General features: G+C 46.2%; 1 pseudogene; it reads left to right on the top strand.

The window, feature by feature from the left end:
- Positions 1-27,581: 27,581 nt before the first annotated feature.
- LOC127328966 (cytochrome P450 81Q32-like) lies at positions 27,582-28,995 on the top strand (annotated as a pseudogene).
- Positions 28,996-72,089: the final 43,094 nt, after the last annotated feature.

Below are 72,089 nucleotides of genomic sequence, written 5' to 3'. Positions count from 1 at the left end.
TTCCCTGAGAAAACTCTGGGATTCGTCAATCGTGGTCTTGAACGACTCCATGGACAGCGCCAACTTCCGCCTCGCCGCCACGAGTTCCTCCATGACTGCACCTTCACCATCGATTGTCTTCCCCCACGCACACACAACCGCAGTGACGCGAGGCCGGCCGGCAGGCCCGATGCTAGGGGTTCCTGCAAGAGCAGTAGGTGGGGGAAGATGATGGCATGCCTTGAAGATCTCGGTAGCCGTCCTTTGCCGCTTAGAAGGCTTGCCGTCGGTAGCCGTCCTTTGCCGCTTGTAAGGCTTGCCGTCGGCCGGCCGCCCTTTGCGAGGTAAGAGCTTGGATTGGGGAAAAAGGGGATTGGGGTGGGTGCCGCTGGATCTTCGGGAGCCATGGCCGAAGTCGAGGAGGTTCGCGTGATTCTATTTTTTACGCGATTAATTGGCTGGAGATAGGAGAGTCGTCTGATCCTCTCCTCAGATCGAAATTACTCCTCGACTCCTCGGTTTGATCAATATGGTAGCTAGTACCAATACGACGCCATTAATATGACTCGATCAAGGCAAGGCAAGCTTGCACATACTAGTATACACGTGAAGGAGCTGCTAGCTTGTTGAATCTATGCATGTACGGAGTACTTACGTAAAAAGTTCCATCTACTCTCTCTCTCAGAAAAAGAAAAGTCAATCTGCCATGATTATATGCATGTGCGTTTTTTTTTGTATGCATATATTTTGGCTTTTCAACAACATATCAAAACAACTGGGCACAAATCTAAAAACCAATCTTCAATTCTACAAAATGATATATACTCGATCATTACCCTCCACCCCGCGTACCGCCGGGATGGTCGCGGACGTGAGGCTCGGCCGCAGAAATGCGGCCAGTACTCCATTACAAAGGATGAAAATTCACCATAATTAATAGTTGTTCAACACTAACTTTACCTGCCTCGCCCGCAAAAATAAAGTTTCCCTGCCTGTGTTATCATCGCAATTTTTATAAAACGTAGCAACCATTTTAATCAAATATTACAAATACAAAATAGGTAACAAGGAGTCATCATATACACCTATTAATATATCTTAGATTATCTAGGTATTAATTTGAGTACGAGTTAATTAATTGATTGTTAGAAATTGATAACTTAGTGAGATCAGTCATGGTTATCACCGGGCCCGGTGAAGGAGTATAGGAATGACCGACTCCGACACCTAAGGTTGTTGTGGTCGCCGATGTGAAGAATATCCAAGCCTAGTCGAAGACGTCGTCAATACCATCATTTCCTTTGCCGGAGGCATCGACATGGTCATGTCCACCAACGCCTTCATCTCGGTGAACCTCCATCGCCGCCAATGTTGTTGTGCGCTATCATCGCGGAGTCTACGTTCAAAATAGTGTAGCTCCCCTCCACCTTGCGTACCAAGAGTATTGCGACCGGACGGATCTCGATCGGCGTTTCCCAATATGCCACATCCATGCATCTTTCTCGACACGATGATTATATAGCTCTTTGGCCATATAATGTTGGTGGTAAATAGTAAATAGCATGCATTAGAGTTGTATACTACCCGTTTACCGATGAGAGAACCAAGATTATCAAAAGGAATGTGACATACAGTAATATATATGCCACATTTCTTGCTTATCGATTAAAGCCTCTCTCCCTACCATCTAATAATATAGCTAGCTTAGAAACCTCCTACCCAAAATCAGTTGACCGTCAACATCCAAACATACGTACCCTCCTTCAGAGAGTCGTTAGTGCTTCGCTCCACCATTGGCAAGACCCACCTAATCTTTAGCCTAACCACCTCCTTCTTTTACACATGAAGTAAAAGGTATTATTTCTCAAAAAAAAAAGAAGTAAAAGGTATTATCCATCTCAGAGTCGTGCGCTCACCTGAACTATAGGCATACCCATCTGAGATGATGCACATGTAATGACAGGAACTAAGCATTTAATAGCAGGAAATAGCGACCTCAAATCAATTGGCAAAAATACACATGCACGGACAGACTCTCGTACAACGCCTTCTATATGATATGTTAACGTGTACCACCACCTGGGGTCTGATTAGGTGATATACATGTAAAACGAGTTGCATAAATTTTAGATCGACGAGTTTTGGTTTTATATATGCACAATACCAATATATATTGATCATGTTATTTCCAGTGTGAGCTGGATGGGAAAAGCTGATGCCAACTTGTGTAGCTAACTAAATTAATCTCTAAATGGATGAATGATCTAGCTTTGGTAAAGAAGATTCACTTTTGTAAAACCTAACCCTAGAATAGGAAAGGTTGGAGAGAATCAGCACAACGTACGTGGCTGGTGTTGTATATTTATAGATTGAAGAGATTACATCAGATTACAATACAGGGACATATATGTAAATACACTGTCTAACACCCTCCCTCAATCTTAGCCGTATCAAGAAGGCTGAGATTGCGCCGGCAGGCCGAGAACTGTGGCAAAGGCAACGGCTTGGTGAAGATGTCCGCAAGTTGATCTTTAGATGAGATGAACTTGATATGTAGAAGCTTCTGTGCAACTCTCTCTCGTACAAAATGATGATCAACCTCAATATGCTTAGTCCGAGCATGAAACACAGGGTTAGATGATAAGTACGTAGCTCCAATACTGTCACACCATAGAATCGGTGGACGAGCCTGTGGTACTCCTAGCTCCTGAAGCAACGACTGTACCCAAATCAACTCAGCAGTGGCATTAGCAAGAGCCTTGTACTCAGACTCCGTACTAGAACGCGACACTGTAGCTTGTTTCCGTGCACTCCAGGCGATCAAGTTAGGCCCATAGAAGATGGCATGTCCCCCCGTGGATCGCCTGTCATCGTAGTCCCCAGCCCAGTCTGCATCGGAGAATGCTGACAAAAGACTATAAGATGAGCGCCGAAGATGAATCCCATGTGAGATGGTAGAGCTGATGTAGCGAAGAATACGCTTCACAGCAGACCGGTGAGGTTGACGAGGAGTCTGCATATACCGACACACTTTATTAACTGCAAACGAGATATCAGGCCGTTTGACTAGTAAATACAGCAAAACACCAACAATGCTGCGATAGGTAGTAGCCTCATCAGATGTCAAGAGATCCCCATCAGCAGTAGACAAACAGTCAGTCACAGTCATAGGAGTAGAGGCTGACTTGCACTCAAGCATACCAGCACGGCGAAGAATATCAAGAGCATACTTCTTCTGAGTAAGAGCGAGACCCTGAGAGACATCAGAAACCTCTATCCCCGAGAAAAAGCGAAGAGAGCCCAAATCCTTCACCGCAAACGCAGACTGTAAACCATGAACAAGACGACCAACCGCAGAAGGCGAAGAGCTCACCACAATGATGTCGTCGACATAGACCAAGAGATACATGGTGATATCCGGACGACGAAGCATAAAGAGGGAGGTGTCGGCACTGGAAGGAACAAAGCCATGATCCCGAAGAACACTCCCAAGGCGAGCATGCCAGGCACGGGGCGCCTGTTTAAGCCCATAGAGAGCTTTGACCAAACGACAGAGATGCTGAGGATGAGCTGAATCAACAAACCCAGGCGGCTGATGCATGTAGACCTCCTCCTCAAGAACACCATGGAGGAATGCATTCTGAACATCAAGTTGCCGAAGATGCCAACTACGCGAGACTGCAAGAGAGAGCAGAAGGCGAATAGTGGTGGGCTTAATGACAGGGCTGAAAGTATCTTCATAGTCCAGTCCATACCGCTGTTTGAATCCCTTGGCAACCAGGCGCGCTTTGTAGCGCTCAATGGACCCGTCGGAGTGACGCTTGATCTTGAAGACCCACTTAGAGTCAATGACATTGATACCTGGACGAGGAGGAACCAGCCGCCGGGTCTCATTGCGAAGAAGGGCCTGATATTCAGTCTCCATCGCCTCACGCCAGTGCGGTATACGCATAGCATCGTGATGAGAAGTCGGCTCAGAAGATGGATCGGAGATACCATGAGCAGAACACGCCGTCAGCCAGGCAACGGACCCATCTGTCCAGACCTTGGGCCGAGAGTGGCCGGTGCGGCTGCGAGTGACTGGCCGCGGTGGTACGCGACGGCTGCTGAGACGGCAGCGAACGCCCGCTTGTCGTCGCGTCGGCGTCGGGGAGGTGCAGCAGAGACACCTGGGCCGGCCCGGGCGAGGATGGGCCAGCCGAGAGTGGCGACGCAGGGCATCTGCCGCCGGGGCGGCAGACGGACCCGGAGACGAGGCGCGGGCCGAAGTGGCGGGGCTGCCACCAGGCAGATCGGGCGGGGAAGAGCCAGCCCGTGCATGGAGCTGCATGGGGCTGGGGTCCGCACTGTCAACATGATCGACGTGATCATCAGGGGGCGTGGACGGCTGATCCAGAAGCTCCAGCCGAGCTCCTCGAGCGGTTCCTGCACCATGGTTAGGAAGCAAGGAAGGAGAATACGCAATATCTGCAAATTGGTCAATGGAAACTGGTGTAGAAGTGGGGTCAACAGATGTATTGGTAGAAGGCATATGTGCAAAGGGGAAAACATTCTCATCGAATATGACATCGCGAGAAATATAGACTCTATTGGACGGGACATGCAAACATTTGTAGCCTTTATGTAAGGAGCTATAACCAAGAAAGACACACTTCTTAGAACGAAATTCAAGTTTGCGGCTGTTGTAAGGTCTGAGATGGGGCCAACATGCACAACCAAAAACCTTGAAAAATGTGTAGTCTGGGGTTTCATGCAAGAGTACTTCCAATGGAGTTTTCATGTCAAGAACACGAGTAGGAAGTCGATTGATAAGAAAACATGCCGTATGAAACGCGTCACTCCAGAAGTGAAACGGCAAGGAGGCATGTGCAAGTAGAGTAAGTCTAGTTTCTACAATGTGGCGGTGTTTGCGCTCAGCAGCCCCATTTTGTTGATGAGTATGGGGACACGCAACACGATGATCAATGCCAAGATTATTAAAGAAAGTATTGAGATTACGATATTCGCCTCCCCAATCCGATTGAACATGAATGATTTTGTGGCTAAGTAGACGCTCAACATGTGTTTGAAATTGCAAGAAGACATTAAAAACATCAGACTTGCGCTTAAGCAAATAAAGCCATGTGAATTTACTAAAAGCATCAATAAAGCTCACATAATAAGAATGACCACTAATGGAAGTTTGGGCAGGGCCCCAGACATCTGTGAAGATAAGCTCTAAAGGAGCTTTTATTACACGAGTGGAGGATGAAAAAGGTAATCGATGACTTTTGCCTTGCTGACAGGCATCACACACTAAGGAGTTTTTATTACTAGACTCAATAGGTAGGGCGTGGCGACGAAGAACATGCTCAACCACTGGAGACGCTGGATGTCCTAGACGACAGTGCCAGTTGGACGAAGACACTCGGATGCTGGTGAAAGCTTGCCTGACCGGGGGCCCTCGGCCACCAACTGGATAGAGGGCACCATGACTCCGACCACTAAGAATGATTTCCCTCGTATCTCGGTCCTTCACAAAAAGATCAAACAGATGAATTTCAACAAAGACGTTATTGTCAAGAGCAAGTTTATGAGCAGATAAAAGGTTCTTAGTGACTTGAGGACAGACTAGAATATCTTTGAGACAAAGCGGGGTGGCAGTGTTGGTGGAAAGAGTAGATTGACCAATATGAGATATGCGCATACCTTGACCATTTGCGGTGTGCACATGGTCCTTCCCGTGATACGGTTCCTTGACGCCAAGCTTGTCCAGCTCGCCAGTAAGATGATCAGTGGCGCCAGTATCCATGTACCAAACTGGATCAACAGGATAGGATGGAGTGTATGCAGCCTGGTGGTGATTGCCATGCGTTACCATCGATACTTGGCGCTCCAGATTGGCGCCATCATTGCCTACACCGAGGAAGTCCTTGTCAAAGCGCTTCCAGCAACGCGCCGCGATGTGACCAAGCGTGTTGCAAAGCTGGCACAGTGGACGATTCCCATCGGATGTATTCCAGCGGCGCCCGCCTCCACCCCCGCCCCCTCCGTTGTTGGAACCGGAGGAGTTGTTGGAGTAGGGCAGATTAGAGGGCGACGGCGCACCACGGCCACCACCGAAACCAGAGGGCGGCGGCGTCCCACGGCCACCACCAAAGTTGCCAGCGGGAGGGTAGTTGGGCTTGGAGTAGCCCCCCCCCCCCCGCTGCCACCCGTCTGTGGGCGAGGCGTACCACGGCCACCGCCACGGTACGCGGCATTCGCCGAGGCGCCACTTTGGAGAGCGGCTGCACGGTGGCTCTCGACACGCTGCTCGGTGGACAGCAGGCGAGCGTGGAGTTCACGTGTGGAGATCGGTGTCTCGCGGCCATTGATGTTCTCGGCCAGATTGTCGTAATCCTCGTCAAGCCCATTGAGAACATAGGCGACGAAGTCCTCCTGAGCTAGAGGCTGGCCCATTGCAGTGAGAGAGTCCGACAGGGCCTTGATCTTGTTGAAGTACGTCGTGATCGACGAGGTTTGCTTCTCCATCTTCTGCAGTTGCCCACGGATATGCACGGATTGCGCACTGAAGTGGGTATCGAAGGAGTCACGGAGAGTCACCCAGGCCTCCTGCGCCGTGGCGGCAAACATCACCAGGCCACCAACGGCAGGAGTCAGGGAGGAGTTGATCCCTGACAGAAGCGCCTGGTCTTGCATCACCCAGGCCCGGTGCTCGGGATTGGGGATCGCTGCGGGGCGCCCCTCGAACTGTACAAGGACACGCTCCGGCGGGCACGGGTACGTCCCATCTACGTACCCCATCAAGAAGTGAGATCGCAGCAGCGGGAGGATGGCAGAACGCCACAGCAGGTAGTTGTCGCTGCCGAGCTTGACCGTCAGGAGGTTGCCGAAGTGGAACGGCGCCGCGACGGCGGTAGTTGACGACGAAGCACCCCCGAAGCCTGCCGAGGAGAACATGCTCCCGGCGGGAAGGGTACCCATGGAGGACAGCGTAGATGCGCTGATAGTCGAGGCAGAGAGAGCCCCAAGGCTAGACGGCGCGGAGATCGCGCCAGTAGTCGACGAGGAGAGAGCGCCGATGGTGGACGGCGGAGACAGAGTCCCGTCGGTGGCCATGGTGAGCGCCCCAACGGTGCTTTGTTGGAGAACACCGGTGGTGGCGTCAGTGGAGCTAGCGGAAGACATGAACGCGGCGGCGGCGGCTACCAGATTGGATCGGCGGCGGCGCACGCGTGCTCTGATACCATGTAAAACCTAACCCTAGAATAGGAAAGGTTGGAGAGAATCAGCACAACGTACGTGGCTGGTGTTGTATATTTATAGATTGAAGAGATTACATCAGATTACAATACAGGGACATATATGTAAATACACTGTCTAACAACTTTTGAGCTAGATGAAGTGATGGGAAAGAAGGTGATGCGTTCTAGGGTTCCTGGTCTTTCGTTAGAGTGGACAACTAAGATTTTTGGAGGACTCCACCCTCACGATCCGTTGGCTGGTATGCACATCAATCGCCGAACCAACTCCACGATGTATGTTATCGACGAAGCCAACGGGCACGATCAACCTATCAAAAAAAAACTTTTCCTACATGCAAGTGAAGAACAAGCAAGAAAGTAATATAGCGTAAGCAATCTTAAATTGCGGATATATGTGATAGATTGATAATAATCTCAAATATATACAAAGTTTGAAGTCCTTATAGTATGTCTTGAGGGCCAGACTAGACGCTAGATGGCAGAGTTTTCAAAAGAAAACTAGAAAATGAAAGAAAAATTCATCTGGCTGGGTAATTGTACGTGCTTAGATGGTTTTCATGATCACGGCAAGGATGGTGGAGTATATATATACGCATGGTATTCGCGGCGAGAGAACGCATGGTGCAGCTGATGGATAGGCGAACGAACCGCGCGCGTTTTTGGTTGTTTGCTCTAATCGATCATCAATTATTATTACTGCGTAGTAGATGTCTTGATTATTTCTTTAAAAAATCAGATTTATTATTAGGTCCAAGTCTGGTTTCAAAAAACGAATGAAAAACGAAAGAGTACTACTAATTTGTCCTAGTGCACGCGCACTTGAAATAAATTAATTACGAGTTATACATTGCCAAAAAGAAGTACTAGCTATGGATGGATAGACCGATCCATTTAATCTCCAAGAAAAGATAGTAGATCCATTTAATTCATGTACGAGGTTACTGAAAGCATGCATGCATACGTGCGCCCACCCTAGTGAGCGAAAACAGAGGAAATTAGAAATGATGCGATCGATGGAGTCAAGTTGGACATGTCAGTACATGTTATCCTATAACCCTCTCCCGTGAAAGAAAAGAGAGGCGGCAGGTAGGGTGTAAACCCTAGCAGCCGTCGCCACCCATTTGCCTCGTTCTCGCCGTCTACGTCCGAGAATCGATGGGTCCCTGCCTCCTCTGCTAGCCGCTCCAACGGTGGCAGAGGGTGGGGATCTCGGAGTTTTCGCTCAGCGCTACGGAAGGTCCGTAAAGTTAGAGTTTGGTCAATCGGCGGTCACCTTTTGATATGTGCTATGACTAAATTCTCCGACGGCATTTCTCCGTTGCTCAAAGAACCAATCATACTTGGTCACCTTCGTTGTGATATGCTTGAACAAGTTGATGCTCATCGGAAAATAGATTTCGGAAAATATCGGATTCTCATTGAAATACGACTGCATCAACTTCTGTCTACCGAACACCGAACCACCTATTTTTGGCTTCTTGACGACGCGGTATGCTAGTAGTATGGATATGTTCTCTTCTTCCTCTATGTCGTACTCGTCGTTTGATGAATCGTATGATGAACTCTACAAATATACATATGAAATGACTTCACAACAACTAGCTAGTAGCAAAAAAATCTATAAAATGATGGCGGCCGGTGGAGGCGCATACGTTGCGAGCATCTTGGCTGCGCCATATGTTGAAAGTAGGCTCGACGACGACGACATGGACGCCGCTCGAGCGCGCCGGTACGAAGAGGAGGAGGCGCGGGGGGGGGGGGGGGGGGCGAAGTGCCGTCGGAAGCGCCGATCTTGTGCCCGTCGGTGGCGGCGCCGCCTCGGTACAGCGCGGCGGAGCGGCCGAAATTGCCGGGAGGAGGCGCGGACGAGGCGGATCTACGACGCGGTGCCGAGCTAGAGTGGGGCCGGCGGAGGAATCGACCGGCGCCGGTGGAATCATGCGACGGCTGCGTGGGTGGGGAAATGGAGGGTGCGGGGTGAAATTTCCAGCTGTTGTATATTCGCGTGCGTCCGAACAGATGTCGCGCGTTGCAGCCGACGCGTCACATATGGCGCCCCGGATAGTGCAAGCCGCCGCGCGCACAAAAAAATTTGCAACGCCGCCGCGGATAGCGCACCTGCTGGAGGACCGATTTCATCTCCACGCACTGCATACTGGTGGTTTTTATAGCGCGGGCGCGGGACAGCGCGCTCTTATATATGTGAGATAGTCGTGCGGGAGAGAAGAAAATTAGAAAGGACTATGGCGACTTGCTCTTTTCCTTGTTTTTTGGGCGGCCGCAACTGGTTTGGGTGACTCACGGAGAAATCGTCGAGTCAAAAAAAAAAAAAAAAGTGAACCATCAAATCTAATCGCAAAAAATAGAGAACCATCTTGGTGTACTACGTGGTTTGATGATTATTACTGTACTTGCAACGAACGAAGTGGTTTTCTTTTGGTTCGTTGCTGTAATTAATCGATCGATCATCAACTATGAGTAGATGCGGTCTTGATTCTTAATATATAAAAAAAAAATCCGATTTGTTGTTGTTGTTGATGGAGCATACACATGGACATGGCAAGTTGAGAGGTAGTAGGAGAGAAAAAAAAAGAAGCGCGCGGGGAATGTAGCGATCGACGGATTTATTTGACGCACGATTCAGAAGAGGTTCGGTTCAAGTATTGAATTTAATGGAAGGAAAAAAGGAGGTGGTGGAGAGTGGAGACAGCTGGCAGACGTAAAATCCTGCGCGCGGGAGAAGAAAATTAAAAGGAGAAGCGATGTCAGTTGTGCTTTGCACTGCATCGCCACGGCCCACGGGCGCGGGAGGTGGTCCACCGATGTGGCAAAGCACGTGTAGTTTACTAGTATAAAATCATGTAGGAGAAACACCTTCAAGAAATATCCCTCGGATGAATAAATTTTATTTACTCACCATGAAAGTATTGAAGTGACCAAAAAGTTAGATATACCCCCACCCTCCCTCCTTCTCCTCGCCACCTCCTGCGACTGTTGTCAGCGAAGTCTGACATAGCCAGTGATGGGGGCGACGGGGACCCCTGGTGCGGCGGGCAAGCCTCCGCACGAGGTGGGGTGGGGTGCCCCCTACATCTGGTAGCTCGACGACGTGGCCCTCCTCCCTCTCACCCTCCGCTCGGCCTCGCCCGGTGCTTCGATGGCCGAAGGCGAGGTGCTGCTTGTTGCGCCCGGGTCGGGGACCATGGACGCTAGGGCGGCGCACTAGATGGCGAGACCCGGCGGCGGGTGGCGGAGCATTGGGTGCTGCTGACCGTGGCCCTCGGTCGTGTGGGCGGTGGGCGGGGCGCGATGCGGAGGCCACCTGTTGGGACTCGGCATTTGTTGAAGATGGTTGATCCTCCTCGCTTTGCTCGCCTCACCTCCCCGGCCACGGATCTTGTTCTTGTGGTTGGTGGGTGCGGCCGTAAGAGGGGCTCTCGGCGGACGGAACTCTTAGCCGACGGTGGCGGTCACTACGTCGACGATGTTGTCGGCGTTGTTCTCCTTCTTGAAGGCGACAAAGAGGTCTATTCCCTTCATCCATGACCTACCTATCTCGGATGAAAACTCAAATCTTCGGTTTGGGCGGCGGCACTCCTTGTTGGAGGCGTCGCCTTGAGATAGCGGGGTTGCTGGTCGAGCTCGGCGGTGGTTGCTAGGTAGCTGGTAGCGGTTTCACCGCATCTTCTATGTGTTCTCCCGGCAGCTTGGTCCTATGTGTTGTAGTTGTTGATGCAGATGTAGGTGAAGTCTGTGGATGGCAGTGTGGCGAGGCGAGTGCTTGTATCCTTCTTCTCTGGCAGCAAGCTTACAATGCTCATTGTCGACGGGGCTCCTCTGCAATGCCCACCATGAGGGGCTTAGGATTGACGGAATCCTACATGTTAGCACGAGACATCGGATACCAAACGAACAGAAGGCGAGATTTACCCAGGTTCGGTGCCCTCAATGAGCTAAAACCCTTACTCCTGCTTGGCTGATCTTGATTTATCGATGAAAAAGGGTTACAATGGGGCAGCCGATAGACTTCGTTGTGGTGAACTCGCCGGAGGGCAAGGTTTCTAGGGTTTGGTGTATGCGTTGTGGTGAACCCCACGAGTACATGATGCCACACACGAAAGGAGCAGCGTCCGAACCAAGCTCGTGCCTCGGTGTCGCAATCGAGGCGATAGTACGGCGTCATATCTGATGACTCAGAGTCATCATACCTGATGGACATGGTGGACATAGTGCGGCGTGATGATGATGATGATGATGATGATGGCGATGCCGAAGCCGACGTAATCGATGTCGATGATGCAGTGGATGTTGAAGTAGCGGCCGATAAATCAGCCACGGTTGGTGACGAAGTGGTGGACGTGACAGTCGATGAAGTCGTTAATGCAGCTGGGCCCGAAGTGAACGGGTCCCGTAGCCGCAAGACGCCACCCGTGTTGGTGTGGAGGTGGACGCTTTCGATCGTCATGTCCATCCCGCTGTGCAGGCTTGAGAAGACCGAACGCGGCGCGAAGGCGTGAGGGGTGAACTCGAAGGACCCGAAATGGATCGAGCCCTCCAAGATCAACGACGATGGAGCCGATGGTGGTGACGATGCCGACGAAGATGTAGCCGACACAACCGATGACGTGCCTTGAATAAACAAGTTCCCCAGACGGCGCCAATTGATGAGGGGGCTCCTCGGCAATGCCCACCATGAACGACGCGCCGCTCGACTAATAGATTGAGATGAATCGACCAGCCTCGCCCTCACGCCCAAGTTGACCGGCATAGTGCTCCATCTCCTCTTCTCTCCTTGACAAAGTCAAAGTCTAAGTCATAGTCACACGCGAAATCCGCACGCGGTGTGTGCTTAGTAACGTGTATATATAGAGCTAATGGAGGTTGAAACAGAGTGCGAGGTACTAGCCGGAGGCGATGCATATGATGGATCGGTTCAGATGAAGTGTCCCACGGGTCGCTGAATTGGGTGTGGATCTTGTTAATCAAAACAATGCCCCGTGGTGAATGATGCATACGAGCCCTTTAATTTCTCCATCGAAAATCAGTCCAATTGATTCCACTATTGTGGGGCTGGCTGGTGGTAGCACGGGGAACTGGAAAGGTAATCTTAATTACAAAGCATGCACACAGACTAATGTATCTCTTTTTCCTAAGAGACAACTCAATGCAAGTAGCCATTGGATCCCTCATTACTCCGGCCAGCGAAAGTGCCAATGAGTTGCGGACACAGGCGTCATCGTCAACGTTTGCATAGGTCTTGCTTGCAGCATTGTGTCACTCACTGAAGTCGCCTCAGGCCGATAATAATCTCCACATAGATTGGTTGATCATTTTCGTAGAAACCTGGTTACGTGGTAGACATCCACTGTCAACATGAAAACCAACCTTATTTTTGAAAGATTTTAGACGCTTTATTCTAGAACTTCATTTGAGTATTTACCTTGAAAAATATTGAAAATGGACCTTTTCAACTTATTTTCGGATGGAACAAAGAAAATGCGGAAGATTCAAGTTAAGTTAACGAGAACAATGCTTATAGCCAGGCCACTAGACCACCTAATGTAAGGAATTTTTGACAGGAAATTTGATGTTTCTCTCAGGATTATAAATAATAATCTGCAGAAAAATCTCAACTTTTGTGCTATTTTAAATTTAGAATTCAACCACAGTTTAGCTCATGCCATTCAACACCGTGAAACACAAAATGTGACCATGTGGTTTGTCCTATGGAGACAAACACAATCCGCAAAACAATTAGCATAATCTAACTGGCAACGTAAGATAGATGCTTCAGGCCAATTGATCTAGCACTGATAACCTAAGATGAAATGATCCAGGCCACGCATCGAGGACCCACAGTATTAGTCCACCTAAAGCTCACTAGTACCTAACCGGCCAAAGGGATCCAGCAGCCATGGCTCCCTCCATCCTAGCCACCTCCGATCCACTTCTCCCTTCACGACGGGGCACCATGAAAGAGTTGCTGCCCAGTGTACCCCTCCAGTGTCACCCTCGACTAGCATTGGTTGGTTGAACAAGGCTCAGCGGCTCGTCCGTCCATCACCTGCATGACAACAGACAAGAAAAATACCTCATATACGTGAGAAGCAAGACAAAGTCCACAAATAGCGAAATTAGAAAACATATGGTAAAAACTATAGTAGTCTATACCTCCTTGACGATTAGGACATGGCATCCAATTTTGGAACAAGCATCAGGCAAAATCACAGAACATGCAAGATGTATACTTTTATGCTACTAACAGGAAAACATGTATGCATGGCTAGTCAAAACTTACATTATCCTACTATCATTAATATTTCATCAAACTAACAGGAAAACATGTATTTATGGCTTATTATCAAACTGTAGTTTACCATCATTAGATAGGACCATACATAAAAAATACAATGATGATGAAATTCTAATATTATAATCAACAAGGATAAAAATTCTTGCATAGGAGATGTTGGAGTATTACTAGCAAAAAACCAGTTTGAAATCTATGGACAAGATAGAGCATAACCGCTTGGATCATTCAAATTCACTCCAACAAGTGCAACCACTGACAAGATAGCAAATACCAAAATCAGCTATTGAATAACAACTCAAACTTAGGTCAAGCCCAAGTTAAATCAAAATCTGGGTTGAGCTGAAATTAATTCACTCAACTGTTAGTAGTATCTAAGTAAATGAACAAGTGACAACAACTAGTGTCAACAATAATATTCTCTCTGCGTAGAATATTAGTTTCTAAATCAAACACAACAATCAAGATACCCCTATATATTCTTCTATTTATCAATCAAAAGAACGCAATGTTTATACTACATGAAAACAACTTCATTGAAATATTCCAGACTTACTTAACTAGCTACCATACTGGAGGGAACCTCCAAGACCATCATGCAAAGATAGGTGCCACTTAGCAGACATTTCTCAGGAGTTACAACCTGTTGCATCATAACCATAGTTTGGCATAATATATATAGATAAAACAAGATATAGCAACTCACACAATTATACACTAGCACTACTAGACGCAAATCCAGGAATCACAACGAGATAATAAATGAAACGCAGCCATCAGCCACACCCAAGAGCATATGTTTCAATTTTCAAATAAAATCATCATTTAGTTGCAAACTGTTGATTATACTCTTCAAACATTAGTCATGCTAAGCTCTCCTAAAACTACAACGTTGTGCTGGTAACAATGAAACTATCCACGAAACTATGAGGCTGGAATCTATGTTGCTAAACAAAAAATCAGGAATGGAAGTTTTGGTTGTGAAAAAAAGAACTCCGTCGAAACTATGGATACTAGTACAGATAAACCTTGCTTGTAAACGACTAACGGACAAGTGATAGACAAAGTTCAAAACTTAAAATGCATATAGGTAATACTACAGGTAATAAGCCTGGTGCACAAGTTCATCATATGGACCATATAAAATTCATTCTCACTCCACTCTACTACTGGTCCATGCATCGTTTAGAGAACATTCTAAAAGAAGAAAGGGGCAGAGAATCTATCAATCCATCACAAAACAATCAATCAATAGTCAACTCTTCATTCAACATACAACAAATGAAAGAATTATATATCATTGCCGCACCCAACTACAAATTAACATCTAATTTATTAGCCACCTACAATGCACTGTGTTTAATAAGCTGCCACTATAGATATTGGTCGCAAGCGCACCAAGTTGAAAGCACTTCCAGCTAGTCAGAAAACAGCAACAACTTCTGTATTTTACCACAGCCAATAGCTAAAATAATTTTAGCCTTCTAGACCAAACATGATCCTTGCGACAAAAGGAGCAACGGAAAATGCATGGCAAGAAACTGCAAGTACCTGCATGCTAAATTCAAAGGGATACATTTTGCTCTCATTTGTTAGCATATCATGACTAACTATGAGTATTGTTGATGCTGTGTAAGTAGTGTATAGTATCACTGACAAATAAAACACTAATAATTTCAAGCAGTGAAGGCCATCATGGTCTCTTAATTTGGCAAATAAAAAAGAGAAATTATGCTAATAACCAGCAACTGCAGATCACAAACCTAATATTATAGACTCAATCATAGCAAGCCAATAGTTAACAGATACTAGCCATTATATCCATAACCAAGAGAGCCTGTAGCTACCATAATAAGCCTAAATGATGTTATCGACCACAACAATCAATACTAGGCATGCCAGCCTAAGCGTACCGTTTAATCAACATTTCCTAAGCCAGTATAAGTATGCACTATCATAGAGCATGTAGAGGAGACAAGGGGAGAAGTAGATACTCACCTAAACCATGGAGTCGAAGAAGAGGCGAGCTACAACACCACTTCTTCTGTGTTGCTGCTGCTGCATCAGTATCAGCTACAACTCCCCCCTTCCCTAATGCCAAAACACCCAACTGCCGCTCCATGTACTCCAAATGACTACCACAGGTTGAAGAAGCTCAGCTCGTCCATAACGACAACAAACAAAAACAGATTAACCTCCGAAATATCACAAGTACAAGTGAGTATGAAATTCCCATTAAGACAAGAAATTGATATTACTAGAAACGATTTCCAAGGCAACAGTTAGGCAACAGTTTTAGGGCAGCAACAAAGGCATCAATTATGCAGATCGAATTCATCTTATGCAGCATTGTGTTGAAGCACAAAAAGGCAACCCAACTTTGACAATTGGATCTAGTACAGATCAGCTTCACACTATAGCAATGCCCAATTTGTCAGTTAATATTTGAGAATCAAGAAACTTACGGAACAGACTACATAGAAACTGAATAAAAGGCTAACAGCTGATTTCCATTACATATAGGTAGAGAACTTAAAAAGCTCCTTATAGGTAAAAAGTCTATTCCTAATCTCAAATCAAAATTGCCACAAACATGAGGTGCGTCAGATGAATAACAACATGCATTTTGACACCAATAGTACCAGAAACAGATGGCCTGCTCGGGCACAACTGGGCTCGCGACGTTCACGACGTCCTTTGCCTGCGCGAGATTGGACAGTACCTGATGCCCTGTCACAAAATCGAGGGTGCACAGCCAACCAGCGCCTCGCACACAAGCTAATCGGGAAATGGACATCTAATGGCAGCTACTCCGCTCGCTCCGCCCACCTCGCCACATTCCAAGGCTCAATGACTTGCCTGGCTTGGGAACACATCTCGAAAGACACAGGCGCCCCCACGCATCAAATTCCTCTACTGGCTTGCCTTCCAAGACCACCGTTAAACAACCTACAGGCTTGCTAGAAGAGGCATGCAAAACCATCCTCGATGCCTACTATGTGACCAAGCGCCTAAAACCATGCGCCACTTGCTCATCAAATGCCCATTCACCAAGAAAATCTGGTATGATGCTTTGGCCTGGCTGCACCTATCTTGCCGCACGCCGCAGGGCACCGACGAATCCATCTTCACCTGGCTATCGAGTGCAAATCTTGCAACGCCCAAACACCTCTGCAAGGGTCTCGGGTCGATGGCACTGCTAATGCCTTGGATGCTCTAGAAACACCAAAATGAGTGTGTGTTTGAGGGCACTCCCCCCTTTGTCAATAACCTGATGATCAAGATCAAGGAAGAAGCATCCCTTTGGGCTAAAGCCGGTGCCTTAGGCCTTCGATATGCCCTGCTGACGACATGGGACGTCCATTAGAACTCTCTTAGACTCCTTGTAACCTCCTAGGAGGCTTGTAAAAACCCTATCTTTTCAATGAAATAAGACGCAAAGGTCCTTTGTGTCTTCTCGAAAAAGTACCACAAACAGAGCAAGTCCCATTGACAGGGTTACTCATCACTTTCAAAAGAATTCCATGCACACAAGGTCAGATCACTTTGTAAACAAAGTATATATGTTGTCAAGTGGAACAATGTAGACTACAATAGCAAGCTCTATACATACACAACTCTATAGCGGTAACTACATACTGATAGGTATTTTATAAAGTAATACATTCACTTCTAGGCACGATACTTCCATGTAAGTAGTAGTAGACACGGGAAATATACAAACAATGCAGCACTAGGATAGAAATTACACTGGCATGCTTCAATCAAATAACAGGACCACACAATACCAACCAGTCATATTTAAAACAACATAACAACAAGTTTAGGCTTACCGGTACTAAATACTACCACCAGGACCACTAATAGCCTAGACTACCTGTCAAATTCTTAGTAACTATCTCATCACCATGGTTTAAATAGGGGCCATTAGTTCATTGGTTCAAAGAGACTACCGCAGGGGTATAATTGCAGCACAGGAAAGAACCAATGAGCACATGAACAGAACAAAACTTGAATCTATGAAGCTGCTAATTTAGCAGAAAGACAATTTCCGAGAAGTAGAAAGAGACTACCCCTATGGTAACATGACAAAATAAATCGAATAACAAGCTGCTCTAAACGTCAACCAAAAAAATAATCAACAAGAAGCACAATAAACAACTGGATGATAATGTGCACACATATTCTGCAACGCAAAGCTCTATTCTCATGACAAAGTGTATGTTACATTGTTCTAAACCAATCCCACACAATTAAAGGAAATAATATTTCAATCTATACTTTCCTAGATAGCACAGTAGATATATTCTTGTGCATCAAAAGATTTTGTGACAATACCATACCACATACCTCATGAGAAATTTAAGCACAAGACACGGAGAACAAGAAAACATTGATTAATTTATTGAGAAAGGTCGCAATTGAATATGATAGATGCTCATCAAGGAGTAGCAAAGTGAAGATATATTTACCGAACAACACAACAACTCGTATTCTCTAGACAGATTTGAGATTATACGACTAAAAATTGGTTGCTCCCTCGACATCAATAACATTCATGTAATCCAATGGCCAACAACTAAAAAAGTATCTATTGGTGAAGAAAATCCTCTACGCTATGACAAAGCTCTACCAAAACAAAAAACAGAGGATTGATTATAATGTCAAATAAGAAAAGATCAAGGAATTACACTAAGGAAAACATTTCTAGAAGCATGTAATAGATCTGATTACCGTGTGTTTGAGTGATCTGGTTACTTGTTTAAGCGAGTAAAGTGTACAACAAGGAGAGAGCTAAAATGAACCAAGCTAGGTATAGACATGATCATTTGATAGATAAATTGATCAACTTTAGTATCACCTATTCATGTTTCATGAAAATAACTACAAGCAAGAGAATATGTGTCACCTAGCTTTAGTACAATCCTAAGCATCACAGGTGGAGATGATCAGCCTCTTCTGGTTCCGTAAGTTCCAGGTGCAGGTACGGATCACCATCATTCAGAAACAACATGTCACCCTGTTCACATTCCATGCACCATGTAAGATAAGTGCATCTAGCTGTGAACACATCTACCACACATTGAGAATACAAGCTCACACAGCTTTTAATCAAGTACATCTCAGAAATACCATTGAAACTATCGGCAAGCTAAGACAATAAAGAAATTGTTATGTTACAAATCAAACTAGTTATTAAGTTTTTTATTTATCAGGGGTTAAGCCAAAGTTTGAAATGAAGCATGCTAAGACAGTAGGTACAAAGGTTCCAGCTACTACCAGAGTCCAACACGTAGCAGCTCTAAATTCCAACTGGAGCATTTGTGTTTCATTTAGCAATTGTTGGTCCAACAAACTCCAGGATGCTCTATTACATGACAAGTATACGATGAACATGAACTGAAGACACAGAAGATGGATGGGGGAAATACAAATCACATGCCAAATAGCATGCCCATTAAATGAAAGAAGCCAAGCTTCCTTCTTTCTGAATTAAACTCTCGTACACATCTAAAAGAATAGTGGACCATGGAATTTAAGATAGATAGCTTAAGTCAACTTGGCTTAAGCGTGTAGCTTTCAATACATTCTGTAAGCATAACCAAAAAACCATCACATGATTAGCGAGATGAATTTTACAAACCCTCAAAATCAAACTAGAAAACACAAATTGCTATGGATTACCAACTAATTTATTTTTTTACATACATTAAGAAATTCGGGACTTTATGGGGAAATGGAATAGTAGTGTTTGTATGCTCTCCCAAGTCCTAGATTGCACAGATCCTAACCATGGTACATTGTGTCATTACAAAATACAATTTCTACTTTATAAATATTACTAGATTCTGTGAAAAAGCATTATATCATCTAGCAAAGGAAGTTAACAATAATGATAGCATATCGGGATGATGATAGAACCATGCCAGTAATGCCATCATGTTATAGGGACTCGCTAAATCATGAAGGTGGAAGCATAGGTGGCTGATACAAATATAACCCCAAGCATTTTCGTGAGTAGATGCGCTCTTGCACTTAATGACTACTCAATAATGCAGTATATTTGTAGTGACTACAACGACATCCGTTCAACTATCACTTCACGTAAAAAAAAAACATCTTATTTTTTAATATCTGAGTTCCAATGACACAAAATTTATATTCTATCGCATAATGCTTAATTGCTAGCTTTATGTGGATCATATTCCTTTTCATGACATATTAGCAAGTTACAACTGGGAATGGTCGTATAGCAGCCATAAATAAGGCGTACTGTACCACTCACGGATAAAGGGGTAAAATGGGCACTAGATCAGCATTACGCAAACCTGCCTTTCATGTTGATACGTTTGATCCTCTTTGTCGCAGAAGGGGGTCAATCATTAGCAGCCAGTCCCTGGCATCGTAGTTTCTCGCAGATGAGAGGAGCAGCAGATCCTTCTATTGCTCCAGGTTGATGTCGGAAGTAGCAATAGCCCAAGGAGGCCAGCGCTGCCAGAACGAGGTATACATGGTGGAGCTGCCAAGCTCCGTTTAGATCTTCTTTGACTTCCTTCACCAGAAGCACCCTATTGGTCAACTTGGTTCCTTAATTTATTAACACTCATGTGTGTGACTATATTATCTAAGCCAACAGGGACAGAATAGTTATACACCGGTGCTAGGAACAAATATATTTGTTTGTCAAGTGTTTGTTTACTGGCATACAATACCGTGTTAGCTACATGTACACGCCCACACTCTTGCAATAAACATAATCCTGACTATTTAGATCCATATTTCATGAAATGTGTCATCTGTAATGAACTGTGACTCATATATTAACATAAATACTTATATGAAAGCATCAACAAGGTAGAAACAGTTTGGAAGCTTAAAATAAACTCGGCGACATTGGAAATAATGACAGTACATGGAGCAAAGAAACTTGTTTATGAAAAAATATGACTACATCATTGACTGGAGGCATTCACCCTCACAGAGGATGGCATTTTGGCATGGGCATTCCTCATAACACGCCTACATCTAGCTATCCATCACAAGAAGAATATTCGCCCTCTTGATGCCATATTTACACGCAAAAAAGAAATGGTAATCAAATACATGAAGTTCATATTTGGAAGAGCAAAGTGCTTTGTGACATATTCCTTCGTTACATGAACAACAAACCTTTCAGATTTATTCTAGATAAAATCCCCTTATAAAGCATGACACTTACTCACCTTTAGTATCCCTGCTACCATTCACAGGTCTACAAAATATAGCGCCACCTTATATTTACCCTTCTTGATAGATACTGGATTGCTCCTGAGTTTACACTCAGCAGGCCCAGTTTTATGATCTCACCAAGCTAGAATGGATGACGCCGTGGTTCCATCGCCCGCTGAAGTCATTTCTCTGGGACAACATTATTTTTTTTTTTCGAACACATGCCAAGCATGCGTCATAATATATTAGAAGAAGCCGTCGAGAAGACGGGAGCATACAAGAGTAGCAAAGCTACCAAAAACGAAAAGAAGAGAAAGCAAAAAATGAAAAAGGAAAAGAGAAAAAAAAACTGTACAGGGCTAACTTAGTTAGACCTAGAGTTCCCTCATGAATTAGAACATCTCCCATGGGATCCGCGAACTCGACAACCTGGGCATTAGTATCTCACAAGACAACGTTCCTTCCTGCAAAATCAAGAAATGAGAAAGAGAGGTTAGGAGAAGAACCTGCCTTTATACATGACATCCCCTGAGAATAAATTGGTAGAGACATTCATATCAAAATAAAGTGTTCAGGTTTATGTTATTTCAGAGAGCCAAGCTATGCCAAGAAGATTACAGTAGAACACAAATACTTACAGAAAACACAAACAAGTAATGCTAGTTTCAGATAACTTGCCAGTACTATTACTCAAGGCAAAAAATCATTGTTGCATGCAGTACATCTGAAAACATAACAAACTAAATCATACACTTGATAAATTGGTACATCAAAAACACAAGAGTGGGGAGCAGGAGACAAGTACCACATGGTGCAGCTGCAGTTATGATCACAACACCGTCATCAAGCAGAAGGCGGGGAAGGAGCAGACACACCCTCCATTTTCTCCAGCTATGATGCTGAACACATATTTAACAATTGGCCACTTTTCATGTACAAGCATGGTTCTGAAAGTGAAAATGTTTCAAATATTTAGCAATTCATAACTTAACGTTCTCAAATTTTCACATACAAGAATAAATGTCTTAACATGAATGATCACTTAGCTCATCGAACAAGTAATAACAAGTTTTTTCACTAGTAATTTTAAAGGGTTTCAAAATGTGCAATTACAAGTTTACAAGTTTCCATGCATCGTGTAGTACATGGACAAGGTCATCCATGGAGGCCATGGTGGCGGGCGGTCCAGCAGTAGTCCGGGCTTATCCAGAGGGTACGGTGACACACCAACAGTCAAGGAATACCATGCACACAATGATGTAGACGAGGTTGTGCTCACCCATAGTCACGGACAGTCACGAACATGGTTGTAGTTGATGCCTTTGTGCAGCTGGACCTGGACTGGTTCACGTCTGGTTCGTGTTGCTGAGTCGCCAATGCTTCTAGCAACAATAACAGCAGTGCCGGTCTGCACGAAGATTTCCCCGAGCACCTCATGTGCAAGAATGAGTGATGCCTTATCTTGCACCCATGGGTTCACAACCTCTTGTATGCCACTTGACGTGAGTGCAGGAACTGTACAGTGGTTCAGCTTGGCACTCATGGCATTGACGATGCTGGCCAGGACCTGTGTCGAACAGGTGGTGGGCGTCAACGCTTCCGGCTTGAGGGCGGTGATCAAGACCCCAGCAAGAACCAGGATGGTCGTGGATGTGAGGCTCGGCGGCAGAGATGCGGCCACAACCTCAACGTCGCCAATGTCGAGGCCAAAGCCAAACAACATCAACTTGGCGGGCGTCGCCCCTCGTATGCCTTTGGTGTAGCTGTTGACGAGTTCCCCGAGAAAACTCTGGGATTCGTCAATCGTGGTCTTGAACGACTCCATGGACAGCGCCAACTTCCGCCTCGCCGCCACGAGTTCCTCCATGACTGCACCTTCACCATCGATTGTCTTCCCCCACGCACACACAACCGCAGTGACGCGAGGCCGGCCGGCAGGCCCGATGCTAGGGGTTCCTGCAAGAGCAGTAGGTGGGGGAAGATGATGGCATGCCTTGAAGATCTCGGTAGTCGTCCTTTGCCGCTTGGAAGGCTTGCCGTCGGCCGCCCTTTGCTGGTCAGGGCCGCAGCGAGGTAAGAGCTTGGATTGGGGAGAGGAGGGGGTCGCGCGAGGAAGGGGATTGGGGTGGGTGGCACACGGAATGGGAATGTGATGAGGCTAAGCCTCAGGCCGCTGGATCTTCGGGAGCCATGGCCGAAGTCGAGGAGGTTCGCGTGATCTCAGTGGCAGGAGACGGAGCGCTCGCCGCTCGGGGTGGGCTGAATTCAACACGATTCTATTTTTCTCAAATTTCAACGCGATTAATTGGCTGGAGATTGGAGAGTCATCTGTTCGAAATTACTCCTCGACTCCTCGGTTTGATCAATGTGGTAGCTACACCATTAAGATGACTCGATCAAGCAAGGCATGTGAAGGAGCTGCTAGCTTGTTGAATCTACGTAAATTACATCTACTCTCTCACACAGAAAAATAACTAGTCCATCTGCCATGACTATATGCGGAATATTTGCACATTTGCCACACTTTACATTTTTTATTGCATATTTGCCCTATGACCACCACATGTCAGTGACACATGGTGTGGCAAATATGCAAAGTGCGAAAAAAAGTGTGGCAAATGTGCAAATCCCCCGACTATATGCATGTGTGTTTTTTTTGTATGCATATATTTTGGCTTTTCAACAACATATCAAAACAACCAGGCACAGATCTAAAAACCAATCTTCAATTCTACAAAATGATATATACTCCATTACAAACGATGAAAATTCACCATAATTAATAGTTGTTCAACACTAAGTTTCCCTGCCTGACCCGCAAAAAAAAAAAGTTTCCCTGCCTGTGACCTGGTTATCATTGCAATTTTTTTAAAACGTAGCAACCATTTTAATCAAATGTTACAAATATACAATTGGTAACAAGGAGTCATCATCTACACATATTAATATATATTAGATTATCTAGGTATTAATTTGAGTACGAGTTAATTAACTAATTGTTAGAAATTGATAACTTAGTGAGACGGTCATGGTTATCACCGGGCCCGGTGAAGGAGTATAGGAATGACCGACTCCGACACCTAAGGTTGATGGTTTTCATGGTATTCGCGGCGAGAGAACGCATGGTGCAGCTGATGGATAGGCGAACGAACCGCGCGCGTTTTTGGTTGTTTGCTCTAATCGATCATCAATTATTATTACTGCGTAGTAGATGTCTTGATTATTTATTAAAAAAATCAGATTTATTATTAGGTCCAAGTCTGGTTTCAAAAAACGAATGAAAAACGAAAGAGTACTACTAATTTGTTCTAGTGCACGCCCACTTGAAATAAATTAATTACCTGCAAGTGGAGTTATACATTGCCAAAAAGAAACTAGTAGCTATGGATGGATAGACCGATCCATTTAATCTCCAAGAAAAGATAGTAGATCCATTTAATTCATGTACGAGGTTACTGAAAGCATGCATGCATACGTGCGCCCGCCCTAGTGAGCGAAAACAGAGGAAATTAGAAATGATGCGATCGATGGAGTCAAGTTGGACATGTCAGTACATGTTATCATGTAACCCTCTCCCGTAAAAGAAAAGAGAGGCGGCAGGTACGGTGTAAACCCTAGCAGCCGTCGCCACCCATTTGCCTCGTTCTGGCCGTCTACGTCAGAGAATCGATGGGTCCCTGCCTTCTCTGCTAGCCGCTCCAACGGTGGCAAAGGGTGGGGACCTCGGACTTGCGCTCAGCGCTACGGAAGGTCCGTAAAGGTAGAGTTTGGTCAATCGGCGGTCACCTTCTGATATGTGCTATGACCAATTTCTCTGACGGCATTTCTCCGTTGCTCAAAGAATCAATCATACTTGGTCACCTCCGTTGTGATATGCTTGAACAAGTTGATGCTCATCCGAAAACGCTACCGAAAATAGCTTTCGGGAAAATCGGATTCTCGTTGAAATACGACCGCATCAACTTTTGTCTACCGAACATCGATCCACCTGTTTTTTGCTTCTTGACGGCGCGGTATGCTAGTAGTATGGATATGTTCTCTTCTTCCTCTATGTCGTACTCGTGGGTGGGGAAATGGAGGGTGCGGGGTGAAATTTCCAGCTGTTGTATATTCACGTGCGTCCGAACAGATGTCGCGCGTTGCAGCCGACGTGTCACATATGGCGCCCCGGATAGTGCAAGCCGTCGTGCGGACAAAAAAATTTGCAACGCCGCCGCGGATAGCGCACCTGCTGGAGGACCGATTTCATCTCCACGCACTGCATACTGGTGGTTTTTATAGCGCGGGCGCGGGACAGCGCGCTCTTATATATGTGAGCTAGTCGTGCGGGAGAGAAGAAAATTAGAAAAGGACTATGGCGAATTGCTCTTTTCCTTGTATTTTGGGCGGCCGCAACTGGTTTGGGTGACTCACGGAGAAATCGTCGAGTCAAAAAAAAAAAAAAAGAACCATCAAATCTAATCGCAAAAAATAGAGAACCATCTTGGTGTACTACGTGGTTTGATGATTATTACTGTACTTGCAAGGAACGAAGTGGTTTTCTTTTGGTTCGTTGCTGTAATTAATCGATCGATCATCAACTATGAGTAGACGCGGTCTTGATTCTTAATAAAAAAATCCGATTTTTTGTTGTTGTTGATGGAGCATACACATGGACATGGCAAGTTGAGAGGTAGTCTATACCTAATAATAAAGGAGCTAAGGTTTCTGCCAAAAAGTTTCGTCAACGCTTTTTCTAGGACCGTTTTGCCCTCCCACCAAATGTCATATAACGCACCCGTGCCATCAAAACGGTTCATTTATTTTCTACGGCTGATTCGTTCTCGAGATCCTTTCCACACGGCGTGGCAGCCGCGTCGTATCGGTGAATTGGCTCATGGGCCTAGATGGCTCGCACGCCGACCAGTACCATAAAGAAATCGAGATGATGCGTTGATGTTTTAGTCCCACCTCGCTCGCTAATACCAACTTTTGCCGATTTATATGCTCACAATTTTCCTAGATTATCAGCGAGCTGTCCCAAAATATCAACCTGCAGTACTGTTGTCCGAAATTGAGGAATTGCAGTCAAGACATGATCTTGGATCAGATGAATTTGAGGAATGGTGATAGAGAGAGGCAGAGCGGCGGAAGGTCAACAAGAAAGGCGAGGGGAGAAAACGCGGCTGTTGGGCAAGAAAACGTGCCTGGTAGGCGCCAGGTGATTGCACTAGAGCTCGATCCGACCAGGCCCCGGGAGGGTGCACCTGACGGCGGGAGGAAGAGACGGACGATGAGAATTGCGGCCGCCGGCCTCGCTCTCGCCGTCTCGCGTCCTAAAAGTGGGGTGGGGATCGGAAGTAGCAAGCCAAAAGACGCACGGACTCGAGGACGGTGGAGCAGATGACTCGCCCCGGGACCCGGCCGCCCGGCGCTGTTAGAAATTCAAAGGAGGCAGACGGGGGGAGTTTCAGAGAAAAGGGAAAATTTGCTCGGAATCGGGGCGGCCAAGAGATTTCCGTTCTACTGCTTGGGCTGCTGCCGAGTCAACGAGAATGATGGAGACGGGGGAGGAAGAAATCGGGGGCACATCCTTCGCTTTGCAAAAGAAAGCTTATCCTTTCCTCTATACCACACAGGCGGCTTGTACGTTGCAGTACCAACACGGGAAGAGTCTCTTTTTCATTTTCCCTAGCACGGTGTCATTCAGACCTTCTTCTTGTGCTTACACGTGCCATAATACTTAGACAAATCCCAAGAATCATGTATGTATTTTTTTCTTCATCATTGTGCACCAACCATTTTTAAACAGAATATTATTTTGAATAAACAGAAAACATTATATGACATGTGGGGCATGCTTCTTTTGTTTTATACGTTGTACCACACTAGAGATTTCCCAAAAAAGGGTGTACACATTTGTTCTCCTCTTTTTTCCATCAACTATTTTCAAACAGAAAATAATTTTCAATATGCAAAAATATAAAATTGGAAATTATTTTTAACTTTCAAAGAAAAGTCCAACAGAGACATCATGATGGAGAGGGCACGTGTGACTTTCTTATGATGGATAGGGGTTCGATCAACAACTGTGCACATGTGACACAGGCCCTGCCACGAATGATGCTTCCGTTGCACCGGGACTATCTTGGTTATGCAGAAACCGGATGTAACGCTTAAACACTTATTGAGTAATAAAACGTTTTATATCAAAAAAGCCTACTTAGATTTGTAAAAATTGTCCCAATACACGGGTATGTTTTCCTATCAGGATAATGTACAAGGGGAGAGGTGATGTCCGTGAAAAGGGGCTCAATACAAAGATATGTTAAATATAGATGTAACGATACATATAATTTTGATATTATGATAATATTATTGAAAATCCGCCGCAACGCGTGGGCACTGTCCTAGTAGGAGAAAAAAAGAAGCGCGCGGGGTAGCGATCGACGGATGTATTTGACGTATACGATTCAGAAGAGGTTCGGTTCAAGTATTGAATTGAATGGAAGGAAAAAAGGAGGCGGTGGAGACAGCTGGCAGACGTACCGAACCGACATTCCTTAAAATCCTGCGCGGGAGAAGAAAATTGAAAGGAGAAGCGATGTCAGTTGTGCTTTGCATTGCATCGCCACGGGAGGTGGTCCACCGATGTGGCTTGACGATCTGGTCCCGAGAGAAGAAGGATCCGTCGCGTCTCGCGTGAGTCGGTCCGCTCCTGCATATGCACGCACGCGCGCTAGCTACCCCTTTCTGCTTTTCGTCGCCAGCTGGCGGACGCGGTCAGCCGGAGGAACGCCACATCGACGCAGAACGGCGGAAGCTGCAGCTGGAAGATGCCGCTGAGGCATTCGGCGTCATGCTCACGCTGCACAAGTCAGAGCCGGAGATGTACACGGACACTTTCATCGCCGCCCTCGTCGCCGTGAGTCTCGCACGCACAAGGCACAACCCATGCTTCCATTCTCAAGCTCTACCACCGCTCATCCGGTACTAATTTAATCTTGTTAATTTGGATCGCAGAATCTTCTGGGCGTCGGGACAGAGACGACGTCCACCACGACCGAATGGGCCATGGCGCTCCTGCTCAACCACCCGGCGGTGCTCAACAAGGCGCAGGCCGAGATCGACGCGCGCCTCGGCGCCGACCCCGGCCGCCTCCTCGACAAGACCGACCTGCCCCACCTCCCCTACCTCCACTGCGTCATCACCGAGACGCTCCGCCTGCGCCCCGCCGCGCCGTTGCTGCTGCCGCACGAGGCCGCCGCCGACTGCAAGCTCCACGGCTACGACGTCGCCGCGGGCACCATCGTGCTCGTCAACGCACACGTCATCAACCGCGACCCGGCCACGTGGGGCCCGGCGCCGAACGAGTTCGAAGCCGAGAGAGGTTCGAGCACGGCGCCGCGGACGGGAAGCTCATGATATCCTTCGGGATGGGCCGCCGCAAGTGCCCCGGGGAGAGCCTCGCCATGAGGACCATGGGCCTGGTTCTTGGCACGCTCATCCAGTGCTTCTACTGGAAAAGGGTTGGGGATGAAGACGTCGACATGGCCGCCAGCTCTGGCACCGTCATGCTCAAGACTCACCCTCTCGAAGCCCTATGCACACCGCGACCAGGCTTGCATGCCCTCCTTCACCATATCTGAACAAGCTAGAAATGCTACTGTAAAAGGAATTATAAAAATAATGGAAAATTTGCTACATGACACCGGTTATTTTCTGGTATTTGCTGAAACACACCGCACGATTATGTATTTGCCAGGTACCATTACAATTTTGTGACACATTTACCAGGACACACCACCAGCCTAAGACGGAAAGTTTTGCACTTTTGCCTGTGGACTGGTTTTGAAGACAAAGTAGAAAGCTTTCCCTTTTTAGCCAGGTGGTGTGTTCTGACAAATGTGCCATAGAATTATAATAATATCTGGCAAAGACACAATCGAGCGGTGTGTTTCAGCAAACATAAAAAAATAACGGTGTCATGTGGCAAATTTTTCCATATTTTATTGGTCAAATGGTAAAACTTAAATTTGGTAATAGATGTGTGTTGTGTAAATATGGATGTATGGAGTACATATAAACGTGGAATGGAAGAACACATCATTGTTCATGGATAGTTATAGTAGTACGAGAAATGTGAAAATACAAAAATAGAATTGCAAAGGTCGACAGTCAAGCTGAAACTAAAGATACATAGTTAGAGGAGAGTGGACGCGTGTAAGTACAAAAGTATTTTCTATAATTAACGTTGTTAATATTTCTAAACACCAGAGATATTTATTTCTAAGTCTGCCAAATGTTGTACCCAACTTCTGAAACCATAAGTATTTTTGTTTTCATGGCTTAATAAGGTAAGATGGTATCTTGCGCATAATAAAACAAGTATATACGTGCAAAACACGTGTAGTTTACTAGTATAAAATCATGTAGGAGAAACACCTTCAAGAAATATCCCTCGGATGAATAAATTTTATTTACTCGCCATGAAAGTATTGAAGTGACCAAAAAGTTAGATATACCCCCACCCTCCCTCCTTCTCCTCGCCACCTCCTGTGACTGTTGTCGGCGAAGTCTGACATAGCAAGTGATGGGGGCGACGGGGACCCCTGGTGCGGCGGGCAAGCCTCCGCACGAGGTGGGGTGGGGGTGCCCCCTACATCTGGTAGCTCGACGACGTGGCCCTCCTCCCTCTCACCCTCCGCTCGGCCTCGCCGGTGCTTCGATGGCCGAAGGCGAGGTGCTGCTTGTTGCGCCCAGGTCGGGGACCATGGAAGCTAGGGCGGCATCACTAGATGGCGGAGACCTGGCGGCGGGTGGCGGAGCATTGGGTGCTGTTGACCGTGGCCCTCGGTCGTGTGGGCGGTGGGCGGGGGCGCGATGCGGAGGCCACCCTGTTGGGCCTCTGGCATTTGTTGAAGATGGTTGATCCTCCCCGCTTTGCTCGCCTCACCTCCCTGGCCACGGATCTTGTTCTTGTGGTTGGTGGGTGCGGCCGGAAGAGGGGCTCTCGACTGGAGGGAACTCTTAGCCAACGGTGGCGGTCACTACGTCGACGATGTTGTCGGCGTTGTTCTCCTTCTTGAAATTCAATCAAACCCAATCATCAGTTTTCATTAAAATTCACCAAGTCAACCATGTCACCTTCACCTTCACATCTTTCAAAGTCATTTCACTTCATACGTTCCCATCTAGAGTAGTCATTTCACTTCAACCTTCGCCATGAACATTAAGAATAAAGCTAAGAACATATGTGTTCATATGCAACAGCGGAGCGTGTCTCTCTCTCACACAATGAATGCTAGGATCCAATTTTATTCAAACAAAACGAAAATGAAAACATAAAGATGCTTCAAGTAAAGCACATAAGATGTGACGGAATAAAAATATAGTTTCACTAGAGGTGACCTGATAAGTTGTCGATGAAGAAGGGGATGCCTTGGGCATCCCCAAGCTTAGACGCTTGAGTCTTCTTGAAATATGCAGGGATGAACCACGGGGGCATCCCCAAGCTTAGAGTTTTCACTCTCCTTGATCATATTGTATCATCCTCCTCTCTTGATCCTTGAAAACTTCCTCCACACCAAACTCAAAACAAACTCATTAGTGGGTTAGTGCATAATCAAAAATTCACATATTCAGAGGTGACATAATTATTCTTAACACTTCTGGACATTGCATAAAGCTACTGAAAGTTAATGGAACAAAGAAATCCATCAAACATAGCAAAACAGGCAATGCGAAATAAAAGGCAGAATCTGTCAAAACAAAACAGTCTGTAAATACATGTTATAGATGTTTATCTCACTGGTTCTCGTTCTAGTACTGGGTATTTGATACTGGTTCGGTTGCTCATATTTGTAACTCGAAACAGGAACTAAAGAATAAACGAAGACTACTGAAAGATGAAGTGACGATACGTGTTGGAAATGGATCCAAGGTCAATGTGATCGCTGTCGGAACACTTCCTCTACATCTACCTTCGGGATTAGTTTTAAGCCTAAATAATTGTTATTTTGTACCCGCGTTGAGCATGAACATTATATCTGGATCTTGTTTAATGCAAGACGGTTATTCATTCAAGTATGAGAATAATGGTTGTTGGGCCTCTGGCATTTGTTGAAGATGGTTGATCCTCCCCGCTTTGCTCGCCTCACCTCCCTGGCCACGGATCTTGTTCTTGTGGTTGGTGGGTGCGGCCGGAAGAGGGGCTCTCGACTGGAGGGAACTCTTAGCCGACGGTGGCGATCACTACGTCGACGATGTTGTCGGCGTTGTTCTCCTTCTTGAAGGCGACAAAGAGGTCTATTCCCTTCATCCATGACCTACCTATCTCGGATGAAAACTCAAATCTTCGGTTTGGGCGGCGGCACTCCCTTGTTGGAGGCGTCGCCTTGAGATAGCGGGGTTGCTGGTCGAGCTCGGCGGTGGATGGTAGGTAGCTGGTAGCGGTTTCACCGCATCTTCTATGTGTTCTCCCAGCAGCTAGGTCCTATGTGTTGTACTTGTTGATGCAGATGTAGGTGAAGTTTGTGGATGGCAGCGTGGCGAGGCGAGTGCTTGTATCCTTCTTCTCTGGCAGCAAGCTTACAATGCTCATTGTCGACGGGGCTCCTCTGCAATGCCCACCATGAGGGGCTTAGGAATGACTCACTCCTTCATGTTAGCACAAGACATCGGATACCAAACGAACATAAGGCGAGATTTACCTGTGTTCGGTGCCCTCAATGAGGTAAAACCCTTACTCCCGCTTGGCTGATCTTGGGCCTGGTTCTTGGCACGCTCATCCAGCGCTTCGATCGGAAAAGGGTTGGGGATGAAGACGTCGACATGGCCGCCAGCTACGGCACCGTCATGCTCCGCACTCACCCTCTCGAAGCCCTATGCACACCGCGACCAGGCTTGCATGCGCTCCTTCACCACATCTGAACAAGCTAGAAATGCTACTGTAAAAGGAATTATAAAAATAAGGGAAAATTTGCTACATGATACCGTTATTTTCTGGTATTTGCTGAAATACACTGCACGATTATGTATTTGCCAGGTACCATTACAATTTTAGACACATTTGCCAGGACACACCATCAGCCTAAGACGGAAAGTTTTACACTTTTGCCCTGTGGACTAGTTTTGAAGACAAAGTAGAAAGTTTTCCCTTTTTAGCCAGGTGGTGTGTTCTGACAAATGTGCCATAGAATTATTCCCACACATCACTGTGTGGCGGTCGGTGCCATTGAAGCATGAAACAGGGTAGGGAGATGGGAGCTCGACAACTCCCGCGTCGTCTCCTGCTGCTAGCAATGCGTGGATGGATGGATTAGAAAGCAAAACCAATCGAGTTCCAAGGGGTGCACACAGAAGGAACCAAGCCTATGCATGCTACCAGAAGAGATCCGCAAGGGGCCAAACCAAGCCAAAGAACATACATACATACCTCATGGTCTCATGGTCTCCGGCCGGCGGCCGCTGACGAACGACGCGCCGCTCGACTAATAGATTGAGATGAATGGACCAAGCCTCGCCCTCACGCCCAAGTTGACCGGCATAGTGCTCCATCTCCTCTTCTCTCCTCGACAAAGTCAAAGTCTAAGTCATAGTCACACGCGAAATCCGCACGCGGTGTGTGCTTAGTAACGTGTATATATAGAGCTAATGGAGGTTGAAACAGAGAGTGGGAGGTACTAGCCGGAGGCGATGCATATGATGGATCGGTTCAGATGAAGTGTCCCACGGGTCGCTGAATTGGGTGTGGATCTTGTTAATCAATACAATGCCCCGTGGTGAATGATGCATTTTTTCGATAAAAAAAATTTGTGGGGCCCTTTAATTGCTCCATCGAAAATCAGTCCAATTGATTCCACTGATTGTGGAGCTGGCTGGTGGTAGCACGGGGAACTGGAAAGGTAATCTTAACTACAGAACATGCAAACAGACTATTGTATCTCTTTTTCCTAAGAGACAACTCAATGCAAGTATCCATTGGATCCCTCATTAATCTGGCCAGCGGAAGTGCCAATGAGTTGCGGACACAGGCGTCATCGTCAACGTTTGCGTAGGTCTTGCTTGCAGCATCGTGTCACCCACTGAAGTTGCCTCAGGCCGATAATAATCTCCATACAGATTGGTTGATCATTTTCGTAGAAACCTGGTTACGTGGTAAACATCAACTGTCAACATGAAAACCAACCTTATTTTTGAAAGATTTTAGACGCTTTATTCTAGAACTTCATTTGAGTATTTACCTTGAAAAATATTGAAAAATGGACCTTTTCAATTTATTTTCGGATGGAACAAAGAAAATGCGGAAGATTCAAGTTAACTTGCTGCGAACCATGCTTGTAGCCAGGCCACTAGACCACCTAATGTAAGGAATTTTTGACAGGAAATTTGATGTTTCTCTCAGAATTATAAATAATAATCTGCAGAAGAATCTCAACTTTTGTGCTATTTTAAATTTAGAATTCAACCACAGTTTAGCTCATGCCATTCAACACCGTGTAACACAAAATGTGACCATGTGGTTTGTCTTATGGAGACAAACACAAACCGCAAAACAATTAGCAAAATATAACTGGCAACATAAGATAGATGCTCTAGGACAATTGATCTAGCACTGATAACCTAAGATGAAATGATCCAGGCCACGCATCGAGGACCCACAGTATTTTTTTTTTTATGCAAGACCCAGATCTATTAAGAAAATACACCGGTACAGACACCCCCAACAAACAAGAAAAATACAAGAAAAACTAGGGGAAAGACAGCCGCCGCTGCCAACACCGCGCACTGGAGACACGCCGCCGCCATCATCGCTCCGGGGAGCTTTGCAAAGGCCAGCAGCCGGAAGTCCTCCAAGAAAGGGGCCACGAAGGCCCTACGCGCTGAAGTAGAAGCCACCATCTTCTTTGATGTCATCGCCGGCGAGCTTCCGCAAGACCTAAGCCCGCTCCTGTACAGCTCCCGAACTCGGAGCCAACCTCACCAGCTTCACGGAGACGAGGGAGCGGACATCGCCGTGGCAGGGATGAAGCCGGAGGACAAAAGTCCATACCGTGGTCACCGCCGCCGCCTCACCGACCACAGCTAGACACGAAAAGCCCGTCGATTCCTCGCCGCCCTCCCAAGGAAGAGCAACGAGAAGAGGAGAATCGAGGCCACCTTATTCGCCGACGCGCCACCATCGTCCCCATCCGAGCCGCGGCGCCCGACACACTCCTACTATCTACACGCCGAGACCGAAGCACCAGGGTTCCCCCACCCTCCCGCCGCCGAAGTGGCCGGCGGAGGGCGAGGGAACCGCCAGACTTGGCCGCGGCGGAGCGAGGAACGAGAACCTTCCCGGCCGCCCGCCTTATCGCCCGGAGCAAAGAGATAAGGAGGACCCACAGATTAGTCCACCTAAAGCTCACCGGTACCTAACCGGCCAAAGGGAGCCAGCGGCCATGGCCCACTCCATCCTAGCCACCTCCGATCCACTTCTCCCTTCACGGCGGTCGCCATGAAAGAGTTGATGCCCAGCAGTACCCCTCCAAAGGTCACCTCGACTAGCATTGGTTGGTTGAACAAGGCTCGGCGGCTCGTACGTCACCTGCATGACAACAGACAAGAAAAATACGTCATATACGTGAGAAGAGAGACAAAGTCCACAAATACGAAATTAGAAAACATATGGTAAAAACTATAGTAGTCTATACCTCCTTTTTTTTGAAACGGAGGCAAAAGCTTTGCCTCAACCATTAATTAAGGAGAAAGTGCACCGTTTTTAGGAGAAAACCGGGCGAAAACCATACAACAAGACACCACGGGACTAAGCCCACTCAAACCCACCACTGATACAAGCAGACGACGCACTCACCAAGACCAGCTTGCCTTCAAATCAAGCCGATACAAGACACGTGTCTATACCTCCTTGTCCTTGACGATTAGGACATGGCATCCAATTTTGGAACAAGCATCAGGCAAAATCACAGAACATGCAAGATGTGTACTTTTATGCTACTAACAGGAAAACATGTATGCATGGCTAGTCAAAACTTACATTATCCTACTATCACTAATACTTCATCAAACTAACAGGAAAACATGTATTTATGGCTTATTATCAAACTGTAGTTTACCATCATTAGAAGGGACCATACATAAAAAATACAATGATGGTGAAATTCTAATATTGTAATCAACAAGGATAAAAATTCTTGCATAGGAGATGTTGGAGTATTACTAGCAAAAAAACAGTTTGAAATCTATGGACAAGATAGAGCATAACCGCTTGGATCATTCAAGTCCAGTTTAGCTCCAACAAGTGCAACCACTGACAAGATAGCAAATACCAAAATCAGCTATTGAATAACAACTCAAACTTAGGTCAAGCCCAAGTTAAATCAAAATCTGGGTTGAGCTGAAACTAATTCACTCAATTGTTAGTAGCATCTAAGTAAATGAACAAGTGACAACAACTAGTGTCAACAATAATATTCTCTCTGCGTAGAATATTAGTTTCTAAATCAAACACAACAATCAAGATACCCTTATATATTCTTCTATTTATCAATCAAAAGAAGGCAACGTTTATACTACAGGAAAACAACTTCATTGAAATATTCCAGACTTACTTAACTAGCTACCATCTTGGAGGGCACCTCCAAGACCATCATGCAAAGATAGGTGCCACTTAGCAGACATTTCTAAGGAGGTACAACCTGTTGCATCATAACCATAGTTTGGCATAATATATATAGATAAAACAAGATATAGCAACTCACACAATTATACACTAGCACTACTAGACGCAAATCCAGGAATCACCACGAGAAAATAAATGATACGCAGCCATCAGCCACACCCAAGAGCATATGTTTCAATTTTCAAATAAAATCATCATTTAGTTGCAAACTGTTGATTATACTCTCCAAACATTAGTCATGCTAAGCTCTCCTACAACTAAAACGTTGCGCTGGTAACAATGAAACTATCCACGAAACTATGAGGCTGGAATCTATGTTGCTAAACAAAAAATCAGGAATGGAAGTTTTGGTTGTGAAAAAAAAGAACTCCGTCAAAACTATGGATACTAGTACGGATAAACCATGTTTCTAAACGACTAACGGACAAGTGATAGACAGAGTTCAAAACTTCAAATGCATATAGGTAATACTACGGGTAATAAGCCTGGTGCACAAGTTCATCATATGGACCATATAAAAGTCATTCTCACTCCACTCTACTACTGGTCCATGCATAGCTTAGAGACATTCTAAAAGAAGAAAGGGGCAGAGAATCTATCAATCCATCACAAAACAATCAATTAATAGTCAACTCTTCATTCAACATACAACAAATGAAAGAATTATATATCATGGCATGTCTTCTCTATTGGTCAGTACGCAACTACAAAGTAACATCTAATTTATTAGCCACCTTCAATGCAATGTGTTCAATAAGCTGCCACTATAGATATTGGTCGCAAGCGCACCAAGTTGAAAGCACTTCCAGCTAGTCGAAAATAGTTACAGCTTCGTATTTTACCACGGCCAATAGCTAAAATAATTTTAGCCTTCTAGACCAAACATGATCCTTGCGACAAAAGGAGCAACGGAAAATGCATGGCAAGAAACTGCAAGTACCTGCATGCTATCAGAAATTCAAAGAGATACATTTTGCTCTCATTTGTTAGCATATCATGACTAACTATGAGTATTGTTGATGTTGTGTAAGTAGTGTATAGTATCACTGACAAATAAAACACTAATAATTTCAAGCGGTGAAGGCCATCATGGCCTCTTAATTTGGCAAATAAAAAAGAGAAATTATGCTAATAACCAAAGAATCGCAGATCACAAACCTAATATTATAGACTCAATCATAGCAAGTCAATATTTAACGAGATACTAGCCATTATATCCATAACCAAGAGAGCCTGTAGCTACCATAATAAACCTAAATGATGTCATCGACCACAACAATCAATACTAGGCATACCAGCCTAGGCGTACCGTTTAATCAACTTTTCCTAAGCCGTATAAATATGCACTATCATAGAGCATGTAGAGGCGACAATGGGAGTAGTAGATACTCACCTACACCATGGAGTGGAAGACGAGGCGCGCTCCAGCTCCACTTCTTCTCGTGTTGCCGCTGCTGCATCGCATCGCCTACAACTCCCCCTTCTCTAATGCCACAACACCCAACCGCTGCTCCATGTACTCCAATGACTACCACAAAGTTGAAGAAGCTCAGCTCGTCCATAACGACAACAAACAAAAACAGATTAACCTCCAAAATATCACAAGTACAAGTGAGTATGAAATTCTCATTAAGACAAGAAATTAATATTGCTAGAAACGATTTCCAAGGCAACAATTAGGCAACAGTTTTAGGGCAGCAACAGAGGCATCAATTATGCAGATCGAATTCATCTTATGCAGCATTGTGTTGAAGCACAAAAAGGCAACCCAACTTTGACACTTGGATCTAGCCCAGATCAGCTCCACACTATAGCAATGCCCAATTTGTTCAGTTAATATTTGAGAATCAAGAAACTGACGGAACAGACTACATAGAAACTGAATAAAAGGCTAATAGCTGATTTCCATTACATATAGGTAGAGAACTTAAAAAGCTCCTTATAGGTATAAAGTCTATTCCTAATCTCAAATCAACAAACATGAGGTGCGTCAGATGCATAACAACATGCATTTTGACACCAATAGTACCGTAAACGCATGGCCTGTTCGGGCACAACCGGGCTCGCGACGTTCACGATATCCTTTGCCTGCGCGAGATTGGACAAGACCTGATGCCATGTCACAAAATCGAGGGCGCACAGCTAACCAGCGCCCGCACACAAGCTAATCCTGGAAATGGACATCTAATGGCAGCTACTCCGCTCGCTCCGCCCACCTCTCCACATTCCAAGGCTCAATGACTTGCCCGGCTTGGGAACACATCTCAAAGACCCGGGTGCCCCCACGCGTCAAATTCCTCCACCGGCTTGCCTTCCAAGACCACCGTTAAACAACCTACAGGCTTGCTAGAAGAGGCCTCGCAACACCATCCTCGATGCCTACTATGTGACCAAGCGCCTAAAACCATGCGCCACTTGCTCATCAAATGCCCATTCACCAAGCAAATCTGGTATGATGCTTTGGCCTGGCTGCGCCTATCTTGCCGCCGCAGGGCACCGACGAATCCATCTTCACCTGGCTATCGAGTGCAAATCTTGCAACGCCCAAACACCTCTGCAAGGGTCTCGGGTCGACGCACCGCTAATGCCTTGGATGCTCTAGAAACACCAAAATGAGTGTGTGTTTTGAGGGCACTCCCCTTTATCAATAACCCGATGATCAAGATCAAGGAAGAAGTGTCCCTTTGGGCTAAAGCCGGTGCCTTAGGCCTTCGATATGCCCCGCCGACGACATGGGACGTCCATTAGAATTCTCTTAGACTCCTTTGTAACCCACCTCCTAGGAGGCTTGTAAAAACCCTATCTTTTCAATGAAATAAGACGCAAAGGTCCTTTGCGTTTCTCGAAAAAAAGTACTGTAAACAGAGCAAGTCCCATTGACAGGGTTACTCATCACTTCCAAAAGAATTCCATGCACACAAGGTCAGATCAGTGTAAACAAAGTATATATGTTGTCAAGTGGAACAATGTAGACTACAATAGCAAGCTCTATACATACACAACTCTATAGCGGTAACTACATACTGATAGGTATTTTATAAAGTATAATACATTCACTTCTAGGCACGATACTTCCATGTAAGTAGTAATAGACACGGGAAATATACAAACAATGCAGCACTAGGATGGAAATTACATGGCATGCTCTCAAATAACAGGACCACACAATACCAACCAGTCATATTTAAAACAACATAACAACAAGTTAAGGCTTACCGGTACTAAATACTACCACCAGGACCACTAATAGCCTAAACTACCTGTCAAATTCTTAGTAACTAACTCATCACCATGGTTTAAATAGGGGCCATCAGTTCATTGGTACAAAGAGAATACCACGGGGGTATAATTGCAGCACAGAAGGAATCAATGAGCACATGAGCAGAAAAAACTTGAATCTAAGAAGCTGCTAATTTAGCGTAAAGACAATTTCCGAGGGGCGTAAAGAGACTAACCCTATGGTAACATGACAAAATAAATCGAATAACAATCTTCTCTGAACGTCAACCAAAAAAAGAATCAACAAGAAGCACAATAAACAAGCTGGATGATAATGTGCACACATATTCTCGCAACGCAGTAAAGCTCTATTCTCGTGACAAAGTGTATGTTACATTGTTCTAAACCAATCCCATACAATTAAAGGAAATAATATTTCAATCTATACTTTCCTAGATAGCACAATAGAAATATATTCTTGTGCATGAAAAGATTTTGTGACAATACCATACCACATACGTCATGAGAAATTTAAGCACAAGACACAGAGAACAAGAAAACATTGATTAATTTATTGAGAAAGGTCGCAATTGAATATGATAGATGCTCATCAAGGAGTAGCAAAGTGAAGATATATTTACCGAACAACACAACAACTCGTATTCTCCGTGACAGATTTGAGGTCATACGACTAAAAATTGCTTGCTCCCTCGACATCAATAACATTCATGTAATCCAATGGCCAACAACTAAAAAAGTAACTATTGGTGCAGAAAATCCTCTATGCTATGACAAAGCTCTACCAAAACAAAAAACTGAGGATTGATTATAATGTCAAATAAGAAAAGATCAAGGAATTACGCTAAGGAAAACATTTCGAGAAGCATGTAATAGATCTGATTACCGTGTGTTTGAGTGATCTGGTTACTTGTTTAAATCGAGTAAAGTGTACAACAAGGAGAGAGCTAAAATGAACCAAGCTAGGTATAGACATGATCATTTGACAGATAAATTGATCAAGTTTAGTACCATCTATTCATGTTTCATGAAAATAACTACAAGCAAGAGAACATGTGTCACCTAGCTTCAGTACAATCCTAAGCATCACAGTGGAGATGATCAGCCTCTTCTGGTTCCGTAAGTTCCAGGTGCAGGTACGGATAGCCATCATTCAGAAACACATGTTGCCACTGTTCACATTCCATGCATCATGTAAGATAAGTGCATCTAGCTGTGAACTCATCTACCACACATTGAGAATACAAGCTCACACAACTTTTAATCAAGTACGTCTCAGAAATACCATTGAAACTATCGTCAAGCTAAGACAATAAAGAAATTTTTATGTTACAAATCAAACTAGTTATTAAGTTTTTTATTTATCATGGGTTAAGCCAAAGTTTGAAATGAAGCATGCTACGACAGTAGGTACAAAGGTTCCAGCTACTACCAGGAGTCCAACACAGTAGCAGCTCTAAATTCCAACTGGAGCATTTGTGTTTCATTTAGCAATTGTTGGTCCAACAAACTCCAGGATACTCTATTACATGACAAGTATACGATGAACATGAACTGAAGACACAGAAGATGGATGGGGGAAATACAAATCACATGCCAAATAGCATGCCCATTAAATGAAAGAAACCAAGCTTCCTTCTTTCTAAATTAAACTCTCGTACACATCTAAAAGAATAGTGGACCATGGAATTTAAGATAGATAGCTTAACTCAACTTGGCTTAAGTGTGTAGCTTTCAATACATTCTGTAAGTATAACAAAAAAAACCATCGCATGATTAGCGAGATGAATTTTACAAACCCTCAAAATCAAACTGGAAAACACAAAATGTTATGGATTACCAACTAATTTATTTTCTTACATACATTAAGAAATTCTGGACTTTATGGGGAAATGGAATAGTAGTGTTCGTATGCTCTCTCAAGTCCTAGATTGCACAGATCCTAACCATGGTACATTGTGTCATTACAAAATACAATTTCTACTTTAAAATATTACTAGATTCTGTGAAAAAGCATTATATCATCTAGCAAAGGAAGTTAACAATAATGATAGCATATCGGGAAGATGATAGAACCATGCCAGTTACGCCATCATGTTATAGGGACTCGCTAAATCATGAAGGTGGAAGCACAGGTGGCTGATACAAATATAACCCCAAGCATTTTCGTGAGTAGATGCGCCCTTGCACTTAATGACTACTCAATAATTCAGTATATTTGTAGTGACTACAACGACATCCGTTCAACTATCACTTCACGTAAAAAAACATCTTATTTTTTAATATCTAAGTTCCAATGACATAAAATTTATATTCTATCGCATAATGCTTAATTGCTAGCTTTATGTGGATCATATTCCTTTTCATGACATATTAGCAAGTTACAACTGGGAATAGTCGTATAGCAGCCATAAATAAGGCGTCTGTACCACGCACGGATAAAGGGGGAAAATGGGCACAAGATCAGCAATACGCAAACCTGCCTTTCATGTTGATACGTTTGATCCTCTTTGTCGCGGAAGGGGGTCAATCATTAGCAGCCAGTCCCTGGCATCGTAGTTGCTCGCAGATGAGAGGAGTAGCAGATCCTTCTATTGCTCCAGATTGATGTCGGAAGTACCAATAGCCCAAGGAGGCCAGCGCTGCCAGAACGAGGTTGTGCTCACCCATAGTCACGGAGAGTCACGAACATGGTTGTATTTGATGCCTTTGTGCAGCTGGACCTGGACTGGTTCACGCTGGTTCGTGTTGCTGAGTCGCCAATGCTTCTAGCAACAATAACAACAGTGCCGGTCTGCACGAATATTTCCCCGAGCACCTCATGTGCAGGAATGAATGATGCCTTATGTTGCACCCAAGGGTTCACAACCTCTTGTATGCCACTTGACGTGAGTGCAGGAACTGTACAGTGGTTCAGCTTGGCACTCATGGCATTGACGATGCTGGCCAGGACCTGTGTCGAACAGGTGGTGGGCGTCAACGCTTCCGGCTTGAGGGCGGTGATCAAGACCCCAGCAAGAACCAGGATGGTCGTGGATGTGAGGCTCGGCGGCAGAGATGCGGCCACAACCTCAACGTCGCCAATGTCGAGGCCAAAGCCAAACAACATCAACTTGGCGGGCGTCGCCCCTCGTATGCCTTTGGTGTAGCTGTTGACGAGTTCCCTGAGAAAACTCTGGGATTCGTCAAATCGTGGTCTTGAACGACTCCATGGACAGCGCCAACTTCCGCCTCGCCGCCACGAGTTCCTCCATGACTGCACCTTCACCATCGATTGTCTTCCCCCACGCACACACAACCGCAGTGACGCGAGGCCGGCCGGCAGGCCCGATGCTAGGGGTTCCTGCAAGAGCAGTAGGTGGGGGAAGATGATGGCATGCCTTGAAGATCTCGGTAGTCGTCCTTTGCCGCTTGGAAGGCTTGCCGTCGGCCGCCCTTTGCTGGTCAGGGCCGCAGCGAGGTAAGAGCTTGGATTGGGGAGAGGAGGGGTCGCGCGAGGAAGGGGATTGGGGTGGGTGGCACACGGAATGGGAATGTGATGAGGCTAAGCCTCAGGCCGCTGGATCTTCGGGAGCCATGGCCGAAGTCGAGGAGGTTCGCGTGATCTCAGTGGCAGGAGACGGAGCGCTCGCCGCTCGGGGTGGGCTGAATTCAACACGATTCTATTTTTCTCAAATTTCAACGCGATTAATTGGCTGGAGATTGGAGAGTCATCTGTTCGAAATTACTCCTCGACTCCTCGGTTTGATCAATGTGGTAGCTACACCATTAAGATGACTCGATCAAGCAAGGCATGTGAAGGAGCTGCTAGCTTGTTGAATCTACGTAAATTACATCTACTCTCTCACACAGAAAAATAACTAGTCCATCTGCCATGACTATATGCATGTGTGTTTTTTTTGTATGCATATATTTTGGCTTTTCAACAACATATCAAAACAACCAGGCACAGATCTAAAAACCAATCTTCAATTCTACAAAATGATATATACTCCATTACAAACGATGAAAATTCACCATAATTAATAGTAGTTGTTCAACACTAAGTTTCCCTGCCTGACCCGCAAAAAAAAAAAGTTTCCCTGCCTGTGACCTGGTTATCATTGCAATTTTTTTAAAACGTAGCAACCATTTTAATCAAATGTTACAAATACACAATTGGTAACAAGGAGTCATCATCTACACATATTAATATATATTAGATTATCTAGGTATTAATTTGAGTACGAGTTAATTAACTAATTGTTAGAAATTGATAACTTAGTGAGACAGTCATGGTTATCACCGGCCCGGTGAAGGAGTATAGGAATGACCGACTCCGACACCTAAGGTTGATGGTTTTCATGGTATTCGCGGCGAGAGAACGCATGGTGCAGCTGATGGATAGGCGAACGAACCGCCACACATGTAATTAGCAAGTGATGAACACTAGCTAGGAAGGGAAAAAGATCCATTTTTTAGCTGAAGAACTACCAGTTTTAGTTCCCAATCATCACCTCTGGAAATTCGACTAACAAATGTTACTACTCATGCTCCCATAATCACACAACGGAAAGGATCCTAGATAAAATAACATGCTTAGTTTCTTACCAGGTCGTAGGTGGTGGGCTCAGCGTAGCTGGGGGACCCCTCCTCCCCGGGGTGCCGTGGTGCTCCCCAGCACAAGCACCATGCGACACCGCAGGGCGATGAGAATTACTGCGAAGGACCAAACACTGGCAATGCAGATGCAGTATCATTCTTGTACAAAAGTAATAATAAAAGAAAAACTGAGGCAGACGAACATGGATTATTATAATTTTCTCCCTACTGGTTATCAATGGCAAACATTCCTTTTTGTAGTCCAGTCATATGATTAAGGATATGTGATTCATAGCTCAAACACAACTCGGCCTGCTAGTCTTGGTTTCTTTTATTACCCAGCAGTAATCTTAGACAATTATTAATACAAAACTGATGTGTATGAATGGCATTAGTAGGTATCTTGTGCACTAATGCCATTCATACGCAGCAGTTGTCGCTCTTCTAGCAGCCCAAACTGATGAAATGCTTTTCATAAATGCCCAACAATTACAAAAAGGATGCAGTGGACTTATCGATCATGATTGGCAAGAGATTTCACTCCATTTGTTCATGTTGTTTTAGTAAATTTCAAATGCGCAACCCACCACAAAACAATGCGTGATTGGCAAGAACTTACATGGAGCATGTCAGTGTCTTCTTCATGGACCTACTCCCACCTCCAAGCAACACTTCGTCGGCCTCCTCCCACCTCCTGCACCACGGTCGAGAGGGCACAGGCAGCGTTTCGCGATGACAGCCACGCCTGCTCCCGAAACCGCGTGGTGTGGTTAGCCGCCTTGGCGAGCGACGAGGACGGCGCCGTCGATCTTGGATCAACGTTGAGGCCAAGGGCCAAGGCCGCCATCACCAGGATAGTATTGGGGAAGGGGACGACAGACAGGGGTAGATCTACATAAGTCATGCCGACCGGAGGTGGCGAGGCGGCGGTGGCGCCGGAGTTGGGGAACAGAACGGCGGCAGAACATCTCTCACTCACCGCAGAACGAGGATACGACTCTTCCCTTGCCCTCTACGATCGGCAGATGTTGGGCTTGGACTACTAGATTGGGCTGGGGTCGTCTATTAGGCCGGTCCGTCTACGATTTTTTTTCTAAGGTGCGAAAGTTGCCACCGGTATGTAACATACCACTGTTATCACCAGATTTTGGTAATATCAGGAGGTGGGCCGTTAGAGAGATGGGCTTGGAAGATTACACGTGGAAGATCTCTGAAGCGGCCTTGCACGGAGAATTTGGGCTAGTTTGCCCGTGTATCTTTAATTATAGTAGATTGTATCGTAGATTAAAAGTTAGAGTTTGTCTCGTACACGGTGGGGATATTCCCACGTTAGAAAGTCCCCTGGACTATAAATATGTATCTAGGGTTTATGAAATAAACAACAACTCACGTTCAACCCAAACAAACCAATCTCGGCGCATCGCCAACTCCTTCGTCTCGAGGGTTTCTATCAGGTAAGCGACATGCTGCCTAGATCGCATCTTGCGATCTAGGCAGCACAAGCTCCACGTTGTTCATGCGTTGCTCGCATCGATGCGTCTTTGTTGGCGAGCAACGTAGTTATCATAGATGTGTTAGGGTTAGCATAGTTCTTCGTATAACATGCTTATGTAGTGCAACCCTTGCATATCTAGCCGCCCTCACACCTATCTCAGGTGTGGGGGCGGCACCCCGCTTGATCATTATTTAGTAGATCTGATCCGTTACGATTGCTCCTTGTCTCCGCAAGGATTAGTTTAATATCTGCAATAGTTAGGCCTTACAAAGGGGGGGAGGATCCAGCGGCACGTAGGGTGTCGTTCGCAAGTCCTAAACAGGATGTTCCGAGGATCAACTTCATGTTGGTTTTTAGGCCTTGTTTAGGATCGGCTTACGATCACCGTGCGTGGCCGCGAGGCCCAACCCGGGAGTAGGATGATCCGATTATGCGGTGAAAACCCTAAATCGTCGTAGATCTCATTACCTTTATCTTGATCAAGCAGGATCACCATATATTCGTGCACCCCGTACGAATCATGGGTGGATCGGCTCTTTGAGCCGATTCACAGGATAACCTGAGAGCCGATCGAGGCTCGTATTTAATGTTTACGTGTATGCCATGCAGAAACTAAGCGAGGCATCCCCATCACCTTCCTGACCAGGTATAGGTCAGGTGGCACGCCCTTGCACTTCGCATCGGACGTGTGACCAGAAGAGCATTGCGGGCCGTCGCTCGGAGGGGTCTCAGCCAGCCGCAGCTCTAGGCTCTTCCCGGCTCTACCGTGTTGACCGTCGCTGCCCGCCGGTGGGTTTTGGCAGTCAACACATTCTCGGCACGCTCGGTGGGACAATCATCTACATCAACCACATCGCCATCTACATCCGAGATGGCGGACGGCACGCCGATCACCTACGAGGAGCTGCTCGACGAGCTCAAGAAGAGATATGACGAGATCAAGGTCACCCTCGAAGCCGACCTCATCGGCTCTTTTCGTAGAACCCGTTCCCATGGCATCGGATGGAAGGGATTCTCACCGCAAGGTGCACTTGATGGGATAGACCTCTCTGCCCCGTCGGAGGAACGCACCAGGGGCCTGCGGCAGGAGATCAACTACTTGGTGGCTCACTCGCTACACCGCCACTCTGAAAACCTGGTCAACGTGTTGGAGCGTGTCGCTTTGCGCGTGATCCAGGAGATCATGAGCCACCAGTACTCGTCGTCAGGACCAGCTCTCGGGACGCATCAAGGAGAGTTGCCACTCCAGTCCGTCCACCGCTGCCATATGCGTTGGCAGCACCAGCTGAAGTGCCGGCTACACCGGCATTCGTCGTCTACAAGATCGGTGGTGACCCTAGTGACTACCGGTTCTTGGCCGAGGCGCCTAAGGAGATCCCTCAAGGATACGCGTGCACGTATGTGCGATTGTGGCAACCGGGCACTCTCAAACCAGGCCACAACATCGGGGCTCCGGTGAAAACAGGAGGAACGTCGGCGACAGAGCTTGAGAAGCGACGTGGCTAACTAAGTACGCCACCCCGACGAAACTCAGAGCCCAGCTCCCGCAGCTTGGCTCGAGCTGGAAAAGCAAACATGGCTGGCTAAGTACGCCACCCCGGCGAATCTTCGTAGTGCAACTCCCTGCAGCCAGCACAGCGGATCAGATCGCACCATACCGAGAGACCAGTTCGGCATGGTGCCGAAAAGAAGGGCAATCGGCTATTCCAAGCCGTACCCCGACGAGTACGAGATGATCCCGCTGCCACCTAAATATCGGCTCCCCGACTTCTCCAAATTCAGTGGATCGGATGGCTCCAGCTCCATCGAGCACGTCGGCCGATATTTGGCGCAACTAGGACCGGCTTCGTTGTCGGATCAGCTACGCGTGAGGTTCTTTTCACAGTCCCTCACGGGATCGGCTTCGGATGGTACACCTCTTTGCCAGCAAACTCCATCCGGTCTTGGAAGCAATTGGAAGAACAGTTCCATATGCAATACCATTCAGAAGCTTCCGAGTCTAGCATTGCCGATCTAGCACAACTACGTCAGAAGCGCGGAGAAACGGTGACAGAAAGTACATCCAGCGCTTCAGAATCTTAGGAACCGATGTTATTCGGTTCGTATAACCGAAAAGGAAGCGATCGAGTTGGCAGTAGCTGGCCTTGCAACACAGCTCAAGGACATGGCCTCCCAAGCAGATTATCCTCGCCGGCGCACATGGTTCGTAAACTATCAGCATATGAACAGCGCCACCGGACCTGTACCAAGACAAGTTCAAGCGTGCGTAGTCCGGGTCGATGCAGAGGAAGACGAAGTTTCTGCGGGAGACCAAGAAGTAGCAGTGGCTGAGTGGACTCGGGGAGGAACCCCCGTGTCCTGCAAATGGGTAAAGCCACCAGGGCCGCCCAGGGGATTTGATTTTGACGTGACCAAGACTGAACAAATCTTCGACCTCCTGCTCCAGGAGAAACAGTTGACGATTTCTGAAGGTCTCAAGTTCCCCACGGCGCAAGAGCTGAACGGAAAGCCATACTGCAAATGGCACAACTCGCTCTCCCATGCCACCAACGATCGCAGGTGTGGCGTCAGCACATCCAAGCGGCGATAGAGAAGGGGCGTCTAATTTTCAACCAGTACGCCATGAAGGTCGACACCCAACCCTTCCCCGCCGATAACATGGTAGAAGTCACCTACCCTGAGGGTTGCCAGCCAGGTCCCTCGTTCAGCATCAACATGGTAGGACTCGGGAACCACTCGGCAAAGATGGAGATGAGGGCAGCTGCTCTCATAGCAAGGACACAGAGGAGGCCGCTCCACGCGATCGGCTCCATCATGATGGCAAGCGCTACGTCACGCAGAGGAGAAGTGAAGAACATAAGATATCAACAACCTCTCTCCGATCATCTCCTCAACAAATATGTGAATCAGCATGACCAACGCCGACGGTCCAACTATGATGATGAAGGAGATCGTCCGGCTAGAGAAGCCGAAGACATCGTCGGCATGATCGCGATGAGGAGGAGCACGAGCGCCGTGCCACGGACAGGTCAAGGGAGCAAGATGACAACGCCGGACACCGGACTGCCCTTTCTTCGTACAACTGCTGGGATTCAGGAATGAGCCGATTGCCCACAATCGGCAATTGCCCAGAATGCAACAAGAAGAAGAAGGAGGCAGCCAACGTGTCTGTGTTCGAGCGCTTAGGGCCTCTCCCGCCACAGAGCAAGCGTGCTGAGTCCCCTCGGTGGGCAGATCTTGAGGATTCCGAAGACGAGGGACCAGAGGAAGAAGATAGGTACCACCGTCCAAGCAGGAGCCCTGACGGACTCAGCCGTTCACAAAAACGCAGGGTTCAGCGATTGCGCGGCCTGGAGGAAGCCGAAAGGTTATACTTGCATACGCTAAGGAAGGCACGGCCTGATTTGGCTGCAAAGGTTCAGCGAACCCTGGATGAAGAGGGTCGTCCACGGAAAATGGAGTGGCGTCCCAAACAAAGGAAAGCCGATGATGAAACATCGGCTGGCACAAACATGGTGCTCGTCCTTCCGACAGAGCTTAGTGCTCCACGAGTCTACGATGCACTCAAGGTGGACGACGGCAAGCGCATAAAGTCAGAGGTTGGGTTGGTTTTATCCAGCCTGACCGAGTAGCAAGAACACACCGGTGAGCAAACAAGGCGAGGCTGATCCTTGTGATCGGCTCTATAATTATGAAGGAGCATTACGTAACCTTCAGTCAGCGCTCCAATGGATATGGAGGCCGATTCCAGCAATCGGCCAAAATTATGTTCACCACACATTCAGCACATATTCTGCTTATGTTCAGCAACGATCTACTGGGCAGCGGCCACATCGGCAGATGAAAGTCAGCATGAAATCTTTACGAAGCCGACGTGCAAGTGCAGTGCCCTGACTAAACCATAAAAGCCGATATCTGCAGTCATTTGGCAGAATCGGCTCGGGGGGCATATAGTCAGATGAACATGTTGTCGGAAGAGGGGCTCTCGACTGGAGGGAACTCTTAGCCGACGGTGGCGATCACTACGTCGACGATGTTGTCGGCGTTGTTCTCCTTCTTGAAGGCGACAAAGAGGTCTATTCCCTTCATCCATGACCTACCTATCTCGGATGAAAACTCAAATCTTCGGTTTGGGCGGCGGCACTCCCTTGTTGGAGGCGTCGCCTTGAGATAGCGGGGGTTGCTTTGAGTCGAGCTCGGCGGTGGATGGTAGGTAGCTGGTAGCGGTTTCACCGCATCTTCTATGTGTTCTCCCAGCAGCTAGGTCCTATGTGTTGTACTTGTTGATGCAGATGTAGGTGAAGTTTGTGGATGGCAGCGTGGCGAGGCGAGTGCTTGTATCCTTCTTCTCTGGCAGCAAGCTTACAATGCTCATTGTCGACGGGGCTCCTCTGCAATGCCCACCATGAGGGGCTTAGGATTGACGGAATCCTGCATGTTAGCACGAGACATCGGATACCAAACGAACATAAGGCGAGATTTACCCAGGTTCGGTGCCCTCAATGAGGTAAAACCCTTACTCCTGCTTGGCTGATCTTGGGCCTGGTTCTTGGCACGCTCATCCAGCGCTTCGACTGGAAAAGGGTTGGGGATGAAGACGTCGACATGGCCGCCAGCTCTGGCACCGTCATGCTCCAGACTCACCCTCTCGAAGCCCTATGCACACCGCGACCAGGCTTGCATGCGCTCCTTCACCACATCTGAACAAGCTAGAAATGCTACTGTAAAAGGAATTATAAAAATAAGGGAAAATTTGCTACATGATACCGTTATTTTCTGGTATTTGCTGAAATACACTGCACGATTATGTATTTGCCAGGTACCATTACAATTTTGTGACACATTTGCCAGGACACACCATCAGCCTAAGACGGAAAGTTTTACACTTTTGCCCTGTGGACTAGTTTTGAAGACAAAGTAGAAAGTTTTCCCTTTTTAGCCAGGTGGTGTGTTCTGACAAATGTGCCATAGAATTATTCCCACACATCACTGTGTGGCGGTCGGTGCCATTGAAGCATGAAACAGGGTAGGGAGATGGGAGCTCGACAACTCCCGCGTCGTCTCCTGCTGCTAGCAATGCGTGGATGGATGGATTAGAAAGCAAAACCAATCGAGTTCCAAGGGGTGCACACAGAAGGAACCAAGCCTATGCATGCTACCAGAAGAGATCCGCAAGGGGCCAAACCAAGCCAAAGAACATACATACATACCTCATGGTCTCATGGTCTCCGGCCGGCGGCCGCTGACGAACGACGCGCCGCTCGACTAATAGATTGAGATGAATGGACCAAGCCTCGCCCTCACGCCCAAGTTGACCGGCATAGTGCTCCATCTCCTCTTCTCTCCTCGACAAAGTCAAAGTCTAAGTCATAGTCACACGCGAAATCCGCACGCGGTGTGTGCTTAGTAACGTGTATATATAGAGCTAATGGAGGTTGAAACAGAGAGTGGGAGGTACTAGCCGGAGGCGATGCATATGATGGATCGGTTCAGATGAAGTGTCCCACGGGTCGCTGAATTGGGTGTGGATCTTGTTAATCAATACAATGCCCCGTGGTGAATGATGCATTTTTTCGATAAAAAAAAAATTTGTGGGGCCCTTTAATTGCTCCATCGAAAATCAGTCCAATTGATTCCACTGATTGTGGAGCTGGCTGGTGGTAGCACGGGGAACTGGAAAGGTAATCTTAACTACAGAACATGCAAACAGACTATTGTATCTCTTTTTCCTAAGAGACAACTCAATGCAAGTATCCATTGGATCCCTCATTAATCTGGCCAGCGGAAGTGCCAATGAGTTGCGGACACAGGCGTCATCGTCAACGTTTGCGTAGGTCTTGCTTGCAGCATCGTGTCACCCACTGAAGTTGCCTCAGGCCGATAATAATCTCCATACAGATTGGTTGATCATTTTCGTAGAAACCTGGTTACGTGGTAAACATCAACTGTCAACATGAAAACCAACCTTATTTTTGAAAGATTTTAGACGCTTTATTCTAGAACTTCATTTGAGTATTTACCTTGAAAAATATTGAAAAATGGACCTTTTCAATTTATTTTCGGATGGAACAAAGAAAATGCGGAAGATTCAAGTTAACTTGCTGCGAACCATGCTTGTAGCCAGGCCACTAGACCACCTAATGTAAGGAATTTTTGACAGGAAATTTGATGTTTCTCTCAGAATTATAAATAATAATCTGCAGAAGAATCTCAACTTTTGTGCTATTTTAAATTTAGAATTCAACCACAGTTTAGCTCATGCCATTCAACACCGTGTAACACAAAATGTGACCATGTGGTTTGTCTTATGGAGACAAACACAAACCGCAAAACAATTAGCAAAATATAATCGGCAACATAAGATAGATGCTCTAGGACAATTGATCTAGCACCGATAACCTAAGATGAAATGATCCGGGCCACGCATCGAGGACCCACAGTATTTTTTTTTATGCAAGACCCAGATCTATTAAGAAAATACACCGGTACGAGACACCCCCAACAAACAAGAAAAATACAAGAAAAACTAGGGGAAAGACAGCCGCCGCTGCCAACACCGCGCACCGGAGACACGCCGCCGCCATCATCGCTCCGGGGAGCTTTGCAAAGGCCAGCAGCCGGAAGTCCTCCAAGAAAGGGGCCACGAAGGCCCTACGCGCTGAAGTAGAAGCCACCATCTTCTTTGATGTCATCGCCGGCGAGCTTCCGCAAGACCTAAGCCCGCTCCTGTACAGGCTCCTGAACCTGGAGCCAACCTCACCAGCTTCACGGAGACGAGGGAGCGGACATCGCCGTGGCAGGGATGAAGCCGGAGGACAAAAGTCCATACCGTGGTCACCGCCGCCGCCTCACCGACCACAGCTAGACACGAAAAGCCCGTCGATTCCTCGCCGCCCTCCCAAGGAAGAGCAACGAGAAGAGGAGAATCGAGGCCACCTTATTCGCCGACGCGCCACCATCGTCCCCATCCGAGCCGCGGCGCCCGACACACTCCTACTATCTACACGCCGAGACCGAAGCACCAGGGTTCCCCCACCCTCCCGCCGCCGAAGTGGCCGGCGGAGGGCGAGGGAACCGCCGGACTTGGCCGCGGCGGAGCGAGGAACGAGAACCTTCCCGGTCGCCCGCCTTATCGCTCGGAGCAAAGAGATAAGGAGGACCCACAGTATTAGTCCACCTAAAGCTCACCAGTACCTAACCGGCCAAAGGGAGCCAGCGGCCATGGCCCACTCCATCCTAGCCACCTCCGATCCACTTCTCCCTTCACGACTGGTCGCCATGAAAGAGTTGATGCCCAGTGTACCCCTCCAGTGTCACCCTCGACTAGCATTGGTTGGTTGAACAAGGCTCGGCGGCTCGTACGTCACCTGCATGACAACAGACAAGAAAAATACGTCATATACGTGAGAAGAGAGACAAAGTCCACAAATACGAAATTAGAAAACATATGGTAAAAACTATAGTAGTCTATACCTCCTTTTTGAAACGGAGGCAAAAGCTTTGCCTCAACCATTAATTAAGGAGAAAGTGCACCGTTTTTAGGAGAAAACCGGGCGAAAACCATACAACAAGACACCACGGGACTAAGCCCACTCAAACCCACCACTGATACAAGCAGACGACGCACTCACCAAGACCAGCTTGCCTTCAAATCAAGCCGATACAAGACACGTGTCTATACCTCCTTGTCCTTGACGATTAGGACATGGCATCCAATTTTGGAACAAGCATCGTGCAAAATCACAGAACATGCAAGATGTGTACTTTTATGCTACTAACAGGAAAACATGTATGCATGGCTAGTCAAAACTTACATTATCCTACTATCACTAATACTTCATCAAACTAACAGGAAAACATGTATTTATGGCTTATTATCAAACTGTAGTTTACCATCATTAGAAGGGACCATACATAAAAAATACAATGATGGTGAAATTCTAATATTGTAATCAACAAGGATAAAAATTCTTGCATAGGAGATGTTGGAGTATTACTAGCAAAAAAACAGTTTGAAATCTACGGACAAGATAGAGCATAACCGCTTGGATCATTCAAGTCCAGTTTAGCTCCAACAAGTGCAACCACTGACAAGATAGCAAATACCAAAATCAGCTATTGAATAACAACTCAAACTTAGGTCAAGCCCAAGTTAAATCAAAATCTGGGTTGAGCTGAAACTAATTCACTCAATTGTTAGTAGCATCTAAGTAAATGAACAAGTGACAACAACTAGTGTCAACAATAATATTCTCTCTGCGTAGAATATTAGTTTCTAAATCAAACACAACAATCAAGATACCCTTATATATTCTTCTATTTATCAATCAAAAGAAGGCAACGTTTATACTACAGGAAAACAACTTCATTGAAATATTCCAGACTTACTTAACTAGCTACCATACTGGAGGGCACCTCCAAGACCATCATGCAAAGATAGGTGCCACTTAGCAGACATTTCTAAGGAGGTACAACCTGTTGCATCATAACCATAGTTTGGCATAATATATATAGATAAAACAAGATATAGCAACTCACACAATTATACACTAGCACTACTAGACGCAAATCCAGGAATCACCACGAGAAAATAAATGATACGCAGCCATCAGCCACACCCAAGAGCATATGTTTCAATTTTCAAATAAAATCATCATTTAGTTGCAAACTGTTGATTATACTCTCCAAACATTAGTCATGCTAAGCTCTCCTACAACTAAAACGTTGCGCTGGTAACAATGAAACTATCCACGAAACTATGAGGCTGGAATCTATGTTGCTAAACAAAAAATCAGGAATGGAAGTTTTGGTTGTGAAAAAAAAGAACTCCGTCAAAACTATGGATACTAGTACAGATAAACCATGTTTCTAAACGACTAACGGACAAGTGATAGACAGAGTTCAAAACTTCAAATGCATATAGGTAATACTACAGGTAATAAGCCTGGTGCACAAGTTCATCATATGGACCATATAAAAGTCATTCTCACTCCACTCTACTACTGGTCCATGCATAGCTTAGAGACATTCTAAAAGAAGAAAGGGGCAGAGAATCTATCAATCCATCACAAAACAATCAATTAATAGTCAACTCTTCATTCAACATACAACAAATGAAAGAATTATATATCATGGCATGTCTTCTCTATTGGTCAGTACGCAACTACAAAGTAACATCTAATTTATTAGCCACCTTCAATGCAATGTGTTCAATAAGCTGCCACTATAGATATTGGTCGCAAGCGCACCAAGTTGAAAGCACTTCCAGCTAGTCGTAAAATAGTTACAGCTTCTGTATTTTACCACGGCCAATAGCTAAAATAATTTTAGCCTTCTAGACCAAACATGATCCTTGCGACAAAAGGAGCAACGGAAAATGCATGGCAAGAAACCGCAAGTACCGCATGCTATCGTAAATTCAAAGAGATACATTTTGCTCTCATTTGTTAGCATATCATGACTAACTATGAGTATTGTTGATGTTGTGTAAGTAGTGTATAGTATCACCGACAAATAAAACACTAATAATTTCAAGCGGTGAAGGCCATCATGGCCTCTTAATTTGGCAAATAAAAAAGAGAAATTATGCTAATAACCAAAGAATCGCAGATCACAAACCTAATATTATAGACTCAATCATAGCAAGTCAATATTTAACAGATACTAGCCATTATATCCATAACCAAGAGAGCCTGTAGCTACCATAATAAACCTAAATGATGTCATCGACCACAACAATCAATACTAGGCATACCAGCCTAGGCGTACCGTTTAATCAACTTTTCCTAAGCCAGTATAAATATGCACTATCATAGAGCATGTAGAGGAGACAATGGGAGAAGTAGATACTCACCTAAACCATGGAGTCGAAGAAGAGGCGAGCTACAGCTCCACTTCTTCTGTGTTGCTGCTGCTGCATCGCATCAGCTACAACTCCCCCCCTTCTCTAATGCCACAACACCCAACTGCTGCTCCATGTACTCCAGCGACTACCACAGGTTGAAGAAGCTCAGCTCGTCCATAACGACAACAAACAAAAACAGATTAACCTCCAAAATATCACAAGTACAAGTGAGTATGAAATTCTCATTAAGACAAGAAATTAATATTGCTAGAAACGATTTCCAAGGCAACAATTAGGCAACAGTTTTAGGGCAGCAACAGAGGCATCAATTATGCAGATCGAATTCATCTTATGCAGCATTGTGTTGAAGCACAAAAAGGCAACCCAACTTTGACACTTGGATCTAGCCCAGATCAGCTCCACACTATAGCAATGCCCAATTTGTTCAGTTAATATTTGAGAATCAAGAAACTGACGGAACAGACTACATAGAAACTGAATAAAAGGCTAATAGCTGATTTCCATTACATATAGGTAGAGAACTTAAAAAGCTCCTTATAGGTATAAAGTCTATTCCTAATCTCAAATCAACAAACATGAGGTGCGTCAGATGCATAACAACATGCATTTTGACACCAATAGTACCAGAAACAGATGGCCTGTTCGGGCACAACTGGGCTCGCGACGTTCACGATATCCTTTGCCTGCGCGAGATTGGACAGTACCTGATGCCATGTCACAAAATCGAGGGCGCACAGCTAACCAGCGCCCCGCACACAAGCTAATCCGGAAATGGACATCTAATGGCAGCTACTCCGCTCGCTCCGCCCACCTCTCCACATTCCAAGGCTCAATGACTTGCCCGGCTTGGGAACACATCCGAAAGACCCGGGTGCCCCCACGCGTCAAATTCCTCCACTGGCTTGCCTTCCAAGACCACTGTTAAACAACCTACAGGCTTGCTAGAAGAGGCCTGCAACACCATCCTCGATGCCTACTATGTGACCAAGCGCCTAAAACCATGCGCCACTTGCTCATCAAATGCCCATTCACCAAGCAAATCTGGTATGATGCTTTGGCCTGGCTGCGCCTATCTTGCCGCCGCAGGGCACCGACGAATCCATCTTCACCTGGCTATCGAGTGCAAATCTTGCAACGCCCAAACACCTCTGCAAGGGTCTCGGGTCGACGGCACTGCTAATGCCTTGGATGCTCTAGAAACACCAAAATGAGTGTGTGTTTTGAGGGCACTCCCCCCTTTATCAATAACCTGATGATCAAGATCAAGGAAGAAGTGTCCCTTTGGGCTAAAGCCGGTGCCTTAGGCCTTCGATATGCCCTGCCGACGACATGGGACGTCCATTAGAATTCTCTTAGACTCCTTTGTAACCCACCTCCTAGGAGGCTTGTAAAAACCCTATCTTTTCAATGAAATAAGACGCAAAGGTCCTTTGCGTTTTCTCGAAAAAAGTACCAGAAACAGAGCAAGTCCCATTGACAGGGTTACTCATCACTTCCAAAAGAATTCCATGCACACAAGGTCAGATCAGTGTAAACAAAGTATATATGTTGTCAAGTGGAACAATGTAGACTACAATAGCAAGCTCTATACATACACAACTCTATAGCGGTAACTACATACTGATAGGTATTTTATAAAGTATAATACATTCACTTCTAGGCACGATACTTCCATGTAAGTAGTAATAGACACGGGAAATATACAAACAATGCAGCACTAGGATGGAAATTACACTTTAATGCTCTCAAATATCAGTACCACACAATACCAACCAGTCATATTTAAAACAACATAACAACAAGTTAAGGCTTACCGGTACTAAATACTACCACCAGGACCACTAATAGCCTAAACTACCTGTCAAATTCTTAGTAACTAACTCATCACCATGGTTTAAATAGGGGCCATCAGTTCATTGGTACAAAGAGACTACCACGGGGTATAATTGCAGCACAGAAGGAATCAATGAGCACATGAACAGAAAAAAACTTGAATCTAAGAAGCTGCTAATTTAGCGAGAAAGACAATTTCCGAGGGGCGTAAAGAGACTAACCCTATGGTAACATGACAAAATAAATCGAATAACAATCTTCTCTGAACGTCAACCAAAAAAAGAATCAACAAGAAGCACAATAAACAACTGGATGATAATGTGCACACATATTCTGCAACGCAGAAAGCTCTATTCTCGTGACAAAGTGTATGTTACATTGTTCTAAACCAATCCCATACAATTAAAGGAAATAATATTTCAATCTATACTTTCCTAGATAGCACAATAGAAATATATTCTTGTGCATGAAAAGATTTTGTGACAATACCATACCACATACGTCATGAGAAATTTAAGCACAAGACACAGAGAACAAGAAAACATTGATTAATTTATTGAGAAAGGTCGCAATTGAATATGATAGATGCTCATCAAGGAGTAGCAAAGTGAAGATATATTTACCGAACAACACAACAACTCGTATTCTCCAGACAGATTTGAGGTCATACGACTAAAAATTGCTTGCTCCCTCGACATCAATAACATTCATGTAATCCAATGGCCAACAACTAAAAAAGTAACTATTGGTGCAGAAAATCCTCTATGCTATGACAAAGCTCTACCAAAACAAAAAACTGAGGATTGATTATAATGTCAAATAAGAAAAGATCAAGGAATTACGCTAAGGAAAACATTTCGAGAAGCATGTAATAGATCTGATTACCGTGTGTTTGAGTGATCTGGTTACTTGTTTAAATCGAGTAAAGTGTACAACAAGGAGAGAGCTAAAATGAACCAAGCTAGGTATAGACATGATCATTTGACAGATAAATTGATCAAGTTTAGTACCATCTATTCATGTTTCATGAAAATAACTACAAGCAAGAGAACATGTGTCACCTAGCTTCAGTACAATCCTAAGCATCACAGGTGGAGATGATCAGCCTCTTCTGGTTCCGTAAGTTCCAGGTGCAGGTACGGATAGCCATCATTCAGAAACACATGTTGCCCTGTTCACATTCCATGCATCATGTAAGATAAGTGCATCTAGCTGTGAACTCATCTACCACACATTGAGAATACAAGCTCACACAACTTTTAATCAAGTACGTCTCAGAAATACCATTGAAACTATCGTCAAGCTAAGACAATAAAAAAAATTTATGTTACAAATCAAACTAGTTATTAAGTTTTTTATTTATCATGGGTTAAGCCAAAGTTTGAAATGAAGCATGCTACGACAGTAGGTACAAAGGTTCCAGCTACTACCAGGAGTCCAACACAGTAGCAGCTCTAAATTCCAACTGGAGCATTTGTGTTTCATTTAGCAATTGTTGGTCCAACAAACTCCAGGATACTCTATTACATGACAAGTATACGATGAACATGAACTGAAGACACAGAAGATGGATGGGGGAAATACAAATCACATGCCAAATAGCATGCCCATTAAATGAAAGAAACCAAGCTTCCTTCTTTCTAAATTAAACTCTCGTACACATCTAAAAGAATAGTGGACCATGGAATTTAAGATAGATAGCTTAACTCAACTTGGCTTAAGTGTGTAGCTTTCAATACATTCTGTAAGTATAACAAAAAAAACCATCGCATGATTAGCGAGATGAATTTTACAAACCCTCAAAATCAAACTGGAAAACACAAAATGTTATGGATTACCAACTAATTTATTTTCTTACATACATTAAGAAATTCTGGACTTTATGGGGAAATGGAATAGTAGTGTTCGTATGCTCTCTCAAGTCCTAGATTGCACAGATCCTAACCATGGTACATTGTGTCATTACAAAATACAATTTCTACTTTAAAATATTACTAGATTCTGTGAAAAAGCATTATATCATCTAGCAAAGGAAGTTAACAATAATGATAGCATATCGGGAAGATGATAGAACCATGCCAGTTACGCCATCATGTTATAGGGACTCGCTAAATCATGAAGGTGGAAGCACAGGTGGCTGATACAAATATAACCCCAAGCATTTTCGTGAGTAGATGCGCCCTTGCACTTAATGACTACTCAATAATTCAGTATATTTGTAGTGACTACAACGACATCCGTTCAACTATCACTTCACGTAAAAAAACATCTTATTTTTTAATATCTAAGTTCCAATGACATAAAATTTATATTCTATCGCATAATGCTTAATTGCTAGCTTTATGTGGATCATATTCCTTTTCATGACATATTAGCAAGTTACAACTGGGAATAGTCGTATAGCAGCCATAAATAAGGCGTACTGTACCACGCACGGATAAAGGGGGAAAATGGGCACAAGATCAGCAATACGCAAACCTGCCTTTCATGTTGATACGTTTGATCCTCTTTGTCGCGGAAGGGGGTCAATCATTAGCAGCCAGTCCCTGGCATCGTAGTTGCTCGCAGATGAGAGGAGTAGCAGATCCTTCTATTGCTCCAGATTGATGTCGGAAGTACCAATAGCCCAAGGAGGCCAGCGCTGCCAGAACGAGGTTGTGCTCACCCATAGTCACGGAGAGTCACGAACATGGTTGTATTTGATGCCTTTGTGCAGCTGGACCTGGACTGGTTCACGCCTGGTTCGTGTTGCTGAGTCGCCAATGCTTCTAGCAACAATAACAACAGTGCCGGTCTGCACGAATATTTCCCCGAGCACCTCATGTGCAGGAATGAATGATGCCTTATGTTGCACCCTAGGGTTCACAACCTCTTGTATGCCACTTGACGTGAGTGCAGGAACTGTACAGTGGTTCAGCTTGGCACTCATGGCATTGACGATGCTGGCCAGGACCTGTGTCGAACAGGTGGTGGGCGTCAACGCTTCCGGCTTGAGGGCGGTGATCAAGACCCCAGCAAGAACCAGGATGGTCGTGGATGTGAGGCTCGGCGGCAGAGATGCGGCCACAACCTCAACGTCGCCAATGTCGAGGCCAAAGCCAAACAACATCAACTTGGCGGGCGTCGCCCCTCGTATGCCTTTGGTGTAGCTGTTGACGAGTTCCCTGAGAAAACTCTGGGATTCGTCAAATCGTGGTCTTGAACGACTCCATGGACAGCGCCAACTTCCGCCTCGCCGCCACGAGTTCCTCCATGACTGCACCTTCACCATCGATTGTCTTCCCCCACGCACACACAACCGCAGTGACGCGAGGCCGGCCGGCAGGCCCGATGCTAGGGGTTCCTGCAAGAGCAGTAGGTGGGGGAAGATGATGGCATGCCTTGAAGATCTCGGTAGTCGTCCTTTGCCGCTTGGAAGGCTTGCCGTCGGCCGCCCTTTGCTGGTCAGGGCCGCAGCGAGGTAAGAGCTTGGATTGGGGAGAGGAGGGGGTCGCGCGAGGAAGGGGATTGGGGTGGGTGGCACACGGAATGGGAATGTGATGAGGCTAAGCCTCAGGCCGCTGGATCTTCGGGAGCCATGGCCGAAGTCGAGGAGGTTCGCGTGATCTCAGTGGCAGGAGACGGAGCGCTCGCCGCTCGGGGTGGGCTGAATTCAACACGATTCTATTTTTCTCAAATTTCAACGCGATTAATTGGCTGGAGATTGGAGAGTCATCTGTTCGAAATTACTCCTCGACTCCTCGGTTTGATCAATGTGGTAGCTACACCATTAAGATGACTCGATCAAGCAAGGCATGTGAAGGAGCTGCTAGCTTGTTGAATCTACGTAAATTACATCTACTCTCTCACACAGAAAAATAACTAGTCCATCTGCCATGACTATATGCGGAATATTTGCACATTTGCCACACTTTACATTTTTTATTGCATATTTGCCCTATGACCACCACATGTCAGTGACACATGGTGTGGCAAATATGCAAAGTGCGAAAAAAAGTGTGGCAAATGTGCAAATCCCCCGACTATATGCATGTGTGTTTTTTTTGTATGCATATATTTTGGCTTTTTAACAACATATCAAAACAACCAGGCACAGATCTAAAAACCAATCTTCAATTCTACAAAATGATATATACTCCATTACAAACGATGAAAATTCACCATAATTAATAGTAGTTGTTCAACACTAAGTTTCCCTGCCTGACCCGCAAAAAAAAAAGTTTCCCTGCCTGTGACCTGGTTATCATTGCAATTTTTTTAAAACGTAGCAACCATTTTAATCAAATGTTACAAATACACAATTGGTAACAAGGAGTCATCATCTACACATATTAATATATATTAGATTATCTAGGTATTAATTTGAGTACGAGTTAATTAACTAATTGTTAGAAATTGATAACTTAGTGAGACAGTCATGGTTATCACCGGCCCGGTGAAGGAGTATAGGAATGACCGACTCCGACACCTAAGGTTGATGGTTTTCATGGTATTCGCGGCGAGAGAACGCATGGTGCAGCTGATGGATAGGCGAACGAACCGCCACACATGTAATTAGCAAGTGATGAACACTAGCTAGGAAGGGAAAAAGATCCATTTTTTAGCTGAAGAACTACCAGTTTTAGTTCCCAATCATCACCTCTGGAAATTCGACTAACAAATGTTACTACTCATGCTCCCATAATCACACAACGGAAAGGATCCTAGATAAAATAACATGCTTAGTTTCTTACCAGGTCGTAGGTGGTGGGCTCAGCGTAGCTGGGGGACCCCTCCTCCCCGGGGTGCCGTGGTGCTCCCCAGCACAAGCACCATGCGACACCGCAGGGCGATGAGAATTACTGCGAAGGACCAAACACTGGCAATGCAGATGCAGTATCATTCTTGTACAAAAGTAATAATAAAAGAAAAACTGAGGCAGACGAACATGGATTATTATAATTTTCTCCCTACTGGTTATCAATGGCAAACATTCCTTTTTGTAGTCCAGTCATATGATTAAGGATATGTGATTCATAGCTCAAACACAACTCGGCCTGCTAGTCTTGGTTTCTTTTATTACCCAGCAGTAATCTTAGACAATTATTAATACAAAACTGATGCGTATGAATGGCATTAGTAGGTATCTTGTGCACTAATGCCATTCATACGCAGCAGTTGTCGCTCTTCTAGCAGCCCAAACTGATGAAATGCTTTTCATAAATGCCCAACAATTACAAAAAGGATGCAGTGGACTTATCGATCATGATTGGCAAGAGATTTCACTCCATTTGTTCATGTTGTTTTAGTAAATTTCAAATGCGCAACCCACCACAAAACAATGCGTGATTGGCAAGAACTTACATGGAGCATGTCAGTGTCTTCTTCATGGACCTACTCCCACCTCCAAGCAACACTTCGTCGGCCTCCTCCCACCTCCTGCACCACGGTCGAGAGGGCACAGGCAGCGTTTCGCGATGACAGCCACGCCTGCTCCCGAAACCGCGTGGTGTGGTTAGCCGCCTTGGCGAGCGACGAGGACGGCGCCGTCGATCTTGGATCAACGTTGAGGCCAAGGGCCAAGGCCGCCATCACCAGGATAGTATTGGGGAAGGGGACGACAGACAGGGGTAGATCTACATAAGTCATGCCGACCGGAGGTGGCGAGGCGGCGGTGGCGCCGGAGTTGGGGAACAGAACGGCGGCAGAACCTCTCTCAGTCACGGAAGAACGAGGATACGACTCTTCCCTTGCCCTCTACGATCGGCAGATGTTGGGCTTGGACTACTAGATTGGGCTGGGGTCGTCTATTAGGCCGGTCCGTCTACGATTTTTTTTCTAAGGTGCGAAAGTTGCCACCGGTATGTAACATACCACTGTTATCACCAGATTTTGGTAATATCAGGAGGTGGGCCGTTAGAGAGATGGGCTTGGAAGATTACACGTGGAAGATCTCTGAAGCGGCCTTGCACGGAGAATTTGGGCTAGTTTGCCCGTGTATCTTTAATTATAGTAGATTGTATCGTAGATTAAAAGTTAGAGTTTGTCTCGTACACGGTGGGGATATTCCCACGTTAGAAAGTCCCCTGGACTATAAATATGTATCTAGGGTTTATGAAATAAACAACAACTCATGTTCAACCCAAACAAACCAATCTCGGCGCATCGCCAACTCCTTCGTCTCGAGGGTTTCTATCAGGTAAGCGACATGCTGCCTAGATCGCATCTTGCGATCTAGGCAGCACAAGCTCCACGTTGTTCATGCGTTGCTCGTACTGAAGCGTCTTTGATGGCGAGCAACGTAGTTATCATAGATGTGTTAGGGTTAGCATAGTTCTTCGTATAACATGCTTATGTAGTGCAACCCTTGCATATCTAGCCGCCCTCACACCTATCTCAGGTGTGGGGGCGGCACCCCGCTTGATCATTATTTAGTAGATCTGATCCGTTACGATTGCTCCTTGTTCTGCAAGGATTAGTTTAATATCTGCAATAGTTAGGCCTTACAAAGGGGGGGAGGATCCAGCGGCACGTAGGGTGTCGTTCGCAAGTCCTAAACAGGATGTTCCGAGGATCAACTTCATGTTGGTTTTTAGGCCTTGTTTAGGATCGGCTTACGATCACCGTGCGTGGCCGCGAGGCCCAACCTGGAGTAGGATGATCCGATTATGCGGTGAAAACCCTAAATCGTCGTAGATCTCATTACCTTTATCTTGATCAAGCAGGATCACCATATATTCGTGCACCCCGTACGAATCATGGGTGGATCGGCTCTTTGAGCTGATTCACAGGATAACCTGAGAGCCGATCGAGGCTCGTATTTAATGTTTACGTGTATGCCATGCAGGAAACTAAGCGAGGCATCCCCATCACCTTCCTGACCAGGTATAGGTCAGGTGGCACGCCCTTGCACTTCGCATCGGACGTGTGACCAGAAGAGCATTGCGGGCCGTCGCTCGGAGGGGTCTCAGCCAGCCGCAGCTCTAGGCTCTTCCCGGCTCTACCGTGTTGACCGTCGCTGCCCGCCGGTGGGTTTTGGCAGTCAACACATTCTGGCACGCTCGGTGGGACAATCATCTACATCAACCACATCGCCATCTACATCTGAGATGGCGGACGGCACGCCAGTCACCTACGAGGAGCTGCCTGACGAGCTCAAGAAGAGATATGACGAGATCAAGGTCACCCTCGAAGCCGACCTCATCGGCTCTTTTCAGAGAACCCGTTCCCATGGCATCAGATGGAAGGGATTCTCACCGCAAGGTGCACTTGATGGGATAGACCTCTCTGCCCCGTCGGAGGAACGCACCAGGGGCCTGCGGCAGGAGATCAACTACTTGGTGGCTCACTCGCTACACCGCCACTCTGAAAACCTGGTCAACGTGTTGGAGCGTGTCGCTTTGCGCGTGATCCAGGAGATCATGAGCCACCAGTACTCGTCGTCAGGACCAGCTCTCGGGACGCATCAAGGAGAGTTGCCACTCCAGTCCCGTCCACCGCTGCCATATGCGTTGGCAGCACCAGCTGAAGTGCCGGCTACACCGGCATTCGTCGTCTACAAGATCGGTGGTGACCCTAGTGACTACCAGTTCTTGGCTGAGGCGCCTAAGGAGATCCCTCAAGGATACGCGTGCACGTATGTGCCAGATTGTGGCAACTGGGCACTCTCAAACCAGGCCACAACATCAGGGGCTCCGGTGAAAACAGGAGGAACGTCAGCGACAGAGCTTGAGAAGCAGACGTGGCTAACTAAGTACGCCACCCCGACGAAACTCCAGAGCCCAGCTCCTGCAGTTGGCTCAGAGCTGGAAAAGCAAACATGGCTGGCTAAGTACGCCACCCCGGCGAATCTTCAGAGTGCAACTCCTGCAGCCAGCACAGCGGATCAGATCAGTACCATACTGAGAGACCAGTTCGGCATGGTGCCGAAAAGAAGGGCAATCGGCTATTCCAAGCCGTACCCCGACGAGTACGAGATGATCCCGCTGCCACCTAAATATCGGCTCCCTGACTTCTCCAAATTCAGTGGATCAGATGGCTCCAGCTCCATCGAGCACGTCGGCCGATATTTGGCGCAACTAGGACCGGCTTCAGTGTCGGATCAGCTACGCGTGAGGTTCTTTTCACAGTCCCTCACGGGATCGGCTTTCGGATGGTACACCTCTTTGCCAGCAAACTCCATCCGGTCTTGGAAGCAATTGGAAGAACAGTTCCATATGCAATACCATTCAGAAGCTTCCGAGTCTAGCATTGCCGATCTAGCACAACTACGTCAGAAGCGCGGAGAAACGGTGACAGAGTACATCCAGCGCTTCAGGAATCTTAGGAACCGATGTTATTCGGTTCGTATAACTGAAAAGGAAGCAGTCGAGTTGGCAGTAGCTGGCCTTGCAACACAGCTCAAGGACATGGCCTCCCAAGCAGATTATCCCTCGCTGGCGCACATGGTTCAGAAACTATCAGCATATGAACAGCGCCACCCGGACCTGTACCAAGACAAGTTCAAGCGTGCAGTAGTCCTGGTCGATGCAGAGGAAGACGAAGTTCCTGCGGGAGACCAAGAAGTAGCAGTGGCTGAGTGGACTCGGGGAGGAACCCCCGTGTCCTGCAAATGGGTAAAGCCACCAGGGCCGCCCAGGGGATTTGATTTTGACGTGACCAAGACTGAACAAATCTTCGACCTCCTGCTCCAGGAGAAACAGTTGACGATTTCTGAAGGTCTCAAGTTCCCCACGGCGCAAGAGCTGAACGGAAAGCCATACTGCAAATGGCACAACTCGCTCTCCCATGCCACCAACGACTGCAGGGTGTGGCGTCAGCACATCCAAGCGGCGATAGAGAAGGGGCGTCTAATTTTCAACCAGTACGCCATGAAGGTCGACACCCAACCCTTCCCCGCCGATAACATGGTAGAAGTCACCTACCCTGAGGGTTGCCAGCCAGGTCCCTCGTTCAGCATCAACATGGTAGGACCTGGGAACCACTCTGGCAAAGATGGAGATGAGGGCAGCTGCTCTCATAGCAAGGACACAGAGGAGGCCGCTCCACGCGATCGGCTCCATCATGATGGCAAGCGCTACGTCACAGAGGGAGAAGTGAAGAACATAAGATATCAACGACCTCTCTCTGATCATCTCCTCAACAAATATGTGAATCAGTATGACCAACGCCGACGGTCCAACTATGATGATGAAGGAGATCGTCTGGCTAGAGAAGCCAGAAGACATCGTCGGCATGATCGCGATGAGGAGGAGCACGAGCGCCGTGCCACGGACAGGTCAAGGGAGCAAGATGACAACGCCAGACACTGGGACTGCCCTTTCTTCAGACACTGCTGGGATTCAGGAATGAGCCGATTGCCCACAATCGGCAATTGCCCAGAATGCAACAAGAAGAAGAAGGAGGCAGCCAACGTGTCTGTGTTCGAGCGCTTAGGGCCTCTCCCGCCACAGAGCAAGCGTGCTGAGTCCCCTCGGTGGGCAGATCTTGAGGATTCCGAAGACGAGGGACCAGAGGAAGAAGATAGGTACCACCGTCCAAGGTGGTGCCCTGACGGACTCAGCCGTTCACAAAAACGCAGGGTTCAGCGATTGCGCGGCCTGGAGGAAGCCGAAAGGTTATACTTGCATACGCTAAGGAAGGCACGGCCTGATTTGGCTGCAAAGGTTCAGCGAACCCTGGATGAAGAGGGTCGTCCACGGAAAATGGAGTGGCGTCCCAAACAAAGGAAAGCCGATGATGAAACATCGGCTGGCACAAACATGGTGCTCGTCCTTCCGACAGAGCTTAGTGCTCCACGAGTCTACGATGCACTCAAGGTGGACGACGGCAAGCGCATAAAGTCAGAGGTTGGGTTGGTTTTATCCAGCCTGACCGAGTAGCAAGAACACACCAGTGAGCAAACAAGGCGAGGCTGATCCTTGTGATCGGCTCTATAATTATGAAGGAGCATTACAGAACCTTCAGTCAGCGCTCCAATGGATATGGAGGCCGATTCCAGCAATCGGCCAAAATTATGTTCACCACACATTCAGCACATATTCTGCTTATGTTCAGCAACGATCTACTGGGCAGCGGCCACATCGGCAGATGAAAGTCAGCATGAAATCTTTACGAAGCCGACGTGCAAGTGCAGTGCCCTGACTAAACCATAAAAGCCGATATCTGCAGTCATTTGGCAGAATCGGCTCGGGGGGCATATAGTCAGATGAACATGTTGTCGGAAGAGGGGCTCTCGACTGGAGGGAACTCTTAGCCGACGGTGGCGATCACTACGTCGACGATGTTGTCGGCGTTGTTCTCCTTCTTGAAGGCGACAAAGAGGTCTATTCCCTTCATCCATGACCTACCTATCTCGGATGAAAACTCAAATCTTCGGTTTGGGCGGCGGCACTCCCTTGTTGGAGGCGTCGCCTTGAGATAGCGGGGTTGCTGGTCGAGCTCGGCGGTGGATGGTAGGTAGCTGGTAGCGGTTTCACCGCATCTTCTATGTGTTCTCCCAGCAGCTAGGTCCTATGTGTTGTACTTGTTGATGCAGATGTAGGTGAAGTTTGTGGATGGCAGCGTGGCGAGGCGAGTGCTTGTATCCTTCTTCTCTGGCAGCAAGCTTACAATGCTCATTGTCGACGGGGCTCCTCTGCAATGCCCACCATGAGGGGCTTAGGATTGACGGAATCCTGCATGTTAGCACGAGACATCGGATACCAAACGAACATAAGGCGAGATTTACCCAGGTTCGGTGCCCTCAATGAGGTAAAACCCTTACTCCTGCTTGGCTGATCTTGGGCCTGGTTCTTGGCACGCTCATCCAGCGCTTCGACTGGAAAAGGGTTGGGGATGAAGACGTCGACATGGCCGCCAGCTCGGGCACCGTCATGCTCCAGACTCACCCTCTCGAAGCCCTATGCACACCGCGACCAGGCTTGCATGCGCTCCTTCACCACATCTGAACAAGCTAGAAATGCTACTGTAAAAGGAATTATAAAAATAAGGGAAAATTTGCTACATGATACCGTTATTTTCTGGTATTTGCTGAAATACACTGCACGATTATGTATTTGCCAGGTACCATTACAATTTTGTGACACATTTGCCAGGACACACCATCAGCCTAAGACGGAAAGTTTTACACTTTTGCCCTGTGGACTAGTTTTGAAGACAAAGTAGAAAGTTTTCCCTTTTTAGCCAGGTGGTGTGTTCTGACAAATGTGCCATAGAATTATAATAATATCTGACAAAGACACAATCGAGCGGTGTGTTTCAGCAAACATAAAAAAATAACGGTGCCATGTGGCAAATTTTTCCATATTTTATTGGTCAAATGGTAAAACTTAAATTTGGTAATAGATGTGTGTTGTGTAAATAACGTGGAATGGAAGAACAAATCATTGTTCATGGATAGTTATAGTAGTATGAGAAATGTGAAAATACAAAAATAGAATTGCAAAGGTCAACAGTCAAGCTGAAACTAAAGATGCATAGTTAGAGGAGAGTGGACACGTGTAAGTACAAATGTATTTTCTATAATTAACGTTGTTAATATTTCTAAACACTAGAGATATTTATTTCTAAGTCTGCCAAATGTTGTACCCAACTTCTGAAACCATAAGTATTTTTTGTTTTCATGGCTTAATAAGGTAAGATGGTATCTTGCGGAGGCCGGCCTCGTGGGTACGTGAGGGAATTTATTAGCTCGCGGAGGCCGGCCTCGTGGGTGGCGGCCAGGGCCGCGGGTGGGTCGTGGAAGCGAAGGTTAGCGCTGACCCGCTGAAGGCGCTGCGCCGCCTGTTGAGCTGCGGTAGGGGGCTAGGATCTCTGGCTCGGTGCCATTGGAGGAGCTTGCGAGGAAGAAGATGGCTGAGGGGAGGAGCTCGCCGGTGCCGCCGCGGAGGGGAGAACAGGCAACCAGCAGTTGGGGTTTGTCCTGTAGGGCTTATGATCGATTGGGGAATGATTCAGCCGAACACCCAGAAAGAAAGATTTACAATTATTTTTCTCTCAAAATTATATAGTCCGAGTACTCCGTAGTAGTAATATGAACGATATATTTGGGATTTCTGTGACTGAAGATCACTGTTCTTGTCATACTCTAGTATCGAGATTCGGAGTTCCAGCAAATTCCCACACATCACTGTGTGGCGGTTGGTGCCATTGAAGCATGAAACAGGGTAGGGAGATGGGAGCTCGACAACTCCCGCGTCGTCTCCTGCTGCTAGCAATGCGTGGATGGATGGATTAGAAAGCAAAACCAATCGAGTTCCAAGGGGTGCACACAGAAGGAACCAAGCCTATGCATGCTACCAGAAGAGATCCGCAAGGGGCCAAACCAAGCCAAAGAACATACATACATACCTCATGGTCTCATGGTCTCCGGCCGGCGGCCGCTGACGAACGACGCGCCGCTCGACTAATAGATTGAGATGAATGGACCAAGCCTCGCCCTCACGCCCAAGTTGACCGGCATAGTGCTCCATCTCCTCTTCTCTCCTCGACAAAGTCAAAGTCTAAGTCATAGTCACACGCGAAATCCGCACGCGGTGTGTGCTTAGTAACGTGTATATATAGAGCTAATGGAGGTTGAAACAGAGAGTGGGAGGTACTAGCCGGAGGCGATGCATATGATGGATCGGTTCAGATGAAGTGTCCCACGGGTCGCTGAATTGGGTGTGGATCTTGTTAATCAATACAATGCCCCGTGGTGAATGATGCATTTTTTCGATAAAAAAAAAATTTGTGGGGCCCTTTAATTGCTCCATCGAAAATCAGTCCAATTGATTCCACTGATTGTGGAGCTGGCTGGTGGTAGCACGGGGAACTGGAAAGGTAATCTTAACTACAGAACATGCAAACAGACTATTGTATCTCTTTTTCCTAAGAGACAACTCAATGCAAGTATCCATTGGATCCCTCATTAATCTGGCCAGCGGAAGTGCCAATGAGTTGCGGACACAGGCGTCATCGTCAACGTTTGCGTAGGTCTTGCTTGCAGCATCGTGTCACCCACTGAAGTTGCCTCAGGCCGATAATAATCTCCATACAGATTGGTTGATCATTTTCGTAGAAACCTGGTTACGTGGTAAACATCAACTGTCAACATGAAAACCAACCTTATTTTTGAAAGATTTTAGACGCTTTATTCTAGAACTTCATTTGAGTATTTACCTTGAAAAATATTGAAAAATGGACCTTTTCAATTTATTTTCGGATGGAACAAAGAAAATGCGGAAGATTCAAGTTAACTTGCTGCGAACCATGCTTGTAGCCAGGCCACTAGACCACCTAATGTAAGGAATTTTTGACAGGAAATTTGATGTTTCTCTCAGAATTATAAATAATAATCTGCAGAAGAATCTCAACTTTTGTGCTATTTTAAATTTAGAATTCAACCACAGTTTAGCTCATGCCATTCAACACCGTGTAACACAAAATGTGACCATGTGGTTTGTCTTATGGAGACAAACACAAACCGCAAAACAATTAGCAAAATATAACTGGCAACATAAGATAGATGCTCTAGGACAATTGATCTAGCACTGATAACCTAAGATGAAATGATCCAGGCCACGCATCGAGGACCCACAGTATTTTTTTTTTATGCAAGACCCAGATCTATTAAGAAAATACACCGGTACAGACACCCCCAACAAACAAGAAAAATACAAGAAAAACTAGGGGAAAGACAGCCGCCGCTGCCAACACCGCGCACTGGAGACACGCCGCCGCCATCATCGCTCCGGGGAGCTTTGCAAAGGCCAGCAGCCGGAAGTCCTCCAAGAAAGGGGCCACGAAGGCCCTACGCGCTGAAGTAGAAGCCACCATCTTCTTTGATGTCATCGCCGGCGAGCTTCCGCAAGACCTAAGCCCGCTCCTGTACAGGCTCCTGAACCTGGAGCCAACCTCACCAGCTTCACGGAGACGAGGGAGCGGACATCGCCGTGGCAGGGATGAAGCCGGAGGACAAAAGTCCATACCGTGGTCACCGCCGCCGCCTCACCGACCACAGCTAGACACGAAAAGCCCATCGATTCCTCGCCGCCCTCCCAAGGAAGAGCAACGAGAAGAGGAGAATCGAGGCCACCTTATTCGCCGACGCGCCACCATCGTCCCCATCCGAGCCGCGGCGCCCGACACACTCCTACTATCTACACGCCGAGACCGAAGCACCAGGGTTCCCCCACCCTCCCGCCGCCGAAGTGGCCGGCGGAGGGCGAGGGAACCGCCAGACTTGGCCGCGGCGGAGCGAGGAACGAGAACCTTCCCGGTCGCCTGCCTTATCGCCTGGAGCAAAGAGATAAGGAGGACCCACAGTATTAGTCCACCTAAAGCTCACCAGTACCTAACCGGCCAAAGGGAGCCAGCGGCCATGGCCCACTCCATCCTAGCCACCTCCGATCCACTTCTCCCTTCACGACTGGTCGCCATGAAAGAGTTGATGCCCAGTGTACCCCTCCAGTGTCACCCTCGACTAGCATTGGTTGGTTGAACAAGGCTCGGCGGCTCGTACGTCACCTGCATGACAACAGACAAGAAAAATACGTCATATACGTGAGAAGAGAGACAAAGTCCACAAATACGAAATTAGAAAACATATGGTAAAAACTATAGTAGTCTATACCTCCTTTTTTTTGAAACGGAGGCAAAAGCTTTGCCTCAACCATTAATTAAGGAGAAAGTGCACCGTTTTTAGGAGAAAACCGGGCGAAAACCATACAACAAGACACCACGGGACTAAGCCCACTCAAACCCACCACTGATACAAGCAGACGACGCACTCACCAAGACCAGCTTGCCTTCAAATCAAGCCGATACAAGACACGTGTCTATACCTCCTTGTCCTTGACGATTAGGACATGGCATCCAATTTTGGAACAAGCATCAGGCAAAATCACAGAACATGCAAGATGTGTACTTTTATGCTACTAACAGGAAAACATGTATGCATGGCTAGTCAAAACTTACATTATCCTACTATCACTAATACTTCATCAAACTAACAGGAAAACATGTATTTATGGCTTATTATCAAACTGTAGTTTACCATCATTAGAAGGGACCATACATAAAAAATACAATGATGGTGAAATTCTAATATTGTAATCAACAAGGATAAAAATTCTTGCATAGGAGATGTTGGAGTATTACTAGCAAAAAAACAGTTTGAAATCTACGGACAAGATAGAGCATAACCGCTTGGATCATTCAAGTCCAGTTTAGCTCCAACAAGTGCAACCACTGACAAGATAGCAAATACCAAAATCAGCTATTGAATAACAACTCAAACTTAGGTCAAGCCCAAGTTAAATCAAAATCTGGGTTGAGCTGAAACTAATTCACTCAATTGTTAGTAGCATCTAAGTAAATGAACAAGTGACAACAACTAGTGTCAACAATAATATTCTCTGCGTAGAATATTAGTTTCTAAATCAAACACAACAATCAAGATACCCTTATATATTCTTCTATTTATCAATCAAAAGAAGGCAACGTTTATACTACAGGAAAACAACTTCATTGAAATATTCCAGACTTACTTAACTAGCTACCATACTGGAGGGCACCTCCAAGACCATCATGCAAAGATAGGTGCCACTTAGCAGACATTTCTAAGGAGGTACAACCTGTTGCATCATAACCATAGTTTGGCATAATATATATAGATAAAACAAGATATAGCAACTCACACAATTATA

Source organism: Lolium perenne, chromosome 2 (genome assembly GCF_019359855.2).
Source record: "Lolium perenne isolate Kyuss_39 chromosome 2, Kyuss_2.0, whole genome shotgun sequence".
Classification (NCBI taxonomy): domain Eukaryota; kingdom Viridiplantae; phylum Streptophyta; class Magnoliopsida; order Poales; family Poaceae; genus Lolium; species Lolium perenne.
This window is presented reverse-complemented; position numbering and strand designations above follow the sequence as displayed.